Genomic DNA, 72,089 nt, shown 5'->3' on the forward strand with positions numbered 1-72,089 from the left:
TTGGTTTTTCTGAGCCGTAGTTGATTTCACTAACTTATCCACTTCAGAAGACATACTGTACTTGTGTATACTGAAAATGTTGTATAGGAATCTAGGTTATATTCTTGTAATGATATCAGCTTCACTAATCAAGAGTATTCCATCCTGATCACCAATAACTTCTGTTATAGTTCTGTATGAATAATAACACAAGCTAAAACAAATGTGGGCTATTCACTCTCATAGTAAATAACCAGGCAAAATGTAGATACAAAATTTTAAGTACAACATTAATAATAGTTACCAGCACTAATTATTACACAAGCTATAACAAATCTGGTTGGTTCACTCTTATAATGTGTATTGCACTGTTGCTTTCAAAAATTAGTATAATTATATAACCACTGGCTATGGCTATTTAATAAATAGCTAAACGAGAGCATAACTTGTATCAGATAGATAGCGCAAAGTTATCTTCACTTAAGCTTGTTTATGGCAATATATCAGGTACCATGACAATATTCTACTGTATCGACTTAATGCGTCGACTGCTCAAGTTACTTTCGTAATGCTAGTAAATAGAAATATTACAGACATTCTTGTTTCTCATCATTGTTCTTTTGTTCGTGATCGGCTACAATAAATCATATCGCTGTTATTGGGAAATAACGCACTCTGTGATTATATACGTCCTGATTAAACTCAAAAGATTCCTCAGCTGTGTGGATGTTTATCAGACTATAGCCATAAAATAGATTGTGTGACAGGCCTGAAATTTGTTAGGTAAAAATAAGGAACTTGCAGCTGATGATTTTTTTATTAGGGTAGCAGGCTAAAATACGGTTTTCTGCAAAATAGTTGATCTGCGAAAAGTAACTAAAGGTTCTGATTTTTTAGAGAAAAGATCGGCCGATACCAATTCAGATACTTAACACCCGTATCTTCCAATATCATATATAGTCCGATATTAAAATTGGGGCAACTCTAATAGATACTGTGATTATATATTGCACTGTTACATTCAACTGTAGTCATAGATCTCATGATATTATCTTCCTGTTTCGGTCAACTGTACCCATAGTTATCATAATCCTATAGATGAGAATATCCTGTGGTTGTATTTAATTGTCAGTCATTTTCTCACTTGTTAAGGAAAATAATCAGATATATTGATCCAAGCAAAACATGAGGCAAATAATTGAAAAAAATTATTTGAGCATTTTTACGGTCCAATAACAAACGGTTCCAAAAATCACGATATCTCTACAAATAAACATTTGACCTAACATTTGTAAAATTATATATAAAGGAGGGGAGCGAAAGGCAAAGTGCATAAGCAATCATCTTATGAAACCATTAAACTAATGCCGCACATGCATAATAATGCCAGCAAACAAGTTCTAGCTTACCCCAACATTACATATGGGTCCCTGCGCTTACCGAGGTTTATTAGGAATGAAGTTTCCATGGACTTCTTTGACAAAAGCCTGGGCCTCTCGTTTGAGATGCTATATTTTTATTGACCATGCGAAATACTTCAGTCTGAAAAGGCTATGGTAAAAATCTTGGCTAAGACCTTTTGCCAGAAGGTTTGGTTATTCATGTAAAGTCTGTTGGATTGTTCTAGAATCATTAGAAGTGTGAAAAAATAACACAGAAAGACACAAAAAGCAGTTACTAGTCATAAGGATCAGAACAACAGCAAAGTGACAATGAAAAAATCTGACACGGTACATTAATATTACTTCAGACTACAACTGCTGAAGAATAAACATTGTGTAAACGTAAAATGCTATAGAAATGCCTATAAAGACTTATCATCCAAACATTTGGAAACAATTGCTGAAACTTCAAGAAATTGTACAAAAATAGAACAAAAGATTGAGGTGTCCGGTTGGCATTTTGATAGTTTTTTAAAATATAAACTGTGGTATTGAGACAGTTATGGCAATGTAGATACCATAGTACTGACATGATTATACAGAAGTAGGCCAAAAAGGTATTGAGATGCTTATTCAGAAGTACATGCAATTTTATTAAGATAGCTATACGAAAGTAAATACCATGGTATTGAGACCGTTATGGAGTAGTAAGTACCATAGAATTGAAATGGTTATACAGAAGTAGATACCATGATATTGAGACAGTTATGGAGTCGTAAGTAGCACAGTATCGGAAAAGTTATACAGTGGTAAATACTATTGTATTTAGTTAGTTGCATGAAAGTAGATATCATGGCATTAAAATAGTTATGAAGATGTATACCATGATATTGAGACAGATATGCAAGATTAGATACCATGGTATTGAGATAGATATAAAGAAGGAGATACAATGGTAGCTATACTATAATAGTCACTGACGTTAACATTGACAATTTTTTGTACTTTTCACATACTCAGCCATGACTCACAAAGATTGTAAACACAATTTTTAGTAGCTCATCTGTCCTCAAAGCTACGCAGTTCTTATACCTTCCCACCGCTCTTACCATATACTGTATGCATTTTTTCCAATTACACACATTAAATGATTTATTAACTAATATGTTGCATCAATGTATTACGACAGCAAAATATTTTTCACCTGATTCTATGAAACTCGATGCTTTTTTGTTCTCGACATTTATGACAAACTTGTTTTCCTCCAAAGGATATCAACAAAAGATTTTCTCAAAATTAAAGTTTGATGATTGTTGTAGTGATTACAACAAAAGTGTTGATATACTATATGCTAAAATATGCCCAAAAAACACCAGAAAGATATATATGTTTCTCAATATCGCAGCTCAGCAATAACTAAAGATATTGTAAGTGACTTTAGGTACTAATGTTGACATATTGTTTGGTTACTAATTTTTAATGATGATGATTTTTACCACGACGTGTTTGAATAAGATAATTACTATAAGTTCCCATAGCACTGAGCGTAATATTTTCGCCTCATGATGCAACATTACAACGAATTGAGATCATGTAATTGTATAGCACATAATTTCTCATTTTATCTGTATCAAACCAGGCTATATTTAGGCACTACCTGCAACTGACTGATCACATTTGCATTTGAACACCTCTACCCTTTTTTATTTTTTTTCTCCTAATTCATATTACCTGCACCAAAAACACCTCCTTAATCATTTGAAGTTTGAAGGTCAGAAGGCTAAATATCGCATATATGTTGAATGAAAATATTTTTCTATTCAAAGACTATGCCAGATAAATACTACTATTCTGTGCTAAATAGTTGAGTTCATTTGTATATTTTTTGATGTTGTTTGAATGCTAATATTGTATAGTTATGCAGTGCAACAAAGAGTTGAGGTCAAAACACTTTGTAGTAGGTAATAAACAACCAGAATATGTTTGTTTTATCAGAAGCAACAATCAGAACGCAGCTATCTTACCAAAAAATGCAAATATTTTAATGAAATCTGATAGCCACCGACCTAAGTGGCTATTAGATTTTGGCAGCGGAAATCTACCACTGCCAAAATAACATGTGATAGCACTTTCGTTTTTATTGTTTTATTCAGGTTAAGCTTTGTTTGTGTATTAACAATGTTTTCAATATGTAGGACCTACTCATAAAATTATATCTTACTGAATACATAAATATGATTATAACAATAAATGTCATTGCTTGGAACATCGACTATGGTCAACACGGCCACTAATTAACTCTTTCGGAGTTCCGGCAAAATTTATCTTCCCCGGAGTTTGTAAATTGGTAAGTTTAAGGTTGTATATTAAAAAGGCCTGAATTTTTAGAAAAGATTTAGTATTTAAATATGGCAGCATAAAATAAAGATATTTTACTCAGAACAAACCGTTTTATTTATTAACCCAGATAACCAGGAGGCTAATTGGATCTGACCAGGTAACTGTTTCAAGGACTCCAAACCGGACTACATTATATGGGCATGGTCATTGGCTAGACTGCATAATTTGACTCGCTAGTTAACATAGTTGATAATAACAGGTTGAAAAGGACCAGGCGCAGGTAAAATGTTCAAATCAAATTCAATATTTCTGTTTTAAAAGCATTACTTTTTTTTCTACCCTTATATAAGTATGATTCATTTATGTCACTTGTTCATGAATATATCTTTTGTAGGATTTTATTGATTACCGTTATATAACATATAAGTTTGCAGATTGATAGCATATTATTTGATAGCAACAATGTGGCAATCTGATCTTACAGTTGATCGACACACGTAAATCCTCTTCTATTGCACTTAAAAAGCTAGTTTTGGCTGTAAACTTGTAGCAATTATACCAATGAGCCTTCAAGCAACATTGGTAAACAGAAGAACAATTTACAAACAAGTCGTGAAATCTGAAACGAAAAAAGATTGAAAACTTGAAAGAAATTCAAAGCGCACTCTTGTCTGTCATGTCATTGCAGGTTAACTGTAAGCAATAGATATCAACTGGTAAAGATATTTCTCGGTTTCTCAATGCACCCTTATTAAGACATTTTTGACAAGGTGAAGGTAAGTTAGCAGATTTATTGCATCCAAAGGGTCTAATATCGCCTCACCAAAAAAAAGATCGTAAACTACATGTATAGGCGACATTCGCTTCGCCCATAATAAGGCTAAATTTATCTTCCGAGAGTTCTCACAAGCCATTTCAAAAATACACCGTCTATTTAAACACCACCTTCAATAGACCGCCACTATAAAAAAAGGCTTGAAAAATATTGCATCATAGTGTTCAATTGGAGGTTTCACGGAATCTTCAATCAGAAAAATTTTTGGAAGGTGTTCTCTGTTGCAAATAATATTGCCAAATTAGTCTTTAAGATTGTCTGACACACTTTATCTAAGCGGAAGAATTGTTTTATTTTTAGGGAACACACTCACATTGTCCTTTTCATTTATCATTTGCAAATGTCTCCAAGTAAAATGGGCAAATTAAAAGCTAGAATATTTTGTGTTTTTCTGAATAGATCTTGAATTTTTTATAAAACATATTATAAATATTACGACTATGTTATAACTTGAAATATAATTTTTCGCAAATTTTATAGAGTTTTATTACAACAGCCATTGACGCTAAAGAATACAGGCTATATATTTATAGATCCTCAGTCTATGTCAACACATGGTTAAATAGAAACACAATGTGTTACAAGGTAGTAAAGAAATAAACTAGTTGCTTTAGATATTTACTGCATAGCAAAGGAGATTACTCCTCTTCTAGAATGCTTTGTAAATTCTGATATTCACAGCAAGGAAAACTGATACCAATGAATAAAATCTTGCGCAACAAAACTGTAATGACACCACCTTGTGGTAGCCTAATATATTTAAGTTCCAACCATTTCTGCTGCCTTGAAGGATGGACAGCATTATAGAGAAGGAATGAGTCGACCTTTTCCTGTCAGGTCTAGCGGTATTATTAATATTCCGTTACTGAAACTTTGACAAAGTTGATGATTTGTCAAGAATTCGGCACACTGAACCATCTCTATTAATCCTGGAAATGAAAAACTCATACAATGATGTTTCTAACTGACCCATCTCCAAACATTCTATAGCTGTCAAGGTTGCTATGTACACTGTATCATGTACATTAGGTCTGTTGTTACCACCATATCTACCTCTTGAGCAACTCGGATACCTACTACTACCAATTCGCAGAATGAATATTACAGTTAAAGATAATCACTTTCTGTTGCTGTCTTACCTAAGAACCATCATTAATCATTGTTTATGTAACAGCTAATCTATTGTAAAACAGTCATTACTGCATAATGCATTCAGGAGGTTATAGTTTCGTTTTAGGAAATTCACCAATCAGTAACCAGAAAAATACTCAGGCAGATCTTCACATTAGCAGGCGGCAAATTTAACAATTTTAGCCTATCACAGGGCTCGACACAAAATCAGAAGCAGGGAGTTACTCAATGCTGGTTCGTCATTTAAAAATACAGCGGTCGGATTGGTAAAGCCTGATCGGTACAACTGATTTCAGCTTCAGCTTCGTCAGAATCTGTTGAAGCTGTTGTTGATGCATTTACTATTTATTAGCTAAATTTCACACATAAAATTATGTTAACACTTCAATCTAAAATGTGTTTTTCAATGCATTAGCTCAGTTAAATGTATTTTCAATCGATTGATTGCTAACCAACTGTCAAAGTATTTTTTCTGTTTTGTTGTGAAGGAAAGTGGTCCGTAATTACCACTGTTACGTTAGAATTCTATAATGAATAAAGGTCAGAAACAATAGTATTTAGTTTAGTGTGAGGGTGGACTATAAATATATTTTATAGTAATGAAGTGATGAACGAGGACAAACAAAAATGTAATATCGGCAGAGCCCAGTCAGTCAAAGTCAGTCCATCAGAAGTCACATTGTCAGTTGTTGTTGCCTTGTTGGTCATAATGATTTCTGTCTGTGTAACGCTGTCCCTCATTGTAGTCGCAGTGGTCGTTTGAGTTGTCTCGTTCCACAAGTCGAGTCTAGGTCTCGTATTGGTCATAGAGTCGAGTTGAATTGGTTGCGGTATGGATAAAATGTATGCTTTGAAATTATGGTTTTTTGCGTAGTCTCTGTATAGTTCCATTGGGCTGGGCTCTGCCGCTCGTGGTGAAATTGAAGATGTTGATGGAGTGGCTGTTGAAGATAGAGTATTAAAAGTTTTGGTAGATGATATGAATTCTTCGATGTGGCCTATCAAAGAAAATATGGTTGTGTATTGGTGCTGCTGAATTGGTTTCAACTGATTAACTCATTTGCACCTGACTAGTTTACAGGCTATTAGCCTCAAACACCGCTCACTTTTGAGAAATTTGCAATAATTCAAATTACTAATACAAGAGAGAGACTTGAGATAATTTACTCATTCAAGTTTCACAAGAACCAGCCAAGTATTTTTTTTCGAATGATCAGTAATTATTTGGCTGGTTTTCTTATCATTCTTTCGAATGATCAAGTTACATGAAAAAATTGTTTTTTGCTGAAACAAAGTTAGACTTGCACCGTAAAAATTGTTAAATATAAAAAGTTTGACTGAAATTATTTTTTATTACATACAAAACACAGTTATGAGTGTTATTTAAATAATTATATAAAGTTAGTCATGAACATTAATTCATAAAACTCTAATTTTGAACTGTTTGGCGCGAGTAACATCATTCAAACCAATAATCACACCAAATCCTTTAATTAAACTGTCATGAACATGTTTCAAATGATAAAATTTTATTCAATAACTTTGTTTTTGACAGACTTCATAGATAGTTCTAAGAATCAATATAATCCTATTGTAAGTGAGTGATAATTTTAGGCTGACTATGGCTGCCAGCTTAAAAGTGAATTTTTATTCGAGCCTAATGATTCAAATTTACAAAATTAAAAAAATAATAAAAACTTTGAAACATCAAAATTAATGTTTTCATAGAATTTATTCGTAAGTTCTTTTAATACCCAATCATTTCCGAATCTGCATATTTATTCTATATTTAAAAAAATTGATCGCGAACGATAAAACTTAGTCACTTTTATGATTTGCGGTTTAGGTAGATATCGGTATCGGTTTAGTATTTTGGCCATGTTTTTGCTAGAAATATCACTGAGGCAAACTTTAAGTTTTTGTTATTGGCCGAAAAATTCTCTTTTAAACTAATAAAAAACTTTTTCCATAACGTAAAAATAACCGTATATAGAATTAGTAAACTTCCAAGGCGACATAACTCGCGTTGGTAGCTCAACTATGATATATTTCACGAGTTACCACGCGGATGGTTGTGAATGGGTATATATTTATTCTAAAACAATGTGATAACTCTCCGCTACTTTTTATTTTTTTATGATTAGTTATTTTGTTGTAAATGATAAATTAATACTCTAAAAACAGTGTGTTAAAATTGACAGAGATGTTGAAAACAGGTAAACTGCAGTCAGGGGTGAGAACAGAAGCCACAGATTAAAGTTACCACTTTTGAAAAGTAATCAAAGTGTTAAATTCATTAGGTGTTGAGATGTTATTTTTTGTGAGTCGAAAACTCGCACGGAAGCACTGAAATCTCTTTGTCAAAAGGAAACTTGTTAAGATCCAAAATTGTCAGGCTCTGTCATATCTGCTTTATAAAATCACTATTAAAATATTATTCTTTTCTTTATATAATAAATTTTTGTTTTTTAAAACAATATGAAATGAGGCTAGTTTCCTCACTAAATTTAACAAAAAGTTTTTCGAAAACTGATTTAGTTTCGCTATATAACTGTTAATCAAATTCACAGCAATAACTATATACACCAGTTAGTTACAAGCCAAGACTATCATCAATGATGTGAATAACACTCACGTTTTGCTCCATCACAGTTTCTTCTAAATTTAAAATTGCAACAATCGCAAAAGTTATCACTGCTGCACTCGCATCTACGTGTCATTCCAGACATTGTCTTCTGCAACAACAGCATGAAATAATTAATATTATTAATCAAGATTAGCAAAGTTCTATTGAGTCTGTTTTTTGTCAGCACAGTTATAATAGAGTTAGGAGTTTGTGATCAAAAACCATTCAAAAAGTTTTTGTAAGAGAGCAACTCAGTAATACTTACAGTTAACTTAAGGCAGTGAGAATAGGACAGCAAATAGAAGAGTACAGCGAATATAGTGTAGGCTGTAAATTAGACAACAAATAGTCAGTGAATATGACTGTTAAAACAGAGTATTAACTTTAGTACTATTAGGAGCAACGACAACTGCTAGCAAACTGATATGTAATGCCAGAATATTCTGTGACATCACCAGTCTACGTAGATTTCTTTGCATATAGTTTGTGCATTCCTGACACTTTGGAACACACCTAATTTTCACATTCTACAAGGCTGCAATAAAACCAGTTTTTACCAGTTTTTAAAACTTTTGATTAATTTTAACATAAATTTTTTGATAACCAATATACTTCCAGATGTGAAACTGCATGCATCACATCTCGCAAATATCATGTACAATGTATGTTTGGCTGAAATTTAAAAACTCAATTTAGCAGTAAACAAGGTTTTGCTTTAGCGTGGTGAATTATGGGATAAGCAAGTTTCTATTGATTCCGAGCAATGCATATAGTTTACAAAAGAAGAGGAGTGTGGAAGGAGCAGATACTACTCATACTAGTTGAATCAAGTCATTGTGTCACTTCACCAGCTGCGAAGTAGAACCACGGAACGTAAGAGAAGGCAACTGCTGTAAAGACTGCAGCAATGACAATTAGTATAATTTAATCTTATGAGCAGCACTTCCAAATGTTACAATATAAAAACACATACATTTGCTCAATTAACATGGACCATACACAACGCGTGTTATTTATCAATATTCATAGACTTGCCCTCCTTGTCAATGTTCATTTTATTTTACCCAGGAAAGTATTTCTCGACTAGCGCAGACGAAAGTATTGTGAAAGGTTTTAACGACTTTTTTATGATATTATTACTAACACTATTTGTTGCTGTTTGTTATTTATTTCCTATTATCACGAAATATTGCTTATTTTTATTGATGAGCAGACAACTCTTACCGCAGTTATACTAACATCGTATGCATCCACTAAATAATATAATACTCTCATAGATCCGGTAACCCTTGAATAAATTTCATGGTTAATTTCCATATCAATCAATGGTGGTGTCTGTGACAGAACACAATCATTTCACTGATGAGTGGTGAGACTTCAATATATTAAGACATGAATGAACCTACGTATAAACAACATACATCATAGCTTCCACAGAGTGCAGACAAATCTCAAACCACATTATACTAATAATTCTAAATTCAAACTAAACTAAAAAATTTAAAAGCCAACAGAACAGTGTCCCAATATTTGACAGATAACTGTTCTATAATTTAAAAATAAAAAAATATTTCCTGGAAAACTTTAATTAAAGAATTATCAAAAAAGTAAAACACCCAAAACAACAAAGGAGACGAGGAGGGGACTAATCTTTTTTAAACTAGCACTGAAGGTTGACAGAAAATGAAATACCAGCAGGTAGGAAGAACCAAAAAGGAAAGACCTAACTAATAGCAAAATATGGAATTAGAGAAACATCAGTGCAAAAGTTACTAAAAAAACATATGTTGAAGATAACCTGTAAGGTAGTTTCAATAAAAACATATGTTGAAGATAACCTGTAAGGTAGTTTCAATAAAAATTAAATTACAAAGTTTTGGTAGATGTTTTCAAAAAATTAAATATTGTGTTATGATCTGCAACTGTTATCAATTCTTTAGGTAATTTGACTGCTAGGATGTTGAAAGATTGGAATCAACTTAGCTTGGTCGGTTTAAAGCAGTCATGCTTTTTGTCAACAAAAAGCAGCTTTGCATGCTTTTCTAGACTTGCCCTCTTTATCCCATGACCAATTGAGCGGATGCGAAGTTAGCGAGTTTTTATGATAAATGCATGTGCACACAACTTACAAAAATTATTCATCAACAATGAGACGAACCCTTGTTTGAAAGTTTCATCAACAACTTTAACCATCATTTTGTAGATTAGTTAAAGTATAATAATGACACAAAACACAGATAGGCCTATTTAAATATGTTACCAAGTCTTTGTAAATTATTGAAATTCTCCTAAAACTTTCCCATTTGATTGGATTATACACCAATAGACAGATTTATTAGGACGAAAACAGTCACCAAACGCTTTAAAAGCTTGGTTTAATAAAAGTTAAGACCGGAAATTTAAACGGCGGTCGACAGAGAATACAACGATCAAGTCATGCGCATTTCGCGAAAAAAAAAACGTACACATTTCACCAGTCTATGGCATTGTTTACTTGTAATCGAACTTATTCGAAGGTTTCTGTAATAAACATAGACCGTTTGAGGCGTTGACCGATTTATAGGTACAAAATTGTGGTACACAGTTTATCAGCTTATGCTTTTTGTCTAATCACCAAAGGCTTCATTATTTAAAACGTTAGCCAAAATTTTTTACAACTTATGTACAAGCTAGGGCTGAACTAAAACGCCCCTTTATGACGAGAACCTTTTGTTATTTTGCTCCAGTTTGCAGAAAACTTTCAGACGCGTGAACGCTCATACTTGCTTTCTGTTAAAGATTGCTATCAAAACCATTCTACATTCAACACAACTAACTTGTGTTGTCAACCAACTTGTTAAACGGTGTATAGTGGTACACAGTAGCTTGCCATTTTACTTCTAATTTTGCATTTCATAGTAATAATAAAAATATTTCCTTATTGTTAATTGTTGTTAAATTACATTATTAAATTAGCATAATTAAATTAATTATTAAATTACATTATTGTTAATTTACTTATTGTTAAATTACAGTAGGTTAGGCCTACAGCTTCAATTGGTTTTTTTTTTCAACTTTCAAACTTAACTTTCAAATTAACTATCAAACTGTGTATAGTACACAGTAGCTTGACATTTTACTTCTAATTTTGCATTTCAGAGTTATAGTAAACATATTTCCTTATTGTTGTTGTTAAATTACATACATTACAATAGATTAGGCCTACAGTTTTATAACATTTTTATAACAGCTTTTATTTTGCTGCAGTTTGCAGAAAAATTCGCGCCGCGTGAACGCTCATACTTGCTTTATGTTAAAGATCGCTATCAATACCATTCTACATGTACATTTAACACAACTTACTGTCAAACTGAGTACACAGTAGCTTGCCATTTCACATATTCAAGCGTTTTGTGGTGGTAAAGATTTTCGGTAAAATCGGGTTGTAAAGTTTTTAGATAGTAGTAAAACAACTTTTTCAACAACCATCAGTACCCTTTCTTTTTTCCAATATCACTTTGGTTGTGGGCTGTATGACAGTGGAAATTCCAGTCAATGTTTATTTAATTTTACCCAGGAAAGTATTTCTCAACTAGTGCAGACTTGCGCTAATTTTTGCAGTTTTGCATGCTTTTCTATTTTAACCATTTTTTCTTCTTTCATAGACAATTTTTTGTATCCACTTCAGCCTGGACCCTATTCATGCAATGAAAATAGCTTTGCTGACACAATTTGCAAAACTCACAAACAATATGCATGCACCGAAATAATGACAACTGAAGTACTCTTCTACAATCCAGAAGCAAAGAAAGCATTAAACATGTGCACTTACCTATTCCATTGTACTGCTTTGATATTTTCTCAAGATTTACACATAAATAATGACTAATGAATCACCCTTCAAAGAAATTTTAGACTTTAGGGTTGGAGTCAAAGATTACTCCAATTAGTTTGTCACAAGGCAACAAATCAACTGAGTTGAATGAACGCTAATTCTACAGAGGTGCTAATATTATCTAAATAAAGCATTATATTATCATAACTCAATTAATCACAGATGGAAACATACCCAACTAGTCTATAACTATCTACAATATAAGTAGCAAAAACTTCATCAAAACATAGTTTCTCAAACCATTTGAGAAAGATCCATTCCTAAACCTACATGCATTGGCTACCGGCCAACCATTTACAGTTTTAAAGAAATTATCATGAGTACATTTTCTGTTTTACATGATAGGACAACTCGCAAAAATAGCGCTGCATGGAATTCTTAAATTAGGTAACGCCTCGATGAAAAGCCCCAAACTTTCCAAAAATAATGTTCTTCATTTTCACAACAGATACAATCAAATGTATTCATAGCTACCTTAACATTATCCAACAGTTTCATTCAACTGTACTCATAGGTACCATGACATTATCCTACTGTTTCATTCAAATATACTCATGGATATCATGACAGTATCCTGTTTCATTAAACTGCACTTGTAGGGACCATGACAATAGCTTACTCTTTCATTCATCTGTTATCATAGATAACATGAACATATCGAACTATTCCATTCAACTGTAGTCATAAACACCATGACAATATTTTACTGATACATTCAACTGTACTCATCCGTATTATGGTAATATCCTACTGTTCCGATTCAATGTACTCATAGATACCATAACAATACCCTACTGTTTTATTCAACTGTTTTTGCATGTACCATAACAATGTGCTACTGTTACATTCACTGTACTCCTCCGTACCATGACAATACCCTACATTTTATTCAATTGTCTTCATAGTTACTGTTACATTTTGATATGAATAATAACACAAGCTGTAACAAATGTGGTTTATTCACTCTCATAGTATGTAACCAGCTAACATGTAGATACTACAATTTAAGTACAAAAGTATTAATAGTTACTTGTATTAGTTATTACACAGCTATAACAAATCTGGCTTGTTTAGTCTCACGGTATGTAATGAACTGTTGCTTTAAATTTAGTATATATAACCATCATTCATGGCTGTTTAATGTCGGAGATGCAATATCTTTAGTACATCTTTTTGTAGGCTGGGAGGAATTACTACTCTGTTTCCATAGTTTAGACAACCATTACACACCGATAATGAGTTTTATAACTTCAATTATTTGATTTTGCAAGTAGCCGGAGTTGTTTCTTTTTGATGTGGCCATCCTTTTGTTGTATATCTCCTTACTGTAGAGATAACAATGCCTTTAGAAGATTTTTTGACTATTACTTTTGGATCTGTAGGGTTTATTTGAGCTCCAATAGTTTTATTGGTGTGAATCATGTATAGGTCTGCGTCGTCTTCCTTTCTGTGAAACTCAATATCTTGTCTAACAGGTAGTCAAATAAGACCATCTGCATTCCTATGTTTGTTAGCTTTTATACATTCAATTTAATTTTTGAATTGACAGAGTAAGATAGTCTATCTCGCTAATCGGTTAGCAGCAAGTGTAGAAGTTTTTTTGCTGAGTGCAAACATTAAGGTCAATGCTCTGGGGTCAGTAACAATGGTAACTTTTCTATTATAAAAAAGTGGTGACACTTCTTTAACGGAAATCTGATAGCTAGTTTTTTTTAAATCTGATCATATTTCTTTTGGGGTCAGTCAATTTTTAGAAGCAGGCATAATAGACATTTTGCTATCATCCTCATATATGGGAAATAAGGCAAATCCAATTCTTGTTTTGAGCGCACCACATACTAACTATATAGGCAGATTTGAGTTGAAATGTGTAAGAAAGGTGTCAGCAGTCACAACTTGCTTTAGCTGAAAAAAACTGTTTTCATGTTCTGCACTCCCCTTCCACTGCATAATACTTCTAGTTAGCTGATGTAATGGTTCTGTAATCGTTGGCATGTTAGGTAGGAATTTGCTGTAGAACTGTCCTGATCCAAAAAAGTAAATATACACTGTTTATTTTAGTTGGTGCCGGCATCTGTTTAACAGCATCTGCTTTTAGTTCTTTAAAAATTCCTTTTGCTGAAATGTGATGATCAAGATACTATACTAAGGTTTGAGCAAGAAAGCACTTTCCCTAATGACATCGTAAGCCATTTTTATTCAGTCTTGCAAGTAGTTGTCAACAATTCTGTAAATGACTTGTAGCATCAGTACCACTAACTAATACATCATCTAGCTATACAGCTACACCTGATAGATCGGCTGTTAATTGTTCTATCATCTTTGAAAATATCTAAATGCTGAACTGATTCCAAACGGAAGTTTCACCTGCAGTAACGTTTTTTGTTTGTTGTTTAGAGCAAGCTTTTTTCTGACTGTTTGGTCCGAGGGTTGTTTAGTTGTATGCATTAGCTAAATCAATTTTAGTGTATTCGCATCTTCCTCCCAACTTGTTCATCAGGTCCTTGGGTAGAGGTATGCGCTGTCAGTGAGTCTTTGATTGTAGATTGACTGTTTGTGAGTAGTCTTCAAATGCTCTGATTGATCTTTGATGTTGTTAGAAAGTTGTGCTTTTCTGACTGGAACTACATGCGTAGAATATTGATTAAACTGTGCTGGTTTTCAAATTCTTCTTTGAATGCCAGTTTCGTAGGTTAGATTCAACTCATTCTGAATAAAAAATGGAACAGGTCGAGGTTTTTTTAACTGGTTTTGCATCTGCTTTAAATTTTATTTCTAGCTTTGCCAGCTGTTCCCTGGTCTAATATTTTACATGACGTGGTAGTTTGTTGGTTGAGCAGGGTGTGTATTGATATTCCTAATAGTTTGATTGCTCCTCTTCCTATCATATTGCGATTTGGAACCCGGCTAACTAAAAAGCTCAAAGCAATATTGTTTCCTTTTACTGTTTTAGTATTCAGCTGACACTGTCCAATTACTTCAATAGGACGTTTTGAAGGAGACCCATAATTTGTAGGTTTTTGTAGGGGTACACGTTTTCAAAGTTTGCACCAGACTTTCTAAGTAATGAAGTTGCCACACGCTTCCGGATTTAACTCCATTTCTAGAATCTGGTTTTGTATCTCAATATTCTTTTGAAGTTGTTCTAAATGTAATCTTTAAATAGTTTAAAGCTGTCATTTTGGTGTGCAGCCCTGTGCTATAGGCTTTTTATTAGTAGTTGCTTTTCTCTTTTTTGGCAGGCAACTTCTAGATATCCTAACTTCTCGCAAAAGTTACATGTAGCAGATCGGTAAGGACATTCCATAGCAGTACCTGTAGTTTTATTGCATCTGCAACAATTGAAACTTGTCTGTCTTGTTTCTTTGTTGTTTGAAGTTCCTGTTGGTGCCTTAGTTCTATGATCTGGTTGTACCTTGTTGACATTTTGTTGCTCTCTATGAACAGTTTCCTCTGCTATCTTGGTTACATCCTCTGTTTCAATTGCAGTTTCAATAGCTCTTTTAAAAATAGCTCATTTTGATTTACTTTGAACAGTGCTTTGGAAACTGCTTCATTAAATACTCATTTCATAGTTTCATCCAATGAATCATTAATATTAGAAAGGTCACATGTTGTCACTTTCTCTCTAATTCTATTTGCTAGCTTATAAATAGTTTTCTCAGATATTTTTCATGGTACTCCATAATTTATAACGCTCGCATACAAAAAATTGTATAGGATCATAATGTTCTTTTAAGAGATTATCTATTTGATCATGATAACTTCATTCATAAGTTTTGGAGTTTCCAGTCAGCCAGCCATGTTGCTGATCCCTTTCTAGAATGCCGGTGACTGCTTAATTAAGAACACGTTAACTTAAATTTCCTCAGGTGTAAAGTGAGCTGCTACAAAAGTGTAATATCAATGCATATACGCAGTCAATAGTTTGGTGGTCAGATCATGTAGGATATTGTGTACATGTAGTTTTGGGTTTTTGTTTTTGTATGGGAGTTTATTCCCCTTTGCTTAAGGGAAGACAATCTGTTTTTTGTAGCGGCCATGTTTTTGTTCGTAGCGGCCATGTTTTGTTCGTTGCGGCCATGTTTTTTTGTTAGTTGCTCGTTGTTCCTCCATGAGACACGTTGTGTTATTATCATACTCAGAATATATTACTCTAAATAAACAAAGTTAACAGGTTATGGGCTCAGTGCTGCTGACATAAAGATGGGTGATAAGCTAGAGATTACCAAACTCACCAAAGACAACTATCCTACATGGAAATTTAAGGCTAAACACCTCTTAACTGCAAAAGGACTGTTTGGCTATGTAGATGGTTCTGATACAGCACCTGGATCTAGTGCTTCAGCAGATGACAAGAAGCAGTATCAGAGTGGCAGAGCTAAAGCACACAGTCACATTGTGCTCTCTGTAAGTGATGAACTGTTATATCTCATAACAGAGTGTGAGGATGCAAAAGACACATGGGAAAAGTTGCAATCGCACTTCGAAAGAGACAGTCTCGCAAACCGCTTGTTCCTTAAGAAGAAATATTTCAGGACAGTTATGAGTGAGAATGCGTCCATCGAGAGCCATTTAAAGGATATGAAGGAAATCACAAACAAATTAGCTGCGATAAAAGCACCAGTAAGTGAAGAGGACCAAGTTGTGACCTTATTAGGTAGCTTGCCAGAGAGTTTTGACACATTAGTTACAGCGTTAGAGGCTCATGGTGATAGACTCACTCTCGAATTCGTATCGAACGCTCTTCTTAACGAGGAACAAAAGCGGTCGGAGGAACAAAGATTACCAGCAACTGCCGGCATCTCCAGCAGCACCAGTCATAATGTTAAATCTGATGCTGCTCTATCAGTTGAAGCCAAAACTGCCGATAGCTCACAAGTCAGGGGGTGCTATATCTGTAATAACCCTAATCACTATATGAGGTTCTGTCCACAGAACAAAAGTCGCGGCCGAGGTCGTGGTGGAAGGTACAGAGGACGTGGTGGCCACACACAACACCTAGCATCAACTGCCTCAGCAGATGATGAAATAGCCTTCTTGGTACCAGAAAGCAAATCTGCTGTCAATGATGATGCTGTACAACAGCCGTGGGTTATAGACAGTGGTGCTAGCAGTCATATGTGCCAGACTAAGGATGTATTCACAGAGTACACTACGCTCGATAATCCAGAGTATGTGACGGTCGCTGATGGTTCGAAAGTTCAGGGCATCGCCAGAGGTAGTGTAAGACTTTCTGTGCGGGTAAGTCAGACTAAGCAACGCACTGTAACTCTCAAGAATGTTTTACATGTACCTGCTTTTAATGGTAATTTACTCTCAGTCAAAGCAGCCACTCAGAATGACTATGTAGTGCAGTTTGGTCGTAATCGGTGTTGGGTCAAGAATCAGAGAAGCATGGTCATTGCTAAGGGTACACTGGTAAACAAACTGTATTATCTTGATCTAGCTGATATCGATCACACTGCCAATGTAGCATCAGGTATAGATATCTGGCATAAACGGCTTGCTCATGCAGGTATCAGCACTCTAAAACGTGCTCACAACGAATCCCTCGTAGATGGCGCAGATTTATCTAGTGTAAGCTTCGATCTGTGTGGCTCATGTGTTAAGGGTAAAATGGCGAGATTGCCGTTTCAGTCTAGTGGTATCAAGTCAAAGCGAACATTAGAGTTAGTTCACACAGATGTATGCGGTGAAATGCAAACAAATTCTCTAGGTGGTAGAAAATATTTTGTCAGCTTTATTGATGATTTTTCTAGATATGCTCATGTTTACTTTCTATGTAACAAATCAGATGTGTTTAGTGCATTTCAGGATTATAAGGCTAAGGTAGAAACCCAGACCGGTAATAGGATAGCCACGTTACGTAGTGATCAAGGGGGTGAATACCTATCACACCAGTTTAGTGACTTTCTCAGAGTAAACGGTATTCAACACCAGCTGACAGCAAGATATACACCTCAGCAGAATGGGTGTGCCGAACGATATAATCGTACAGTGTGTGAGTCAGCCAGAGCAATGATTATAGAAGCTGATGTTCCTAAATCATTCTGGGCTGAAGCTATTGCTACCTCTGTATATGTGCGTAATCGTTTACCTACTGCTGCTATCCGAGATCATATCACTCCCTATGAGCGTTGGTATGGTAAGAAACCCAACATCAGTAACGCTCGTGTATTCGGTTCTCTAGCATATGCGCATATCCCCGACGAGCTGCGTCAGAAGTTAGATGTCAAAGCTGATGTTATGATGTTTGTTGGTTACAGTGAGCAGTCGAAAGCTTATAGACTGTATGATCCTGTGAGTAAGCAGGTTGTTGTACGACGTGATGTCATATGTGATGAAAGTAAGCTCGGTATCCCACAGGCCGGTAAGTCAGAACCCGATACGCTCATGTTAGACTTGTCCCCTCATGATGGAGTGAGCTTGCCTGGTGAGCTCCGACGCTCAAGTCGCGACACTAAGAGGCCAATACGGTTTGGTATCGATGAATTCTGTAATAATGCTGAGCATCATGCACCCACTGATAGTGTTTTCAGTGAGCCTTCTAGTTTTGCTGATGCGATGTCATGTCCTGAGGCTAACCACTGGGTGCGGGCGGCCAACGAAGAATACAAGTCTCTCATTGATATGAATACCTGGGATCTCATACCGTTACCACCAGGTAGACAGCCTGTTAGCTGTAAATGGGTATTCAAGCTGAAGAGTAACTCTGATGGCTCCGTAGATCGTTACAAAGCTAGGCTCGTAGCTCGTGGTTTCACACAGCAACAGGGGGTTGATTTCGATGAGACATACGCTTCTGTTGTGCACCGAACGTCACTGCGTGCACTGCTCTCATATGGCTTCAGTCGAAACATGATAATTCACCAGATGGACGTCGTCACCGCATTTCTTAACGGTGAACTAGCAGAGCACATCTATATGACACAGCCCGAGGGTTTTGTCACTCCTGGATCTGAAAACTTGGTATGCAAGTTAAAGCGTTCTCTTTACGGATTGAAGCAATCCCCCCGCTGCTGGAATCTAGTGCTCGATCAATATCTCAAATCACTAGGGTTCTCTCAGTCATCTGCTGATCAGTGTGTCTACATACGAAATGACGGTGGTCAACAAACATTGTTGGCTGTTTATGTAGATGACATTGTAATACTTAGTGATAGTGAAAAGTCTATGCATGACATCAAGTCATCGCTCAGTCAGAAATTCAAAATGAAAGACCTCGGTCCGATTCACTATGTATTAGGTATCAGTGTTGCAGTAAACGATGAGTCACTGAAGATGTACCAGCCTAACTACATCTATCAAACTTTGAGGAAGTACAAGATTTATGACTGCAACCCCGTACACACACCAATGACCATGGATGTGAAACTATGTACCGATGATGGCAGTCAGCCTGCGGACAAGTCTCTCTATCAGTCGCTCATTGGTAGTCTGCTCTATCTATTAACTGCCACTCGTCCTGATATCGCTTATGCAGTGAGTGTTCTCAGTAGATTTACAGTCGCGCCAACAGAAACCCACTTAACTGCCGCTAAAAGAGTGCTCCGGTACTTGAAGTTTACTCCAGAGCTCGGTATCAGCTACTCCAGGTCCGGTTCTAAACCAGTCGGCTATTCAGACTCAAGCTGGGCTGATGATGACACTCGTCATTCAACTTCAGGTGTTGTATTTATGTATGCAGGAGGACCAGTCCTATGGTTAAGTAAGCGACAAAGTGTTGTTGCTCTGTCGACCGCCGAGGCAGAGTATGTAGCAGCTTTTGACGCCACAAGAGAAGCTGCTTGGCTCCGACAACTATACTTGGATATAACAGGATGTGAGTGCACACCGCTTACGTTGTACATCGACAACACCTCTGCCATATGCATTGCAAATAACAGTGCGACTACGAAAAGAAGCAAACATATGGATGTCCGTTACCATTATGTGCGAGAAGAAGTCAACAGTCTGCATATAAAAACTGTACACTGTCCCACTGTAGAGATGATAGCGGACATACTCACCAAACCTGTCCCACGACCTCGATACGACGAACTCCGCTCGAAACTAGGTGTAGGTGACGGTTTGGGAAATGCTAGATTAGGATTTAGTGTTTGTGTGTGATGTTTTTACACTTTTTGGTTTTTGGTTTGTCTATTTCTTTTATAAAAAAAAACAAAAAAAAACAAAGGACCCTGTAACTAAGGGGGTGTGTAGGATATTGTGTACATGTAGTTTTGGGTTTTTGTTTTTGTATGGGAGTTTATTCCCCTTTGCTTAAGGGAAGACAATCTGTTTTTTGTAGCGGCCATGTTTTTGTTCGTAGCGGCCATGTTTTGTTCGTTGCGGCCATGTTTTTTTTGTTAGTTGCTCGTTGTTCCTCCATGAGACACGTTGTGTTATTATCATACTCAGATAATATTACTCTAAATAAACAAAGTTAACAGATCATACTATGAAAACTCGGGTAAGGTTGCTGATGGTGCTAGCTTATCTGCTGCCTTAGTTTGACCTTTCACGAGTAGTTCCAAAAGTTTTTTTTTCAGTTAAGCTTTTTGTTGCTCTTCCATCTTTTAGTTTTGAGTCGTAATTGCTTTAACAAACTTATCCACTTCCGACGACATACTGCGCTTGTATATACCAAATATGCTATATAGATCTCTGGATTACGTTCCTGTAAAGATCTAAGCTTCACTGATCAAGAGTATTCCATTCTTGTCACCAATAACCTATGTTATGTTTCTGTATGAATAATAACACATGCTAAAACTAATGCGGTTTGTTCACTCTCATAGTAAGTAATCAGCTAACATGTAGATACAACCATTTAAGTACAACAGTAATAATAGTTACTTGCATTAATAATTACACAAGCTATAACAAATCTGGTTGTTTACTCTCATAGTATGTAATGAACTGTTGCCTTCAAAAACAGTTAAGTTTATATAATCACTAGCTATGGCTATTTAATAAATAGCTGAACGAGAGCATAACTTGTATTAGATAGATAGCCCAAAGTTATCTTCACTAAAGCTTGTTTATGGCAATATATCAGGTACCATGACAATATTCTACTGTACCGACTTTTGCCTCGACTGCTCAAACTACTTTTGTAATGCTAGTAAATAGAAATAGGACAGACACTCTTGTTTCTCATCATTGTTCTTTTTGTTCGTGATTGGTGACAAGAAATTATATCGATGTAATTGGAAAATACCGCACTTTGTTATTACGTCCTGACTAAAGCCAAAAGATTTCTCAGCTGTGTGGATGTTTATCAGACTACAGCCATAAATTAGATTGTGTGACAGGCTTGGAAATCGTTAGGTTAAAATAAGGAACTTGCAGCAGATGATTTTTTTATTAGTTTAGCAGGCTGATATACAGTTTTCTGCTAAATAGTTGATCTGCAAAAAGTATCTAAAGTTTTTGATTTTTTAAGAAAAGTTTGGCCGATACCAATTCAGTTACTTAACACCCATATCGGCGACAATTCCGATATTAAAATCGGGGCAACTCTAATAGACACTGTGATTATATATTGTACTGTTACATTCAACTGTAGTCATAGGTCTCATCTTACTGTTTTGGTCAACTGTACCCATAGTTATCAATATCCTATAGTTGAGAATATCCTGTGGCTGTAATTAATAGTCAGTCAATTTCTCACTTGATAAGGAAAATAATTAGAGTTTTTGATCCAAGCAAAACATGAGACAAATTATTGAAAAAAGTGATGTTAGCAATTTTACGCTCCAATAAAAAATGGCTCCAAAAATCATGGTACCTCTACAGATGAACGTTTGACCTAACATTTGTCAAATTATATATGAAAGAGGGAGAGCACAAGACAAAGTGCAAAAGCAATCATCGTATGAACCCCTAAACTATTGCCATACATGCAAAATAATGCCAGAAAGCAAAATCTAGCTCACCCCAACATTACATATGGGCCTCTGCGCTTACAAAGGTTTATTAGGAATGAAGCTTCCATCGACTTTTTTGACAAAAGCCTGAGGCTATTGTTTGAGACGCTACCTTTTTATTGACCATGCGAAATACTTCAGTCTGAAAAGGCTGTGGCGAAAATCTTGGCTAAGACCTTAGGTCAGATTGTTTGATTATCCATGTACAGTCTGTTGGATTGTTCTAGAATCATTAGAAGTGTGAAAAAATAACACAGAGAGACAGACAAAAAGTAACTACTAGTCATAAGAATCAGAACTACAGCATAGTAACATTTATCTAATCTGACATTGTACATTAATATTACTTCAGACTACAACTGCGGAAGAATAAACATTGTGTAAACGTTAAATGCTATAAGAAATCCCTACAGAGACTTATCATCCAAAAATTTGGAAACAATTGCAGGAACATCAAGGACTCGTACTAAAATAGAGCAAAAAATTAAGGTGTCCGGTTGGCATTTTGAGAGTTTTTAAAATAGGTACTGTGGTATTGAGACAGTTATGGCAAAGTAGATACCATGGTACTGAAATGGTTATACAGAAGTACTGTACATACAATGTTATTAAAATAGATATTCAGAAGTAGAAACCATGGCATTGAGACAGTTATGGAGTGGTAAATACCATAGTATTGAAATGGTTATTCAGAAGTACATTAGATACCATGATATTGAGACAGTTATGGAGAGGTAAATAGCACAGCATTGGGAAAGTTCTACTGTGGTAAGTACTATTGTATTTAGTTATTTGGATGAAAGTACATAGATATCATGGTAATGAAATAGTTATAAGATGTAGATACTATGGTATCGGGACAGATATGCAAGAGTAGATACTATGGTGTTTTGATAGATATAAAGAACAAGATACAATGGTAGCTATACTATAGTCACTGACATTACCATTGAATTTTTTTGCACTTTTAGCATACTCAGCCATGACTCACAAAGATTGCTCATCTAACCACAAGGCTACGCAGTTCTTATACCTTTCCAACGCTCTTACCATATTCTGTATGCCCTTTTTTCAGACTACACACGCTAAATGTATACCACATAACTTTTCATTGTATCTGTATCAAACCAGACTATATTTCGGCACTACCAGCCACTGACTAATCACATTAGCATTTGAACACCTATACCCTTGTCTATTTTTTTCTCTAAATTCATATGAACTGCACAAAAACACCTCCTTAATGATTTGAAGTTTGAAAGTCACAGTGGTAAATATTGTATATGTTGAATGAAAATAACTTTCTATCCAAAGACTATGCCAGAAAAATACTACTATTCCGTGCTAAATAGTACAGCTCATTGGTATATTTTTTGATGTCGTTTGGATGCTAATATTGTATAGTTATGCAGTACAACAAAGAGTTGAGGTCAAAACACATTGTAGTAGGTAATAAAACACCAGAATATGTTTGTTCTATAAAAAGCAACAATCAGAACGCAGCTATCTGAACAAAACATGCAAATATTGTAACGAAATCTGATAGCCACCGACCTAGGTGGCTATCAGGTGCAGCGGAGTTCTACTGCTGCCAAAATTTGCGATAGCACTTTCGTTTTTATTGTTTTTTTCATGTTAAGTTTGGTTTGTGTATTAACTATGGCATACGAACTGTTTTCAATATGTAAGGCCTACTCATAAAATTATATTTTTATGCATACATAAATATGAATATAACGATAAATGTCATTGTTTGCTTGAAATACCGACTATGGTCGACACGGCCACTAATTAGCTCTTTCGGAGTTCTGGCAAAATTTATCTTTTCCGAAGTTTGTATATTTTAAGTTTAAATTTGTATATTAAATACGCCCGAATTTTTTTGTAAATCTTTAGTATTTGAACATGGTACCATAAAATACAGATATTTTACTCGTAGCAAACAGTCTTATTTATTAACCCAGATAACCAAGAGGCTAATTGGAACTGACCCGGTAGCTGTTTCAAGGACACCAAACCGGACTACATTATATTAGCATGGTCATTGGCTAGACTACATAATTTGACTGGTTAGTCAACATAGTCGATAATAACAGGGTTAAAAGAACCAGCGCAGGTAAAATATGTGAATCCAATACAATATTTCTGTTCTGAAAACATTAATCTTTATCTCCACATTTTATATAAGTATGGTTCCTTTGTGTCACTTGTTCATGAATATATCTTTGTAGCATCTGATAGATTATCGTTATATAACATATCAGTTTGCAGATTGATAGCATATTATTTGATATCAACATTGTGGTAACCTGATTTTAAAATTGATCGACACTCATAAATCCTCTTCTATTGCACTTAAATAGCTAGTTTTGGCTGTAAACTGTAGCAAATATATCAATGAGCTTTCAAGAAAAATTGGTAAATAGAAGAAAAATTTAAAAACAAGTCTTCAATTCCGAAACGAAATAAAGATTGAAAACTCAAAGAAAATTCGAAGCATGACCCTTTCGGTAATATCATTGCAGGTTAGCTGTAAGCAATAGATATCAACTGGTAGAGAAGTTTCTCAGTTTTTCAATGTATCCTTAATACGACATTTTTGACAAGTTGAAGGTAAGTTAGCAGTTTTATTGCATGCCAAAAGGTCTAATCTCGCTTCTCCGACAAAATATTGTAAACTATAGGCGACATTCGCCCGGAATAGGGCTAATCTTAACTTCCGAGAGTTCTGAGGAGCCATTTGAAAAACACACCGCCAGCCTTCAAATTGACCGCTACTATAAAAGAGGAAAGGTTGAAAAGTACAGTGTCATCCTTCAAAATGACCGCCACTACAGAGGAAGGGTTGAAAATTATACCGCCAGCCTGCATTCGAATGCCTCCTTCAAGTTGACTGCCACTATAGAGATAGGCTTGAGAAATACAGCGCCATGGTGTTCAATTAAAGGTTTTACAGTATTTTCTATCAAAAAAATATTTTGGAGTTGTTCCCTGTTGCCAATAATAATATTGCCAAACTAGTTAATGTTGCTAGCAAAAAACCTCTATGGAGAAGAAATTTGATACTTTTACCAAACAAACTTTCATTGTCATTATGATTTATCCTTTGCAAGTGTCTTCAAGTAAACTGGCTCAGTAAGAAGCTAGAATATATTTTGTTATACGGAATATATGTTGAAACTTTTATAAAACATATTTATAATAAATATAATAACTATGGTATAATTTGAAATATAAGTTTTTCAAAAAGTTTTATAGAGTTGTATTACAAAACCGTCGACATTAAAGAACACAGGCTATATATTTATAGATATTGTTTTTGCTAACACATTGTTAATTAAATAGAAACACAATGTTTTACTAGGTAGTACAAATAGTTTTATAAGGTAATAAGGAAATACACTAGTTGTTTTACATATTTACTGTATAGCAAAGGAGATTACTCTTCTTTTCGAAAGCTTTGTAAATTCTGATATCCACAGCAATGAAAACTGATACAAATGAATACAATCTTGTACAACAAAACTGTAATGACACCACCTTGTGGTAGCCTAATATATTTAAGTTTCAACCATTTCTGCTGCCTTGAAGGATTGGCGGCATGATAGAGCAGGAATGAGTCAACCTTTTTCTGTCAGGTCTAGCAGTATATTCTAATACTGAAACTTTAACAAATTTGATGATTGGTCAAAAATTCTGCACACTGAACCATCTCTATTATTCTTGGACATGAAAAACTCATGCAATGATGTCTCTAACTGACCCATCTCCAAACAGTCTATAGCTGTCAAGGTTGTTATGTACACTGTATCATGTACATTAGGTCTCTTGTTAGCGCCATATCTACCTCTTGAGCAATTGGATACTTATTACTACCAATTCGCACAATGAATATTACAATTAAAGATAATCACTTTCTGTTGCTGTTCTTACCTAACAACCATCATTAATCATTGTTTATGTAACAGCTAATGTATTGTAAAACATTCATTACTACATAATGTAATTAGGAGGCTATAGTTTAGTTTTAGGAAATTCACCAATCAGTAAGCAGCAAAATACTCAGGCAAATCTTCACATTTGCAGGCGGCAAATTTTACAACTTTAGCCTATCACAGGGCTTGACACAAAATCAGAAGCAGGGAGCTACTCAATGCTGATCCGTCATTTGAAAATACAGCGTTCGGATTGGTAAAGCCTGACTGGTACGACTGATTTTAGCTTCAGCTTCATCAGAACCTGTTGAAGCTGTTGTTGATTCATCTGCTGTTTTATTAGCTAAATTTCACACAAAAAATTGCATTTACGTTTCAACCTAAAATGTGTTTTGCAATGCATTAGCTCAGTTAAATGTATTTTTAATCGATTGATTGCTAACCAATTGTCAAAGTATTTTTTCTGTTTTGTTGTGAAGGAAAGTGGTCCGTAATTACCACTGTTACGTTGGAAGTTTATAATGAATAAAGGTCAGAAACAATAGTATTTAGGCTAGTGTGAGGGTGGACTATGAATATATTTTAAAGTAATGAAGTGATGAACGACGACAAACAAAAATGTAATATCGGCAGAGCCCAGTCAGTCTAAGTCAGTCCGTCAGAAGTCACATTGTCAGTTGTTGTTGCCTTGTTGGTCATAGTGGTTTCTGTCTGTGTAAAACTGTCCCTCATTGTAGTCGCAGTGGTCGTTTGTGTTGTCTCGTTCCACAAGTCGAGTCTAGGTCTCGTATTGGTCATATAGTCGAGTTGAATTGGTTGTGGTATGGATAAAATGTATGCTTTAAAATTATGGTTTTTTGCGTAGTCTCTGTATAGTTCCATTGGGCTGGGCTCTGCCGCTGGTGGTGAAATTGAAGATGTTGATGGAGTGGCTGTTGAAGATAGAGAATTAAATGTTTTGGTAGATGACATGAATTCTTCGATGTGACCTATCAAAGAAAATATAGTTGTGTATTGGTGCAGCTGCACTTGATTTCAACTGATTAACTCACTTGCACCCGACGAATTTACAGACAATTGGCCCCCAAATACCGCTCAATTTTCAGAAATTTTCCATAATTCAAATTACTAATACAAGAGACAGATTTGAGATAATTTACTCATTCAAGTTTCAACAGAACCAGTCAAGTCTTTTTTTTCAAATAAGCAAAAATTTTTTTTGCAGGTTTTCCTATCATTCTTTTGAATGATCAAGTTACATTCATATAAAGTACCTATACCCCATTCATGTAAATATGAGTCTAAAGGAAATTAGTTTCAAAAAAATTCCAATTTTGAAAAAATTGTTATTTGCTGAAACAAAGTTAGACTTGCACCATAAAAATTGATAAATGCACAAAGTTTGAGTAATATTATTAAATTATTACAAACAAACGAGTTATGAGTGTTATTTAAATAATTATATAAAATTAGTCATGAACACGGTTTCATGAAACTCTAATTTTGAACTTTTTGGCACGAGTATCATCATTCAAACCAATAATCACACCAAATACTCTATATAAATTGTCATAAACATGTTTCAAAAAATAAAATTATATTCAATAACTCTGTTCTTGACAGACTTTATAGACAGTTCTAAAAATCAATATAATTCTATGGTAAGTGCATGATAACTTTAGGCTGACTACGGCTTGCAGCCTAAAAGTGTATTTTTATTCGAAGATAATGATTCAAATTTACAAAATTGAAAAAATAATAAAAACTTTGAAACATCAAAATTAATGTTTTCATTGAATTTATCCGTAAGTTCTTTTAATACCCAATCATTTCCGAATCTGCATATTTATTCTATATTTAAAAAAAGTGATCGCGAACGATAAAACTTAGTCACTTTTATGATTTGCGGTTTAGGTAGATATCGGTATCGGTTTAGTATTTTGGCCATGTTTTTGCCAGAAATATCACTGAGGCAAATTTTAAGTTTTTGTTATTGGCCGGAAAAATCTCTTTTGAACTAATAAAAAACTTTTTTCCATAACGTAAAAATAAACGTACAAAGAATTAGTAAACTTTCAAGGCGACATAACTCGCGTTGGTAGCCTAACTATGATATATTTCACGAGTTGCCACGCGGATGGTTGTGAATGAGTAAATATTTATTCTAAAACAATGTGATAACTCTCCGCTACTTTTTATTTATTTATGATTAGTTATTTTGTTGTAAATGATAAATTAATACTCTAAAAACAGTGTATTAAAATTGAAAGAGATGTTGAAAACAGGTAAACTGCAGTCAGGGGTGAGAACAGAAGCCACAGATTAAAGTTACCACTTTTGAAAAGTAATCAAAATGTTAAATTCATTAGGCGTTGAGATGTTATTTTTTGTGAGCCAAAAACTCGCACGGAAGCACTGAAATCTCTTTGTCAAAAGGAAACTGGTTAAGATCCAAAATTGTCAGGCTCTGTCATATCTGCCTTATAAAATCACTATTAAAATATTATTCTTTCCTACATATAATAAATTTTTGTTTTTTAAAACAGTATGAAATGAGGCTAGTTTCCTCACTTAATTTAACAAAAGTTTTTTCCAAAACTGATTTAGTTTCGCTATATAACTGTTAATAAAATTCACAGCAATAACTATATACACCAGTTAGTTACAAGCCAAGACTAGCATCAATGATGTGAATAACACTCACGTTTTGCTCCATCACAGTTTCTTCTAAATTTAAAATTGCAACAATTGCAAAAGTTATCACTGCAGCACTCGCATCCATGTGTCATTCCAGACATTGTCTTCTGCAACAACAGCATAAAATAATTAATATTATTAATCAAGATTAGCAAAGTTCTATTGAGTCTGTTTTTTGTCAGCACAGTTATAATAGAGTTAGGAGTTTGTGATCCAAAACCATTCAAAAAGCTTTTGTAACATAGCAACTCAGTAATACTTACAGTTAACTTAAGGCAGTGAGAAAAGGACAGCAAATAGAAGAGTACAGCGAATACAGTATAGGCTGTAAATTAGACAACAAATAGTCAGTGAATAGGACTGTTAAAACAGAGTATTAACTTTAGTACTATCAGGAGCAATGACAACTGCTAGCAAACTGATATGTAATGCCAGAATATTCTGTGAAATCACCAGTCTACGTAGATTTCTTTGCATATAGTTTGTGCATTCCTGACACTTTGGAACACACCTAACTTTCACATTCTACAAGGCTGCAATAAAACCAGTTTTTACCAGTTTTTAAAACTTTTGATTAATTTTAACATAAATTTTTTGATAACAATTATACTTCCTGATGTGAAACTGCATGCATCACATCTCGCAAATATCATGTAAAATGTATGTTTGGCTGAAATTTAAGAACTCAATTTAGCAGGAAACAAGGTTTTGCTTTAGCGTGGTGAATTATGGGATAAGCAAGTTTCTATTGATTCCGAGCAATGCATATAGTTTACAAAAGAAGAGGAGTGTAGAAGGTGCAGATACTACTCATACTAGTTGACTCAAGTCATTGTGTCACTTTACCAGCTGCGAAGTAGAACCACGGAACGTAAGAGAAGGCACTTGCTGTAAAGACTGCAGCAATGAGAATTAGTATAATTTACTCTTATGAGCAGCACTTCCAAATGTTACAATATAAAAACACATACATGGACCATACACAACGCGTGTTATTTATCAATATTTATAGACTTGCCCTCCTTGTCAATGTTCATTTTATTTTACCCAGGAAAGTATTTCTCGACTAGCGCAGACGAAAGTGTTGTGAAAGGTTTTAACGACTTGTTTATGATATTATTACTAACATTATTTGTTGCTGTTTGTTATTTATCTCCTATTATCACGAAATATTTCTTTTTTATATTGATGAGCAGACAACTCTTACCGCAGGTATACTAACGTCGTATGCATCCACTAAATAATATAATACTCTCATAGATCTGGTAACCCTTGAATAAACTTTATGGTTAATTTCCATGTCAATCAATGGTAGTGTCTGTGACAGAACACAATCATTTCACTGATAAGTGGTGAGACTTTAATATATTAAGACATGAATGAACCTACGTATAAACAACATACATCATAGCTTCCGCAGAGTGCAGACAAATCTCAAACCACATTATACTAATAATTCTAAATTAAAACTAAACTAAAAAATTTAAAAGTCAACAGAAAAGTGTCCCATGTTTGGACAGATAACTGTTCTATAATTAAAAAATAAAAAAATATTTCCTGGAAAACTTTAATTAAAGAATTATCAAAAAAGTAAAACACCACATACAACAAAGGAGACGAGGAGGAGACTAATTTGTTTTAAACTAGCACTGAAGGTTGACAGAAAATGAAACACCAGCAGGTAGGAAGAACCAAAAAGGAAAGACCTAACTAATAGCAAAATATGGAATTAGAGAAACATCAGTGTAAAAGTTACTAAAAAAACATATGTTGAAGATAACCTGTAAGGTAGTTTCAATAAAAACATATGTTGAAGATAACCTGTAAGGTAGTTTCAATAAAAATTAAATTACAAAGTTTTGGTAGATGTTTTCAAAAAATTAAATATTGTGTTATGATCTGCAACTGTTATCAATTCTTTAGGTAATTTGCCTGCTAGGATGTTGAAAGATTGGAATCAACTTTCCTTGGTCGGTTTAAAGCAGTCATGCTTTTTGTCAACGAAAAGCAGCTTTGCATGCTTTTCTAGACTTGCCCTCTTTATCCCACGACCAATTGAGCGGATGCGAAGTTAGCGAGTTTTTATGATAAATGCATGTGCACACAACTTACAAGAATTATTCATCAACAATGATACGAACCCTTGTTTGAAAGTTTCATCAACAACTTTAACCATCATTTTGTAGATTAGTTAAAGTATAATAACGACACAAAACACAGATAGGCCTATTTAAATATGTTACCAAGTCTTTGTAAATTATTGAAATTCTCCTAAAACTTTCCCACCTGATGGGATTATACACCAATAGACAGATTTATTAGGACGAAAACCGTTACCAAACGCTTGAAAAGCTTGGTTTAATAAAAGTTAAGACCGGAAATTTAAACGGCGGTCGACAGAGAATACAACGATCAAGTTGTGCGCATTTCGCGAAAAACTAACGTACACATTTCACCAGTCTATGGCATTGTTTACTTGCAATCGAACTTATTCGAAGGTTTCTGTAATAAACATAGACCGTTTGAGGCGTTGACCGATTTATAGGTACAAAATTGTGGTACACAGTTTATCAGCTTATGCTTTTTGTCTGATCACCAAAGGCTTCGTTATTTAAAACGTTAGCCGAAATTCTTTACAACTTATGTACAAGCTAGGGCTGAACTAAAACGCCCCTTTATGACGAGAACCTTTTTTCATTTTGCTCCAGTTTGCAGAAAACTTTCAGACGCGTGAACGCTCATACTTGCTTTCTGCTAAAGATTGCTATCAAAACCATTCTACATTCAACACAACTAACTTGTGTTGTCAACCAACTTGTTAAACGGTGGATAGTGGTACACAGTAGCTTGCCATTTTACTTCTAATTTTGCATTTCATAGTAATAATAAAAATATTTCCTTATTGTTAATTGTTGTTGAATTACATTATTAAATTAGCATTATTAAATTAATTATTAAATTACATTATTGTTAATTTACTTATTGTTAAACTACAGTAGGTTAGGCCTACAGCTTTAATTGATAATTTTTTTCAACATTCAAACTTAACTTTCAAACTAACTATCAAACTGTGTATAGTACACGGTAGCTTGCCATTTTACTTCTAATTTTGCATTTCAGAGTAATAGTAAACATATTTCCTTATTGTTGTTGTTAAATTACATACATTACAATAGATTAGGCCTACAGCTTTATAACACTTTTATAACAGCTTTTATTTTGCTGCAGTTTGCAGAAAAATTCCCGCCGCGTGAACTCTCATACCTGCTTTATGTTAAAGATCGCTATCAATACCATTCTACATTTAACACAACTTACTGTCAAACTGTGTACACAGTAGCTTGCCATTTCACATATTCAAGCGTTTTGTGGCGGTAAAGATTTTCGGTAAAATCGGGTTGTAAAGTTTTTAGATGGTAGTAAAACAACTTTTTCAACAACCCTCAAAACCCTTTCTTTTTTCCAATATCACTTTGGTCATGGGCTGTATGACAGTGGAAATTCTAGTCAATGTTTATTTAATTTTACCCAGAAAGTATTTCTCAACTAGTGCAGACTTGCGCTAATTTTTGCAGTTTTGCATGCTTTTCTATTTTAACCACTTTTTCTTCTTTCATAGACAATTTTTTTGTATCCACTTCAGCCTGGACCATATTCATGCCATGAAAATAGCTTTGCTGACACAACTTGCAAAACTCACAAACAATATGCATGCACCGAAATAATGACAACTGAAGTACTCTTCTACAATCCAGAAGCAAAGAAAGCATTAAGCATGTGCACTTACCTATTCCATTGTACTGCTTTGATATTTTCTCAAGATTTACACATAAATAATGACTAATGAATCACCCTTCAAAGAAACTTTAGATTTTAGGGTTGGAGTCAAAGATTACTCCATTTAGTTTGTCACAACGCAACAATTCAACTGAGTTAAGTGCACGCTAATTCTACAGAGGTGCTCATATTATATAAATAAAGCATTATATTATCATACCTCAATCGATCACAGATGGAAACATACCCAACTAGTCTATAACTATCTACAATATAAGTAGCAAAAACTTCATCAAAACATAGTTTCTCAAACCATTTGAGAAAAATCCATTCCTAAAACTACACGCATTGGCTACCGGCCAACCATTTACAGTTTTAAAGAAATTATCATGAGTAAATTTTCTGTTTTACATGATAGGACAACTCGCAAAAATAGCGCTACATGGAATGCTTAAATTAGGTAACGCCTCGATGAAAAGCCCCAAACTTTCTAAAAATAATGTTCTTCATTTTCACAACAGATACAATCAAATGTATTCATAGCTACCTTAACATTATCCAACAGTTTCATTCAACTGTAGCCATAGGTACCATGACATTATCCTACTGTTTCATCCAAATATACTCATGGATATCATGACAGTATCCTGTTTTATTAAACTGCACTTGTAGGGACCATGACAATATCTTACTCTTTCATTCATCTGTTATCATAGATAACATGAACATATCGAACTATTCCATTCAAGTGTAGTCATAAACACCATGACAATATTTTACTGATACATTCAACTGTACTCATCCGTATTATGGTAATATCCTACTGTTCCGATCCAATGTACTCATAGATACCATAACAATACCCTACTGTTTCATTCAACTGTTTGTGCAGGTACCATAACAATGTGCTACTGTTACATTCACTGTACTCCTCCGTACCATGACAATAACATACATTTTATTCAATTGTCTTCATAGTTACTGTTACATTTTGATATGAATAATAACACAAGCTGTAACAAATGTGGTTTATTCACTCTCATAGTATGTAACCAGCTAACATGTAGATACTACAATTTAAGTACAAAAGTATTAATAGTTACTTGTATTAGTTATTACACAGCTATAACAAATCTGGCTTGTTCAGTCTCACGGTATGTAATGAACTGTTGCTTTAAATTTAGTATATATAACCATCATTCATGGCTGTTTAATGTCGGAGATGCAATATCTTTAGTACATCTTTTTGTAGTCTGGTAGGAATTACTACTCTGTTTCCATAGTTTAGACAACCATTACACACCGATAATGAGTTTTATAACTTCAATTATTTGATTTTGCAAGTAGCTGGAGTTGTTTTTTTTTGATGTGGCCATCCTTTTGTTGTATATCTCCTTACTGTAGAGATAACAATGCTTTTAGAAGATTTTTTGACTGTTACTTTTGGATCTGTAGGGTTTATTTGAGCTCCAATAGTTTTATTGGTGTAAATCATGTTTAGGTCTGCGTCCTCTTCCTCTCTGTGAAACTCAATATCTTGTCCAACAGGTAGTCAAATAAGACCATCTGCATTCCTATGTTTGTTAGCTTTTATATATTCAATTTAATTTTTGAATTGACAGAGTAAGATAGTCTATCTCGCTAATCGGTTAGCAGCAAGTTTAGAAGTTTTTTTGCTGAGTGCAAACATTGAGGTCAATGCTCTGGGGTCAGTAACAATGGTAACTTTTCTATTATAAAAAATTGGTGACACTTCTTTAACGGAAATCTGATAGCTAGTTTTTTTTAAATCTTATCATATTTCTTTTGGGGTCAGTCAACTTTTAGAAGCAGGCATAATAGGCCTTTTGCTATCATCCTCATATATGGGAAATAAGGCAAATCCAATTCTTGTTTTGAGCGCAACACATACTAACCATATAGGCAGATTTGAGTTGAAATGTGTAAGAAAGGTGTCAGCAGTCACAACTTGCTTTAGCTGAAAAAAACTGTTTTCATTTTCTGCACTCCCCTTCCACTGCATAATACTTCTAGTTAGCTGATGTAATCGTTCTGTAATCGTTGGCATGTTAGGTAGGAATTTGCTGTAGAACTGTCCTGATCCAAAAAAGTAAATATACACTGTTTATTTTAGTGGGTGCCGGCATCTGTTTAACAGCATCTGCTTTTAGTTCTTTAAAAATTCCTTTTGCTGAAATGTGATGATCAAGATACCATACTAAGGTTTGAGCAAGAGAGCACTTTCCTTCACGACATCGTGAGCCATTTTTATTCAGTCTTGCAAGTAGTTGTCAACAATTCTGTAAATGACTTGTAGCATCAGTACCACTAACTAGTACATCATCTAGCTATACAGCTACGCCTGATAGATCGGCTGTTAATTGTTCTATCATCTTTGAAAATATCTAAATGCTGAACTGATTCCAAACGGAAGTTTCACCTGCAGTAACGCTTTTTGTTTGTTGTTTAGAGCAAGCTTTTTTCTGACTGTTTGGTCCGAGGGTTGTTTAGTTGTATGCATTAGCTAAATCAATTTTATTGTATTCGCATCTTCCTCCCAACTTGTTTATCAGGTCCTTGGGTAGAGGTATGCGCTGTCAGTGAGTCTTTGATTGTAGATTGACTGTTTGTGAGTAGTCTTCAAATGCTCTGATTGATCTTTGATGTTGTTAGAAAGTTGTGCTTTTCTGACTGGAACTACATGCGTAGAATATTGATTAAACTGTGCTGGTTTTCAAATTCTTCTTTGAATGCCAGTTTCGTAGATTAGATTCAACTCATTCTGAATAAAAAATGGAACAGGTCGAGGTTTTTTTAACTGGTTTTGCAGCTGCTTTAAATTTTATTTCTAGCTTTGCCAGCTGTTCCCTGGTCTAATATTTTACATGAAGTGGTAGTTTGTTGGTTGAGCAGGGTGTGTATTGATATTCCTAATAGTTTGATTGCTCCTCTTCCTATCATATTGCGATTTGGAACCCGGCTAACTAAAAAGCTCAAAGCAATATTGTTTCCTTTTACTGTTTTAGTATTCAGATGACACTGTCCAATTACTTCAATAGGATGTTTTGAAGGAGACCCATAATTTGTAGGTTTTTGTAGGGGTACACGTTTTCAAAGTTTGCACCAGACTTTCTAAGTAATGAAGTTGCCACACGCTTCCGGATTTAACTCCATTTCTAGAATCTGGTTTTGTATCTCAATATTCTTTTGAAGTTGTTCTAAATGTAATCTTTAAATAGTTTAAAGCTGTCATTTTGGTGTGCAGCCCTGTGCTATAGGCTTTTTATTAGTAGTTGTTTTTCTCTTTTTTGGCAGGCAACTCCTAGATATCCTAACTTCTGGCAAAAGTTACATGTAGCAGATCGGCAAGGACATTCCATAGCAGTACCTGTAGTTTTATTGCATCTGCAACAATTGAAACTTGTCTGTCTTGTTTCTTTGTTGTTTGAAGTTCCTGTTGGTGTCTTAGTTCTATGATCTGGTTGTACCTTGTTGACATTTTGTTGCTCTCTATGGACAGTTTCCTCTGCTATCTTGGTTACATCCTCTGTTTCAGTTGCAGTTTCAATAGCTCTTTTAAAAATAGCTCATTTTAATTTACTTTGAACAGTGTTTTGGAAACTGCTTCATTAAATACTCATTTCATAGTTTCATCCAATGAATCATTAATATTAGAAAGGTCACATGTTGTCACTTTCTCTCTAATTCTATTTGCTAGCTTATAAATAGTTTTCTCAGATATTTTTCATGGTACTCCATAATTTATAACGCTCGCATACAAAAAATTGTATAGGATCATAATGTTCTTTTAAGAGAGTATCTATTTGATCATGATAACTTCATTCATAAGTTTTGAAGTTTCCAGTCAGCCAGCCATGTTGCTGATCCCTTTCTAGAATGCCGGTGACTGCTTAATTAAGAACACGTTAACTTTAATTTCCTCAGGTGTAAAGTGAGCTGCTACAAAAGTGTAATATCGATGCATATACGCAGTCAATAGTTTGGTGGTCAGATCATACTATGAAAACTTGGGTAAGGTTGCTGATGGTGCTAGCTTATCTGCTGCCTTAGTTTGACCTTTCACGAGTAGTTCCAAAAGTTTTTTTTTCAGGTAAGCTTTTTGTTGCTCTTCCATCTTTTAGTTTTGAGTCGTAATTGCTTTAACAAACTTATCCACTTCCGACGACATACTGCGCTTGTATATACCAAATATGCTATATAGATCTCTGGATTACGTTCCTGTATGGATCTAAGCTTCACTAATCAAGAGTATTCCATTCTTGTCACCAATAACCTATGTTATGTTTCTGTATGAATAATAACACATGCTAAAACTAATGCGGTTTGTTCACTCTCATAGTAAGTAATCAGCTAACATGTAGATACAACCATTTAAGTACAACAGTAATAATAGTTACTTGCATTAATAATTACACAAGCTATAACAAATGTGGTTGTTTACTCTCATAGTATGTAATGAACTGTTGCCTTCAAAAACAGTTAAGTTTATATAATCACTAGCTATGGCTATTTAATAAATAGCTGAACGAGAGCATAACTTGTATTAGATAGATAGCCCAAAGTTATTTTCACTAAAGCTTGTTTATAGCAATATATCAAGTACCATGACAATATTCTACTGTATCGACTTTTGCCTCGACTGCTCAAACTACTTTTGTAATGCTAGTAAATAGAAATAGGACAGACACTCTTGTTTCTCATCATTGTTTTTTTTGTTCGTGATTGGCGACAAGAAATCATATCGATGTAATTGGAAAATACCACACTTTGTTATTACGTCCTGACTAAAGCCAAAAGATTTCTCAGCTGTGTGGATGTTTATCAGACTACAGCCATAAAATAGATTGTGTGACAGGCTTGGAAATCGTTAGGTTAAAATAAGGAACTTGCAGCAGATGATTTTTTTATTAGTTTAGCAGGCTGATATACCGTTTTCTGCTAAATAGTTGATCTGCGAAAAGTATCTAAAGTTTTTGATTTTTTAAGAAAAGTTTGGCCGATACCAATTCAGATACTTAACACCCATATCGGCGACAATTCCGATATTAAAATCGGGGCAACTCTAATAGACACTGTGATTATATATTGTACTGTTACATTCAACTGTAGTCATAGGTCTCATCTTACTGTTTTGGTCAACTGTACCCATAGTTATCATTATCCTATAGTTGAGAATATCCTGTGGCTGTAATTAATAGTCAGTCAATTTCTCACTTGATAAGGAAAATAATTAGAGTTTTTGATCCAAGCAAAACATGAGACAAATTATTGAAAAAAGTGATGTTAGCAATTTTACGCTCCAATAAAAAACGGCTCCAAAAATCATGGTACCTCTACAGATGAACGTTTGACTTAACATTTGTCAAATTATATATGAAAGAGGGAGAGCACCAGGCAAAGTGCAAAAGCAATCATCGTATGAACCCCTAAACTATTGCCATACATGCAAAATAATGCCAGAAAGCAAAATCTAGCTCACCCCAACATTACATATGGGCCTCTGCGCTTTCAGAGGTTTATTAGGAATGAAGCTTCCATGGACTTTTTTGACAAAAGCCTGAGGCTATTGTTTGAGACGCTACATTTTTATTGACCATGCAAAATACTTCAGTCTGAAAAGGCTGTGGCGAAAATCTTGGTTAAGACCTTAGGTCAGATTGTTTGATTATCCATGTACAGTCTGTTGGATTGTTCTAGAATCATTAGAAGTGTGAAAAAATAACCCAGAGAAACAGACAAAAAGTAGCTACTAGTCATAAGAATCAGAACTACAGCATAGTAACATTTATCTAATCTGACATTGTACATTAATATTACTTCAGACTACAACTGCGGAAGAATAAACATTGTGTAAACGTTAAATGCTATAAGAAATCCCTACAGAGACTTATCATCCAAAAATTTGGAAACAATTGCAGGAACATCAAGGACTCGTACTAAAATAGAGCAAAAAATTAAGGTGTCCGGTTGGCATTTTGAGAGTTTTTAAAATAGGTACTGTGGTATTGAGACAGTTATAGCAAAGTAGATACCATGGTACTGAAATGGTTATACAGAAGTACATACAATGTTATTAAAATAGATATTCAGAAGTAGAAACCATGGCATTGAGACAGTTATGGAGTGGTAAATACCATAGTATTGAAATGGTTATTCAGAAGTACATTAGATACCATGATATTGAGTCAGTTATGGAGTGGTAAATAGCACAGTATTGGGAAAGTTCTACTGCGGTAAGTACTATTGTATTTAGTTATTTGGATGAAAGTAGATATCATGGTATTAAAATAGTTATAAGAAGTAGATACTATGGTATCGGAACAGATATGCAAGAATAGATACCATAGTGTTTTGATAGATATAAAGAACAAGATACAATGGTAGCTATACTATAGTCACTGACATTACCATTGAATTTTTTTGCACTTTTCGCATACTCAGCCATGACTCACAAAGATTGCTCATCTAACCACAAGGCTACGCAGTTCTTATACCTTTCCAACGCTCTTACCATATTCGGTATGCCCTTTTTTCAGACTACATACGCTAAATGTATACCACATAACTTTTCATTGTATCTGTATCAAACCAGACTATATTTTGGCACTACCAGCCACTGACTAATCACATTAGCATTTGAACACCTATACCCTTGTCTATTTTTTTCTCTTAATTCATATGAACTGCACAAAAACACCTCCTTAATGATTTGAATTTTGAAAGTCACAATGGTAAATATTGTATATGTTAAATGAAAATAACTTTCTATCCAAAGACTATGCCAGAAAAATACTACTATTCTGTGCTAAATAGTACAGCTCATTGGTATATTTTTTGATGTCGTTTGGATGCTAATATTGTATAGTTATGCAGTGCAACAAAGAGTTGAGGTCAAAACACATTGTAGTAGCTAATAAAACACCAGAATATGTTTTTTCTATAAAAAGCAACAATCAGAACGCAACTATCTGAACAAAACATGCAAATATTGTAATGAAATCTGATAGCCACCGACCTAGGTGGCTATCAGGTTTTTGCAGCGGAGTTCTACCGCTGCCAAAATTTGCGATAGCACTTTCGTTTTTATTGTTTTTTTCATGTTAAGTTTGGTTTGTGTATTAACCATGGCATACGAACGGTTTTCAATATGTAAGGCCTACTCATAAAATTATATTTTTATGTATACATAAATATGAATATAACGATAAATGTCATTGTTTGCTTGAAATACCGACTATGGTCGACACGGCCACTAATTAGCTCTTTCGAATTTCTGGCAAAATTTATCTTTTCCGAAGTTTGTATATTTTAAGTTTGTATATTAAATACGCCCGAATTTTTTGTAAATCTTTAGTATTTGAACATGGTACCATAAAATACAGATATTTTACTCGTAGCAAACGGTCTTATTTATTAACCCAGATAACCAAGAGGCTAATTGGAACTGACCCGGTAGCTGTTTCAAGGACATCAAACCGGACTACATTATATTAGCATGGTCATTGGCTAGACTACATAATTTGACTGGTTAGTCAACATAGTCGATAATAACAGGTTGAAAAGGACCAGCGCAGGTAAAATATGTGAATCCAATACAATATTTCTGTTCTAAAAACATTAATCTTTATCTCTACATTTTATATAAGTATGGTTCCTTTGTGTCACTTGTTCATGAATATATCTTTGTAGCATCTGATAGATTATCGTTATATAACATATCAGTTTGCAGATTGATAGCATATTATTTGATATCAACATTGTGGTAACCTGATTTTAAAATTGATCGACACTCATAAATCCTCTTCTATTGCACTTACAAAATATAGTAAACTATAGGCGACATTCGCCCGTAATAGGGCTAATCTTAACTTTCGAGAGTTCTGAGGAGCCATTTGAAAAACACACCGCCAGCCTTCAAAGTGACCGCTACTATAAAAGAGGAAGGGTTGAAAAGTACAGTGTCATCCTTCAAAATGAACATTGTTTATGTAACAGCTAATGTATTGTAAAACATTCATTACTACATAATGTAATTAGGAGGCTATAGTTTAGTTTTAGGAAATTCACCAATCAGTAAGCAGAAAAATACTCAGGCAAATCTTCACATTTGCAGGCGGCAAATTTTACAACTTTAGCCTATCACAGGGCTTGACACAAAATCAGAAGCAGGGAGCTACTCAATGCTGATTCATCATTTTAAAATACAGCGTTCAGATTGGTAAAGCCTGACTGGTACGATTGATTTTAGCTTCAGCTTCATCAGAACCTGTTGAAGCTGTTGTTGATGCATCTGCTGTTTTATTAGCTAAATTTCACACAAAAAATTGCATTTACGTTTCAACCTAAAATGTGTTTTGCAATGCATTAGCTCAGTTAAATGTATTTTCAATCGATTGATTGCTAACCAATTGTCAAAGTATTTTTTCTGTTTTGTTGTGAAGGAAAGTGGTCCGTAATTACCACTGTTACGTTAGAAGTTTGTAATGAATAAAGGTCAGAAACAATAGTATGTAGGCTAGTGTGAGGGTGGACTATGAATATATTTTAAAGTAATGAAGTGATGAACGACGACAAACAAAAATGTAATATCGGCAGAGCCCAGTCAGTCAAAGTCAGTCCGTCAGAAGTCACATTGTCAGTTGTTGTTGCCTTGTTGGTCATAATGGTTTCTGTCTGTGTAAAACTGTCCCTCACTGTAGTCGCAGTGGTCGTTTGTGTTGTCTCGTTCCACAAGTCGAGTCTAGGTCTCGTATTGGTCATAGAGTCGAGTTGAATTGGTTGTGGTATGGATAAAATGTATGCTTTGAAATTATGGTTTTTTGCGTAGTCTCTGTATAGTTCCATTGGGCTGGGCTCTGCCGCTGGTGGTGGAATTGAAGATGTTGATGGAGTGGCTGTTGAAGATAGAGAATTAAATGTTTTGGTAGATGATATCAATTCTTCGAGGTGACCTATCAAAGAAAATATAGTTGTGTATTGGTGCAGCTGCACTTGATTTCAACTGATTAACTCATTTGCACCCGACTAATTTACAGACCATTAGCCCCCAAATACCGCTCAATTTTCAGAAACTTTCCATAATTCAAATTACTAATACAAGAGACAGATTTGAGATAATTTACTTATTCAAGTTTCAACAGAACCAGTCAAGTCCTTTTTTTTGAATAATCAAAAAGTTTTTTGCAGGTTTTCCTATCATTCTTTGAATGATCAAGTTACATTCATATAAAGTACCTCTAACCCATTCATGTAAAGTACCCCATTCATATAAAGTACCCATACCCCATTCATATAAAGTACCTCTACCCAATTCATATAAAGTACCCATACCCCATTCATATAAAGTACCTCTACCCCATTCATATAAAGTACCTCTACCCCATTCATGTATAGTACCCCATTCATATATAAAGTACCTCTACCCCATTTATATAAAGTACCTCTACCCCATTCATATAAAGTACCCCATTCATGTAAAGTACCCCATTCATGTAAATACGAGTCTAAAGGAAAGTAGTTTCAAAAAAATTCCAATTTTGAAAAAATTGTTATTTGCTGAAATAAAGTTAGACTTGCACCATAAAAATTGATAAATGCACAAAGTTTGACTAATATTATTAAATTATTACAAACAAACGAGTTATGAGTGTTATTTAAATAATAATTTAAAATTAGTCATGAACACGGTTTCATGAAACTCTAATTTTGAACTTTTTGGCAAGAGTATCATCATTCAAACCAATAATCACACCAAATACTCTATATAAATTGTCATAAACATGTTTCAAATAATAAAATTTTATTCAGTAACTCTGTCTTTGACAGACTTCATAGACAGTTCTAAGAATCAATATAATCCCATTGTAAGTGAATGATAACTTTAGGCTGACTATGGCTGACAGCCTAAAAGTGAATTTTTATTCGAGCAAAACTATTCAAATTTACAAAATTAAAAAAACAATAAAAACTTTGAAACATCAACATAATGTTTTTATTTAATTCATGTAGTTTTTTAATATCTAACCCTTTCTGAATCTGCATATTTACTTATCGGTTTGAAAAATTGAGATGTTATTAGGTGTTGAGATGTTATTTTTTGGGAGTCGAAAACTCGCACGGAAGCACTGAAATCTTTTTGTCAAAAGGAAACTTGTTAAGATCCAAAATTGTCAGGCTCTGTCATATCTGCCTTATAAAATCACTAATAAAATATTATTCTTTCCTTTATATAATAAATTTTTGTTTTTTAAAACAATATGAAATGAGGCTAGTTTCCTTACTTAATTTAACAAAAGTTTTTTCCAAAACTGATTTAGTTTCGCTATATAACTGTTAATCAAATTCACAGTAATAACTATATACACCAGTTAGTTACAAGCCAAGACTAGCATCAATGATGTGAATAACACTCACGTTTTGCTCCATCACAGTTTCTTCTAAATTTAAAATTGCAACAATCGCAAAAGTTATCACTGCAACACTCGCATCCGTGTGTCATTCCAGACATTGTCTTCTGCAACAACGGCATAAAATAATTAATATTATTAATCAAGATTAGTAAAGTTCTATTGAGTCTGTTTTTTTGTCAGCACAGTTATAATAGAGTTAGGAGTTTGGGATCCAAAACTATTCAAAAAGCTTTTGTAAGGGAGCAACTCAGTAATACTTACAGTTAACTTAAGACAGCGAGAATAGGACAGCAAATAGAATCGTACAGCTAATACAGTATAGGCTGTAAATTAGACGACAAATAGTCAGTGAATAGGACTGTTAAAACAGAGTATTAACTTTAGTACTATCAGGAGCAACGACAACTGCTAGCAAACTGATATGTAATGCCAGAATATTCTGTGACATCACCAGTCTACGTAGATTTCTTTGCATATAGTTTGTGCATTCCTGACACTTTGGAACACACCTAATTTTCACATTCTACAAGGTTGCAATAAAACCAGTTTTTAAAACTTTTGATTATTTTTAACATAAATGTTTTGATAACATTTATACTTCCTGATGTGAAACTGCATGCATCACATCTCGCAAATATCATGTACAATGTATGTTTGGCTGAAATTGACAAACTCATTTTAGCAGGAAACAAGGTTTTGCTTTAGCGTGGTGAATTATGGGATAAGCAAATTTTTATTGATTCCGAGCAATGCATATAGTTTACAAAAGAAGAGGAGTATGGAAGGTGCAGATACTACTCATACTAGTTGACTCAAGTCATTGTGTCACTTTACCAGCTGTGAAGAAGAACCACGGAACGTAAGAGAAGGCAACTGCTGTAAAGGCTGCAGCAATGAGAATTAGTATAATTTACTCTTATGAGCAGCAGTTCCAAATGTTACAATATAAAAACACATACATTTGCTCAATTAACATGAACCATACACAACGCGTGTTATTTATCAATATTCATAGACTTGCCCTCCTTGTCAATGTTCATTTTATTTTACCCAGGAAAGTATTTCTCGACTAGCGCAGACGAAAGTGTTGTGAAAGGTTTTAACGACTTGTTATGATATTATTAGTAACATTATTTGTTGCTGTTTGTTATTTATCTCCTATTATCACGATATATTGCTTTTTATATATTGATGAGCAGACAACTCTTACAGCAGTTATACTAACGTCATATGCATCCACTAAATAATATATTACCCTCATAGATCTGGTAACCCTTGAATAAACTTTATCGTTAATTTCCATATCAATCAATGGTAGTGTCTGTGACAGAACACAATCATTTCACTGATAAGTGGTGAGACTTTAATATATTAAGACATGAATGAACCTATGTATAAACAACATACATCATAGCTTCCGCAGAGTGCAGAAAAATTTCAAACCGCATTATACTATTAGTTCTAAATTAAAACTAAACTAAAAAATTTAAAAGCCAACAGAAAAGTGTCCCAATTTTTGACAGATAACTGTTCCATAATTCAAAAATAAAAATATATTTCCTGGAAAACTTTAATTAAAGAATTATCAAAAAAGTGAAACACCCAATACAACAAAGGAGACGAGGAGGAGACTAATCTGTTTTAAACTGGCACTGAAGGTTGACAGAAAATGAAATACCAGCAGGTAGGAAGAACCAAAAAGGAAAGACCTAACTAATAGCAAAATATGGAATTAGAGAAACATCAGTGCAAAAGTTACTAAAAAAACATAGGTTGAAGATAACCTGTAAGGTAGTTTCAATAAAAATTAAATTACAAAGTTTTGGTAGATGTTTTCAAAAAATTAAATATTGTGTTATGATCTGCAACTGTTATCAATTCTTTAGGTAATTTGACTGCTAGGATGTTGAAAGATTGGAATCAACTTAGCTTGGTCGGTTTAAAGCAGTCATGCTTTTTGTCAACGAAAAGCAGCTTTGCTTGCTTTTCTAGACTTGCCCTCTTTATCCCACGACCAATTGAGCGGATGCGAAGTTAGCGAGTTTTTATGATAAATGCATGTGCACACAACTTACAAAAATTATTCATCAACAATGAGACAAACCCTTGTTTGAAAGTTTCATCAACAACTTTAACTATCGTTTTGTAGATTAGTTAAAGTATAATAACGACACAAAACACATATAGGCCTATTTAAATATGTTACCAAGTCTTTGTAAATTATTGAAATTCTCTAAAAACTTTCCCATCTGATCGGATTATACACCAATAGACAGATTTATTAGAACGAAAACTGTCACCAAAAGCTTGAATAGCTCGGTTTAATAAAATTTAAGACCGGAAATTGAAACGGCGGTCGACAGAGAATACAACGATCAAGTTGTGCGCATTTCACGAAAAAATAACGTACACATTTCACCAGTCTATGGCATTGTTTACTTGTAATCGAACTTATTCGAAGGTTTCTGTAATAAACATAGACCGTTTGAGGCGTTGACCGATTTATAGGTACAAAATTGTGGTACACAGTTTATCAGTTTATGCTTTTTGTCTAATCACCAAAGGCTTCGATATTTAAAACGTTAGCCGAAATTCTTTACAACTTATGTACAAGCTAGGGCTGAACTAAAACGCCCCTTTATGACGAGAACCTTTTTTTATTTTGCTCCAGTTTGCAGAAAATTTTCAGACGCGTGAACGCTCATATTTGCTTTCTGTTAAAGATTGCTATCAAAACCATTCTACATTCAACACAACTAACTTGTGTTGTCAACCAACTTGTTAAACGGTGTATAGTAGTACACAGTAGCTTGCCATTTTACTTCTAATTTTGCATTTCTTAGTAATAATAAAAATATTTCCTTATTGTTAATTGTTGTTAAATTACATTATTAAATTAGCATTATTACACTAATTATTAAATTACATTATTTTTAATTTACTTATTGTTAAATTACAGTAGGTTAGGCCTACTGATATTTTTTTCAACATTCAAACTTAACTTTCAAATTAGCTATCAAACTGTGTATAGTACACAGTAGCTTGCCATTTTACTTCTAATTTTGCATTTCAGAGTTATAGTTAACATATTTCCTTATTGTTGTTGTTAAATTACATACATTACAGTAGATTAGGCCTACAGCTTTATAACACTTTTATAACAGCTTTTATTTTGCTGCAGTTTGCAGAAAAATTCCCGCCGCGTGAACGCTCATACTTGCTTTATGTTAAAGATCGCTATCAATACCATTATACATTTAACACAACTTACTGTTAAACTGTGTACACAGTAGCTTGCCATTTCACATATTCAAACGTTTTGTGGCAGTAAAGATTTTTGGTAAAATCAGGTTGTAAAGTTTTTAGATAGTAGTAAAACAACTTTTTTAACAACCATCAGTACCCTTTCTTTTTTCCGATATCACTTTGGTCATGGGCTGTATGACGGTGGAAATTCTAGTCAATGTTTTTTTAATTTTACCCAGGAAAGTATTTCTCAACTAGTGCATACTTGCGCTAATTTTTGCAGTTTTGCATGCTTTTTTATTTTAACCACTTTTTCTTCTTTCATAGACAATTTTTTGTATCCTCTTGAGCCTGGATCATATTCATGCCATGAAAATAGCTTTGCTGACACAACTTGCAAAACTCACAAACATTATGCATGCACCGAAATAATGACAACTGAAGTACTCTTCTACAATCCAGAAGCAAAGAAAGCATTAAGCATGTGCACTTACCTATTCCATTGTACTGCTTAAATATTTTCTCAAGATTTACAAATAAATAATGACTAATGAATCACCCTTCAAAGAAACTTTAGATTTTAGGGTTCAAGTCAAAGATTACTCCAATTAGTTTGTCACAACGCCACAATTCAACTGAGTTAAGTGCACGCTAATTCTACTTCGGTGCTAATATTATATAAATAAAGCATTATATTATCATACCTCAATCGATCACAGATGAAAACATACCCAACTAGTCTATAACTATCTACAATATAAGTAGCAAAAACTTCATCAAAACATAGTTTCTCAAACCATTTGAGAAAAATCCATTCCTAAACCTACATGCATTGGCTACCGACCAACCATTTACAGTTTTAAAGAAATTATCATGAGTACATTTTCTGTTTTACATGATAGGACAACTCGCAAAAATAGCGCTGCATGGAATGCTTAAATTAGGTAACGCCTCGATGAAAAGCCCCAAACTTTCCAAAAATAATGTTCTTCATTTTCACAACAGATACAATCAAATGTATTCATAGCTACCTTAACATTATCCAACAGTTTCATTCAACTGTACTCATAGGTACCATGACATTATCCTACTGTTTCATCCAAATATACTCATGGATATCATGACAGTATCCTGTTTCATTAAACTGCACTTGTAGGAACCATGACAATATTTTACTCTTTCATTCATCTGTTATCATGGATAACATGAACATATCGAACTATTCCATTCAAGTGTAGTCATAAACACCATGACAATATTTTACTGATACATTCAACTGTACTCATCCGTATTATGGTAATATCCTACTGTTCCGATCCAATGTACTCATAGATACCATAACAATACCCTACTGTTTCATTCAAATGTTCGTGCAGGTACCATAACAATGTGCTACTGTTACATGTACATTCACTGTACTCCTCCGTACCATGACAATACCCTACATTTTATTCAATTGTCTTCATAGTTACTGTTACATTTTGGTATGAATAATAAAACAAGCTGTAACAAATGTGGTTTATTCACTCTCATAGTATGTAACCAGCTAACATGTAGATACTACAATTTAAGTACAAAAGTATTAATAGTTACTTGTATTAGTTATTACACAGCTATAACAAATCTGGCTTGTTCAGTCTCACGGTATGTAATGAACTGTTGCTTTAAATTTAGTATATATAACCATCATTCATGGCTGTTTAATGTCGGAGATGCAATATCTTTAGTACATCTTTTTGTAGGCTGGTAGGAGTTACTACTCTGTTTCCATAGTATAAACAACCATTACACACCAACAATGAGTTTTATAACTTTTTCAATTATTTGATTTTGCAAGAAGCCGGAGTTGTTTCTTTTTGATGTGGCCATCCTTTTGTTGTATATCTCATTACCGTAGAGATAACAATGCCTTTAGAAGATTTTTTGACAATTCCTTTTGGATCTGTAGGGTTTATTTGAGCTCCAATAGTTTTATTGGTGTAAATCATGTTTAGGTCTGCGTCATCTTCCTCTCTGTGAAACTCAATATCTTGTCCAACAGGTAGTCAAATAAGACCATCTGCATTCCTATGTTTGTTAGCTTTTATACATTCAATTTAATTTTTGAATTGACAGAGTAAGATAGTCTATCTCGCTAATCGGTTAGCAGCAAGTGTAGAAGTTTTTTTGCTGAGTGCAAACATTGAGGTCAATGCTCTGGGGTCAGTAACAATGGTAACTTTTCTATTATAAAAAATTGGTGACACTTCTTTAACGGAAATCTGATAGCTAGTTTTTTTTAAATCTGATCATATTTCTTTTGGGGTCAGTCAATTTTCAGAAGCAGGCATAATATACCTTTTGCTATCATCCTCATATATGGGAGATAAGGCAAATCCAATTCTTGTTTTGAGCGCAACACATACTAACCATATAGGCAGATTTGAGTTGAAATGTGTAAGAAAGGTGTCAGCAGTCACAACTTGCTTTAGCTGAAAAAAACTGTTTTCATGTTCTGCACTCCCCTTCCACTGCATAATACTTTTAGTTAGCTGATGTAATGGTTCTGTAATCGTTGGCATGTTAGGTAGGAATTTGCTGTAGAACTGTCCTGATCCAAAAAATTCCCTGGTCTAATATTTTACATGACGTGGTAGTTTGTTGGTTGAGCAGGGTGTGTATTGATATTCCTAATAGTTTGATTGCTCCTCTTTCTATCAGATTGCGATTTGGAACCCGGCTAACTACAAAGCTCAAAGCAATATTGTTTCCTTTTACTGTTTTAGTATTCAGCTGACACTGTCCAATTACTTCAATAGGACGTTTTGAAGGAGACCCATAATTTGTAGTTCTTTGTAGAGGTACACGTTTTCAAAGTTTGCACCAGACTTTTTAAGTAATGAAGTTGCCACACGCTTCCGGATTTAACTCCATTTCTAGAATCTAGTCTTGTATCTCAATATTCTTTTGAAGTTGTTCTAAATGTAATCTTTAAATAGTTTAAAGCTGTCATTTTGGTGTATAGCCCTGTGCTATAAGCTTTTTATTAGTAGTTGCTTTTCTTTTTTTGGCAGGCAACTCCTAGATATCCTAACTTCTGGCAAAAATTGCATGTAGCAAATCGGTAAGGACATTGCATAGCAGTACCCATAGTTTTATTGCATCTGCAACAATTGAAACTGGTCTGTCTTGTTTCTTTGTTGTTTGAAGCTCCTGTTGGTGTCTTAGTTCTATGATCTGGTTGTACCTTGTTGACATTTTGCTGCTCTCTATGTACAGTTTCCTCTGCTATTTTGGTTACATCTTCTGTTTCAATTGCAGTTTCAATAGCTCTTTTAAAAAATAGCTCATTTTAATTTACTTTGAACAGTGCTTTGGAAACTGCTTCATTAAATACTCATTTCATAGTTTCATCCAATGAATCATTAATATTAGAAAGGTCACATGTTGTCACTTTCTCTCTAATTTTATTTGCTAGCTTATAAATAGTTTTCTCAGATATTTTTCATGGTACTTCATAGTTTATAACGCTCGCATACAAAAAATTGTATAGGATCATAATGTTCTTTTAAGAGATTATCTATTTGATCATGGTAACTTCATTCATAAGTTTTGGAGTTTTCAGTCAGCCAGCCATGTTGCTGATCCCTTTCTAGAATGCCGGTGACTGCTTAATTAAGAACACGTTAACTTTAATTTTTTCAGGTGTAAAGTGAGCTGCTACAAAAGTGTCATATCGATGCATATAATCAGTCAATAGTTTGGTGGTCGGATCATACTATGAAAACTTGGGTATGGTTGCTGATGGTGCTAGCTTATCTGCTGCCTCAGTTTAACCTTTCACGAGTAGTTCCAAGAGTTTTTTTTCAGGTAAGCTTTTTGTTGCTCTTCCATCTTTTGGTTTTGAGTCGTAATAGCTTTAACAAACTTATCCACTTCCGACAACATACTGTGCTTGTATATACCAAATATGCTATATAGATCTCTGGATTACATTCCTGTAAGGATATAAGCTTCACTAATCAAGAGTATTCCATTCTTGTCACCAATAACCTATGCTATGTTTCTGTATGAATAATAACACATGCTAAAACTAATGCGGTTTATTCACTCTCATAGTAAGTAATCAGCTAACATGTAGATACAACCATTTAAGTTCAACAGTAATAATAGTTACTTGCATTAATAATTACACAAGCTATAACAAATCTGGTTGTTTACTCTCATAGTATGTAATGAACTGTTGCCTTCAAAAACAGTTAAGTTTATATAATCACTAGCTATGGCTATTTAATAAATAGCTGAACGAGAGCATAACTTGTATTAGATAGATAGCCCAAAGTTATCTTCACTAAAGCTTGTTTATGGCAATATATCAGGTACCATGACAATATTCTACTTTTGCCTCGACTGCTCAAACTACTTTTGTAATGCTAGTAAATAGAAATAGGACAGACACTCTTGTTTCTCATCATTGTTCTTTTTGTTCGTGATTGGCGACAAGAAATCATATCGATGTAATTGGAAAATACCACACTTTGTTATTACGTCCTGACTAAAGCCAAAAGATTTCTCAGCTGTGTGGATGTTTATCAGACTACAGTCACAAAATTTAAAATATATTGTGTGACAGGCTTGGAAATCGTTAGGTTAAAATAAGGAACTTGCAGCAGATGATTTTTTTATTAGTTTAGCAGGCTGATATACAGTTTTCTGCTAAATAGTTGATCTGCGAAAAGTAACTAAAGTTTTTGATTTTTTAAGAAAAAAAGCCGATACCAATTCAGATACTTAACACCCATATCGGCGACGATTCCGATATTAAAATCGGGGCAACTCTAATAGATACTGTGATTATATATTGTACTGATACATTCAACTGTAGTCATAGGTCTCATCTTACTGTTTTGGCCAACTGTACCCATAGCTATCAATATCCTATAAGTGAGAATATCTTGTGGCTGTAATTAATAGTCAGTCAATTTCTCACTTGATAAGGAAAATAATGAGAGTTTTTGATCCGAGCAAAGCATGAGACAAATTATTGAAAAAAGTGATGTGAGCAAATTTACGCTCCAATAAAAAACGGCTCCAAAAATCATGGTACCTCTACAGGTTGACCTAACATTTGTCAAATTATATATGAAAGAGGGAGAGCACAAGACAAAGTGCAAAAGCAATCATCGTATGAACCCCTAAACCATTGCCATACATGCAAAATAATGCCAGAAAGCAAAATCTAGCTCACCCCAAAGTTACATATGGGCCTCTGCGCTTACAGAGGTTTATTAGGAATGAAGCTTCCATGGACCTTTTTGACAAAAGCCTGAGGCTATTGTTTGTGACGCTACATTTTTATTGACCATGCGAAATAATTCAGTCTGAAAAGGCTGTGGCGAAAATATTGGCTAAGACCTTAGGTCAGAAGGTTTGATTATTCATGTACAGTATGTTGGATTGTTCTAGAATTATTAGAAGCGTAAAAAAATAACACAGAGAGACACAAAAAGTAGTTACTAGTCATAAGGATCAGAACAACAGCAAAGTGACATTGATCTAATCTGACACTGTACATTAATATTACTTCAGACTACAACTGCTGAAGAATAAACAATGTGTAAACATTAAATGCTATAAGAAATGCCTATAAAGATTTATCATCCAAAAATTTGGAAACAATTGCAGGAACATCAAGGACTCGTACTAAAATAGAGCAAAAAATTTAAGGTGTCCGGTTGGCATTTTGAGAGTTTTTAAAATAGGTACTGTGGTATTGAGACAGTTATGGCAAAGTAGATACCATGGTACTGAAATGGTTATACAGAAGTACATAAAATGTTATTAAAATAGATATTCAGAAGTAGAAACCATGGCATTGAGACAGTTATGGAGTGGTAAATACCATAGTATTGAAATGGTTATTCAGAAGTACATTATATACCATGATATTGAGACAGTTATGGAGTGGTAAATAGCACAGTATTGGGAAAGTTCTACTGCGGTACATGTAAATACTATTGTATTTAGTTATTTGGATGAAAGTAGATATCATGGTATTAAAATAGTTATAAGAAGTAGATACTATGGTATCGGAACAGATATGCAAGAATAGATACCATGGTGTTTTGATAGATATAAAGAACAAGATACAATGGTAGCTATACTATAGTCACTGACATTACCATTGAATTTTTTTGCACTTTTCGCATACTCAGCCATGACTCACAAAGATTGCTCATCTAACCACAAGGCTACGCAGTTCTTATACCTTTCCACCACTCTTACCATATTCTGTATGCCCTTTTTTTCAAACTACACACGCTAAAGGTATACCACAGAACTTTTCAATGTATCTGTATCAAACCAGACTATATTTAGGCATTACCTGCCACTGACTAATCACATTAGCATTTGAACACCTCTGCCCTTGTCTATTTTTATCCTAATTCATATGAACTGCACAATAAACACTCCTTAATGATTTGAAGTTTGAAGGTCAGAATGGTAAATATCGTAGATGTTGAATGAAAATAATTTTCTATCCAAAGACTAAGCCAGATAAATACTACTATTCTGTGACAAACAGTACACCTCATTTGTATAATTTTTGATGTTGTTTGGATGCTAATTTTGTATAGTTATGCAGTGCATCAAAGAGTTGAGGTCAAAACACATTGTAGTAGGTAATAAAACACCAGAACATGTTTGTTCTATAAAAAGCAACAATCAGATTGCAGCTATCTGAACAAAGCATGCAAATATTGTAATGAAAGCTGATAGCCACCAATCGAGGTGGCTATCAGATTTTGGCATCGGAATTCTACCGCTGCCAAAATTTGCGACAGCATATTCGTTTTTATTGTTTCATTCGTGTTAAGTTTGGTTTGTGTATTAATGATGGCATACAAGTTGTTTTCAATATGTAGGGCCTACTCATTAAATTATATTTTACTGTATATATAAATATGAATATAATGATAAATGTCATTGTTTGCTTGAAACACCGACTATGGTCGACACGGCCACTAATTAGCTCTTTCGGAGTTACGGCAAAATTTATCTTCTCCGAAGTTTGTATATTTTAAGTTTAAGTTTGTATATTAAATACGCCCGAATTCTTTGTAAATTTTTGGTATTGGAACATGGTACCATAAAATACAGATATTTTACTCGTAGCAAACAGTCTTATTTATTAACCCAGATAACCAAGAGGCTAATTGGAACTGACCCGGTAGCCGTTTCAAGGACATCAAACCGGACTACATTATATTAGCATGGTCATTGGCTAGATATTAACATAATTTGACTCTTTAGTCAACATAGTCGATAATAATAGGTTGAAAAGGACCAGCGCAGGTAAAATGTGTGAATCCAATACAATATTTCTGTTCTAAAAACATTAATTTTTTGTTTCTACATGTTATGTACGTATGGTTCCTTTATGTCACTTGTTCATGAATAAATCTTTGTAGCATTTGATAGATTATTGTTATATAACATATAAATTTGTATATTGATATCATATTATTTGATAGCAACATTGTGGTAACCTGATCATAAAATTGATCGACACTCGTAAATCCTCTTATATGGCATTGTAATAGTTAGTTTTGGCTGTAAACTGTAGCAAATATATCAATGAGCTTTCAAGCGAAATTGGTAAACAGAAGAATAATTTAAAAACAAGTCTTCAATTCCGAAACGAAATAAAGATTGAAAACTCAAAGAAAATTCGAAGCATGACCCTTTCGGTAATATCATTGCAGGTTAGCTGTAAGCAATAGATATCAACTGGTAGAGAAATTTCTCAGTTTCTCAATGTATCCTTAATAAGACATTTTTTGACAAGTTGATGGTAAGTTAGCGGGTTTATTGCATTCAAAAGCTGTAATATCACTTCACCAAAAAAAATTGTAAACTATAGGCGACATTCGTCCATGATAGGGCTAATCTTAACTTCCGAGAGTTCTGAGGAGCCAATTGAAAAACACACCGCCAGCCTTCAAATTGACCGCTACTATAATAGAGGAAGGGTTGAAAAGTACAGTGTCATCCTTCAAAATGACCGCCACTACAGAAAAAGGGTTGAAAATTATACCGCCAGCCTCCATTCGAATGCCTCCTTCAAATTGACTGCCACTATAGAGACAGGCTTGAAAAATACAGCGCCATGGTATTCAATTAGAGGTTTTACAGTATTTTCTATCAAAAAAATATTTTGGAGTTGTTCCCTGTTGCCAATAATAGTATTGCCAAACTAGTTAATGATGCCAGCAAAAACTTCTATGGAGAAGAAATTTGATACTTTCACAAAACAAACTTTCATTGTCATTATGATTTATCCTTTGCAAGTGTCTTCAAGTAAACTGACTCAGTAAGAAGCTAGAATATATTTTGTTATACGGAGTATATGTTGAAATTTTTATAAAACATATTTATAATAAATATAATAACTATGGTATAATTTGATATATAAGTTTTTCAAAAGTTTTATAGAGTTGTATTACAAAACCGTCGACATTAAAGAACGCAGGCTATATATTTATAGATATTGTTTTTGCTAACACATTTTTAATTAAATAGAAACACAATGTTTTACCAGGTAGTATAAATAGTTTTATAAGGTAATAAGGAAATACACTAGTTGTTTTACATATTTACTGTATAGCAAAGGAGATTACTCCTCTTTTCGAAAGCTTTGTAAATTCTGATATCCACAGCAATGAAAACTGATACCAAGGAATACAATCTTGTACAACAAAACTGTAATGACACAATCTTGTGGTAAACTAATATATACAAATATACTGCTAGACCTGACAGAAAAAGGTTGACTCATTCCTGCTCTATCATGCCGCCAATCCTTCAAGGCAGCAGAATTGGTTGAAACTTAAATATATATATTTAAGTTTCAACCAATTCTGCTGCCTTGAAGGATTGGCGGCATGATAGAGCAGGAATGAGTCAACCTTTTTCTGTCAGGTCTAGCAGTATATTCCATTACTGAAACTTTAACAAATTTGGTGATTTGTCAAGAATTCTGCACATTGAACCATCTCTTATAATCTTGGACATGACAAATTCATGCTAAGATTTTTCTAACTGACCCATCTCTAGACAGTCTATAGCTGTCAAGGTCGTTATGTACACTGTATTATGTACATTACGTCTCTTGTTACCACCATATCTACCTCTTGAGCAACTCGGATACCTACTACCAATTCGCACAATGAATATTACAATTGAAGATAATCACTTTCTGTTGCGGTCTTACCTAAGAACCATCATTAATCATTGTTTATGTAACAGCAAATCTATTGTAAAACAGTCATTACTACATAATGTAATCAGGAGGCTATAGTTTAGTTTTAGGAAATTCACAAATCAGTAAGCAGAAAAGTCCCCAGGCAGATCTTCACATTACCAGGCGAAAAAATTTACAATTTGAGCCTATCATGAGGGTTAACACAAAATCAGAAGTGTGGAGCTACTCAATGCTGATTGGTCATTTAGAAATACAGCGTTCGGATTGGTAAAGCCTGATCGGTATAACAGATTTTAGCTTCAGCTTCGTCAGAACCTGTGGAAGCTGTTGTTGATGCATTCACTTTTTATTAGCTAAAGTTCACACAAAAAATTGTGTTCAGGCTTCAACCTAAATTGTGATTTTTCAATGCATTAGCTCAGTTAAATGTATTTTCAATCGATTGATTGCTAACCAATTGTCAAAGTGTTTTTTTCCGTTTGGTTGTGAAGGTAAGTGGTCCGTAATTAGCACTGTCACGTTAGAAGTCTATAATGAATAAAGGTCAGAAACAATAGTATTTAGGTTAGTGTGAGGGTGGACTATAAATATATTTCATAGTAACGAAGTGATGAATGACGACAAACAAAAATGTAATATCGGCAGAGCCCAGTCGGTCAAAGTCAGTCCGTCAGTAGTCACATTGTCAGTCGTTGTTGCCTTGTTGGTCATAATGGTTTCTGTCTGTGTAAAGCTGTCCCTCACTGTAGTCGCAGTGGTCGTTTGTGTTGTCTCGTTCCACAAGTCGAGTCTAGGTCTCGTATTGGTCATAGAGTCGAGTTGAATTGGTTGTGGTATGGATAAAATGTATGCATTGAAGTTATGGTTTTTTGCGTAGTCTCTGTATAGTTCCATTGGGCTGGGCTCTGCCGCTGGTGGTGAAATTGAAGATGTTGATGGAGTGGCTGTTGAAGATAGAGTATTAACAGTTTTGGTAGATGATATCAACTCTTCGATGTGGCCTACCAAAGAAAACATGGTTGTGTATTGGTGCAGCTGCACTTGGTTTCAACTGATTAACTCATTTGCACTGACTAATTTTCAGGCGATTAGCCCCCAAATACCGCTCATTTTTGAGAAAGTTGCCATAATTCAAATGATGACTACAAGAGACAGACTTGAGATAATTTACTCATTGAAGTTTCACAAGAACCAGTCACGTCTTTTCTTTCGAACGATCAGGTTACATGCATATAAACAACTTATACCTCATTCATGTAAATATGTGTCTCAAAGAAGGTAGTTTAAAAATAGTTCCAGTTTTGAAAAAATTGTTATTTGCTGAAACAAAGTTAGACTTGCACCATAAAAATTGTTAAATAAACAACTTTTGACTAAAATTATTTATTTATTACATACAAAACACAGTTATGAGTGTTTTTAAATAACTATATAAAGTTAGTCATGAACATGAATTCATGAAACTCTACTTTTGAATTTTTTGGCGCGGGTATCATGTTTCAAACCAATAATCACACCAAATCCTTTAAATAAACTGTCATAAACATGTTTTAAATAATGAAATTATATTCAATAATTCTGTTCTTGACAGACTTCATAGACAGTTCTAAGAATCAATATAATTATATTGTAAGTAAATGATAATTTTAGGCTGACTATGGCTGACAGCCTAAAAGTGCATTTTTATTCGAGCATAATGATTCAAATTTACAGAATTAAAAAAGTAATAAAAACTTTGAAACATCAAAATTAATGTTTTCATTTAGTTTTATCTAGTATTTTTAATGTCTTGCCTTTTTTGAGTCTGCATATTTACTTCTGGATTTAAAAAAGTTGATCACAAATGGTAAAAATTAGTCACTTTTATGATTTGCGGTTTAGGTAGATATCGGTATCGGTTTAACATTTTGGCCATGACTTTTGCCAGAAATATCATTGAGGCAAATTTTAAGTTTTTGTTATTGGCCAGAAAATTCTCTTTTGAACTAAAGAAAATTTTTCTTCCATAGCGTAAAAATAACCATACATAGAATATGTAAACTTTCAAGGCGAAATAACTCGTGTTGGTAGCCCAGCTATGATATATTTCACGAGTTACTTCGCGGATGGTTGCGAATGAGTAAATATTTAGTCTAAGACAATGTGATAACTCTCCGCTGCTTTTTATTTATTTATGATTAGTTATTTTGTTGTAAATGATGAATTAAAACTCTAAAAGCAGTGTATTAAAATTGACAGAGATGTTGAAAACAGGTAAACTGCAGTCAGGGCTGTGAAAAGAAGCCACAGATTAAAATTACAACTTTTGAAAAGTAATCAAAATGTTAAATTCATTAGGTGTTAAGATGTTAATTTTCATGAAAAGAAAACTCGCACAGAAGCACTGACATCTCTTTATCAAAAGGAAACTTGTTAAGATCCAAAATTGCCAGGCTATGTCATATCTGCCATATAAAATCACTATTAAAATATTATTCTATCCTATATATGATAAATTTTTGTTTTTTAAAACAGTATGAAATGAGGCTAGTTTCCTCACGTAAATTAACAAAAAAACTTTTTCCAAAACACATTAAGTTTTGCTATATAACTGTTAATCAAATTCACAGCAATAACTATATATGTAATCCAGTTAGTTACAAGCCAAAATTAGCATCAATGATGTGAATAACACTCACGTTTTGTTCCATCACAGCTTCTTCTAAATTTAAAATTGCAACAATCGCAAAAGTTATCACTGCAACACTCGCATCCCTGTGTCATTCCAGACATTGTCTTCTGCAACAACAGCATAACATAATTAATATTATTAATCAAGATTAGGAAAGTTACATTAAGTTTTTTTTTGTCAGCGCAGTTATAAAAGAGTTAGGAGTTTGTGATCAAAAACCATTCAAAAAGCTTTTGTAACATAGTAACTCAGTAAAACTTACAGTTAACTTAAGGCAGCGAGAATAGGCCAGCAAATAGAATAGTACTGCAAATACAGTATAGGCTGTGAATTTAGACAACAAATAGTCCGTGAATAGGACAGTTAAAACAGAGTATTAACTTTAGTACTATCAGGTGCAACGACAACTGCTACCAAACTGATATGTAATGCCAGAATAATCTGTGACATCACCAGTTTACGTAGATTTTTTTGCATATAGTTTGTCCATTCTTGACATTTTGGAACACACCTAATTTTCACATTCCACAAGGCTGCAATAAAACCAGTTTTTACCAGTTTTTAAAACCTTCCATTAATTTTAACATAACATTTTTTGATAACAATTATACTTCCTGATGTGAAATTGCATGCATCACATCTAGCAAATAGCATGTACAATGTATGTTTGACTGAAGTTTATAAAATAATTCTAGCAGAAAACAAGGTTTTGCTTTAGCATGGTAAATTACGGGATAGGAAAGTTTCTATTGGTTTTGACCAATGCATAGTTTACAAAAGAAGAGGAGTGTGGACGGTGTAGATACTACTCATACTAGTTGACTCGAGTCATTGTGTCACTTCAACAGCTGTGAAGTAGAACCATGGAACGTAAGAGAAGGCAACTGCTGTAAAGACTGCAGCAATGAGAATTAGTATAAATTACTCTTATGAGCTACGCTTTCAAATGTTACAATATAAAAACACATACATTTGCTCAATTAACATGGACCATACACAACGCGCGTTATTTATTGATATTCATAGACTTGCCCTCCTTGTCAATGTTTATTTTATTTTATCCAGAAAAGTAATTCTCGACTAGCGCAGACGAGAGTGTTTGTAAAGGTTTTAACGACTTGTTTATGATATTATTACTAACATTATTTGCTGCTGTTTGTTATTCATATCTTATTATCACGAAATATTACTTTTTTATATTGATGAGCAGACAACTCTTACCGCCGTTATACTAACATCGTATGCATAGACTAAATAATATAAGACTCTCATTGACCTGGGAACCCTTGAATAAATTTTATGGTTAATTTCCATAACAATCAATGGCAATGTCGGTGACAGAACACATTCCTTTCACTGATAAGTGGTGAGACTTTAATATATTAAGACATGAGCCTACGCATAAGCGGCATACGTCATAGCTTCTTCAGAGTGCAGACAAAACTCAAACCACATTATAACAAAATTTCTAAAATAAAATTAAACTGAAAACTTTAAAAGCCAACAGAAAAGTGTCCCAATTTTTGACGGGAAACTGTTCTATAGTTCAAAACACAAAAAATCAGTTCTTGGAAAACTTTCAAAAATATCAAAAAAGTAAAACAAGCAATACAACAAAGGAGATGACGAGAAGATTAATCTGTTTTAAACTGGCGCTAAAAGGTGACATAGCAAAGGAAATTTCACCTGGTAGCCAGAACAAAAAAAGGAAAGAGCTAATTAATAGAAAATATGGAATTAGAGAAACAACAGTGCAAAAGTTACTAAAAAAACATATGTTGAAGATAACCTGTAAGGTAGTTTCAATAAAAACATATGTTGAAGATAACCTGTAAGGTAGTTTCAATAAAAACATTAAAACATACAAAAAGTAAATATTGTGTTATGATTTGAAACTGTTATCAGTTCTTTATGTAAGTTGACTGCTGGTATGTTGTAAGATTGGAATTGACTTAACTTGGTTGGTGTAAAACAGTCATGCTTTTTGTCAACGAAAAGCAGCTTTGCATGATTTTTTAGACTTGCCCTCCTTATCAATGTGTAGTTAATTTTATCTAAGAAAGTACATGTATTTCTCGACTAGTGCAAACTTGCACTAGTATGCGCAGCTTTGCATGCAAGCATTAAAAATGAGCTTTGTATGCTTTTCTATTTTAACCCCTTTTTCTTCTTTCACAGACAATTTTTTTATCCACTTCAACCTTGACCATGTTCATGCTATAAAAATAGCTTTGCTTACACAATAACTTTTAAAACTCACAAACAATATGCATGCACAGAAATCACGACAACTGAAGTACTCTTCTAGAACCCAGAAACAAAGAAAGCATTAACCATGTGCAATTACCTATTCCATTGTACTGCTTCGATATTTTCTCAAGATTTACACATAAATAATGACTGATGAATCAATTTTCAAAAAAGCTTTAGACTTTAGGGTTGGAGTCAAGATTACTCCAATTAGTTTTGCACAAGGCAACAATTCAACTAAGATAAGTGCAGGATAATTCTACAGAGGTGCTAATATTATATAAGTAAAGCATTATATTATCATAACTCAATTAATCACTTATGGAAACATACCCAACTAGTCTATAACTATCTACAAAATATGTAGCAATAACTTCATCAAAACCTAATTTCCCAAACCATTTGAGAAAAATCAATTTCTAAACCTACATGCATTGGCTACCGGCCAACCATTTACAGTTTTAAAGAAGTTATCACGAGTACATTTTCTGTTTTACATGATAGGACAACTCGCAAAAAAGAGCGGTACGTGGAATGCTTAAATTAGGTAACACCTCAATGAAAAGCCAAAAAACTACCCAAGAATAATGTTCTTCATTTTCACAACAGATACAATCAAGTGTATTCATAGCTACTTTAGCATTATCCAACAGTTTCATTCAACTGTAGTCATAGGCACCATGACATTATCCCACTGTTTCATTCAATTATACTCATGGATATCATGACAGTATCCTGTTTCATTCAACTGCACTTGTAGGGACCATGACAATATCTTACTCTTTCATTTAACCGTTGTCATAGATATCATGAACATATCGAACTATTCCATTCAACTGTAGTCATAGACACCATGACAATATCTTACTGATACATTCAACTGTACTCCTCTGTATTATGACAATATCTAGCTGTTCTGATCCACTGTACTCATAGATACCATAACGATACCCTACTGTTTCATTCAACTGTTTTTGCAAGTACCAAAACAATGTGCTACTGTTACATTCAACTGTACTCCTCCGTACTATGACAATACCCTACATTTTAATCAATTGTCTTCATAGTTACTGTTACATTTTGGTATGAATAATAACACAAGCTGTAACAAATGTGGTTTATTCACTCTCATAGTATGTAACCAGCTAACATGTAGATACTACATTTTAAGTACAACAGTAATAATAGTTACTTGTATTAATTATTACACAAGCTATAACAAATCTGGCTGCTTCAGTCTCATGGTATGTAATAAACTGTTGCTTTAAAAGCCTAGTATATATAACCATATGCCATGGCTGTTTAATGTCTGAAGATTCAATATCTTTAGTACATCTTTTTGTAGGCTGATAGAAATTACTACTCTGTTTCCATAGAGTAGACAACCATTGCACACTGATAATGAGTTTTATAACTTCTTCAATTATTTGATTTTGCAAGTTTCTGGAGTTGTTTCCTTTTGATGTGACCATCCTATTGTTGTATATTTCATTATTGTAGAGATAACAATGCCTTTAGAAGATTCTGTAACTATTACTTTTGGATCTGTAGGATTTAATTGAGCTCTAATAGTTTTATTGATGTAAATCATGTTTAGGTCTGCGTCGTCTTCCTCTGTGAAACTCAATATCTTGTCCAACAGGTAGTCAAATAAGACCATATGCATTCATATGTTTGTTAGCTTTTATAAATTCAATTTAATTTTTGAATTGACAGAGTAAGATAGCCTATCTCGCTAAACGGTTAGCAGCAGGTGTAGAAGTTCTTTTGCTAAGTGCAAACATTGATGTCAATGCTTTTGGGTCAGTAACAATGGTGAATTTTCTATTATAGAAAAATTGGTGAAACTTCTCTAACGGAAATCTGATAGCTAGTTTTTTTTTAAATCTGATCTGATTTCTTTTTGGTGTCAGTCAACTTTTAGAAGCAGGCATAATAGGCCTTTTGCTATCATCCTCATATATGGGAAATCAGACAACTCCAATTCCTGTTTTGAGGGCATCACATAATAATTATATAGGCAGATTTGAGTTTAAATGTGTAAGAAATGTGTCAGCAGTCAGCACTTGCTTTAGCTGAAAAAAACTGTTTTCATGTTCTGCACTCAACTTCCACTGCATAATCTTTCTAGTTAGCTGATGTGATGGTTCTGTAATCGTTGGCATGTTAGGTAGGAAATTGCTGTAGAAATGTACTGATCCAAAAGGTAAACATAAACTTTTTATTTTAGTAGGTGTCGGCTTCTGTTTAACAACATCTGCTTTTAGTTCTTTAAAAATTTGTTTGGCTGGAATGTGTTGATCAAGATACCCTACTAAGGTTTGAGCAAGAAAGCACTTTCCTTTAGACATCGTAAGCCTTTTTTATTCAGTCTTGTAAGTAATTGTCAACAATTCTGTAAATGACTTATAGCATTGGTACAACTAACCAGTATATCATCTAATTATACAGTTACGCCTGGTAGATCAGCTGTTAATTTTTCTATGATATTTGAAATTATCTAAGTGCTGAACTGATTCCACTTGGTAGTTTTACCTGCAGTAACGCTTTTGTGTTGTTACTCAAATCAAGCTGTTTTTCTGACTGTTTGGTCCTAGTGTTATTTAGTTGTATGCATTAGCTAAATCAATTTTAGTGTATTCGTATCCTCTTCCACAGGCCTGTATTTACCGGTAGCAAGTTGGGGCGGCTAATGTTAGGGAACTGGTTATGAACACCTGGGGGTGTTGAGGGGAGGGGGGGTGCAAGCCCCCAACAGATTTTTCTTATGTAGGGCCTCAGCCGGGCTTCCCGTGTGAAGTTAAAAAAAAATTATTAGAAAGAATCAACATTTTTTCTATTTTTTTGAGATTGGTTTTGTTTTAGGTGATGTGACTGACGATACGTTTTTTAATTAAAATAGGCAAAACTTGACCGCAGTCAAAACGCTCAGAAAAAAAAAAATTTTTCTTTTGAGCGTTTTAACAAAGATCAGTTTTGCCGATTTTATTTTAAGTTGTTTGGTAAAACTTGATATTTTGCAAACCTTTATAAAGGTCCTTAACAAGAGTATTTTGCCACTGATGTTGATAATAATGACGCCTAAGAACTGCTAAAAGTTGATGTTTGTCTCTGGGGCCTCGAACAAAGTGATATTTTACAGCGATCAAAACGGTCTCCTTAGCCGTTGGGCAAATAACTTTTTGAATAAATGAGGTTGAGGTCGAGTTGTCTGAAGCAATTTGTCATTCCGTGGGAATGGACCAAACAAATCCGTTTTAGTAAACCTTGTGTTTGAGATAAAATGTTACATATTATCCGAGGGCGAGTTATCAGAGTTTTACTGTACTTAGCTGCGAAAAGTTCCTAAAAAGTTGGGACGGCTCAGCCGGTCAGCCGGTCAGCTGCCCCAAGGAATACGGGCCTGCTCCTCCCAACTTGTTCATCAGGCTCTTTGGTAGAGGTATAGGCTGTCAGTGAGTCTTTGATTGTAGATTGATTGTTTGTGAGTAATCTTCAAATGCATTGATTGATATTTAATGACTTGTAAAAAGTTGTGCTTTTTTGATCGAAACTACAGGCGTAGCATAATAATTAAGCTGTACTGGTTTCCAAACTCTTCTTTGAATGCCGGTTTCATAGTCTAGATTCAAATCACTCTGAATAACATGTGGAACAGATTGAAGTTTGTGAAACACTAGTTTTGCATCTGTTTTAAATCTTATTTCTAGCACATAATATTTTAGTCAGCCTGAATTGTTGCTAAATACACGTAGATCAGGAAATCCATTGCAGAGTTGCTCGCAAACTTGTTAGAGGCTTTTTTTAGCTGTTCCCTGGTCTACTACTTTACAAGTCGTAGAAGTTTGTTGGTTGAGCTGGCTGTGTATTGATATTCATAATAGTTTGATTGTTCCTCTTTCTATCAGATTGCGATTTGGAACACGGCTAACTAACAAGCTCAATACAATATTGTTTTCTTTCACTGTTTTAGTATTTAGCTGACATTGTCTAATTACTTCAATAGGATGTTTTGAAGCAGACTCGTAGTTTGTATTTTTTGTAGAGGATACCCCTTTTCAAAGTTTGCACAAGACTTCCTAAGTAATGAAGTTGTCACACTCTCCTTGATTTACCTCAATTTCTACAAACTGTTGTTATATCTGGATATTTTTTGAAGTTGTTCCTTTTGTATTCTTCAGATAGTTTAAAGCTGTTGTTATGGTGAAGATTTCTGTGTTATAGACATTTTAGTAGTAGTTGCTTTTCTTATTTTGGCAGGCAACTCCTAGACGTCCTAACTCTTAGCAAAAGTTGCATGTAGTAGATCTGTAAAGACATTCCTTAGCAGTACTTGTAGTTTCATTGCATCGGTAGCAATTTAAAGTTGTCTGTCTTGTTTTTTGCAGTTTGAAGTTCCTGTTGGTATCTTAATTCTTTGATCCGGTTGTGACTTGTTGACATTTTGTTGCTCTCTATCTAAATTAAAGTTTCTTCTGCTATTTTGGCTGCATCCTTTGTTCGAGTCACAGTTTCAATAGCTCTTTTAAAAATACCTCAATTTATTTTACTTTGAACAGTGCTTTGAGAACTGCTCCATTATATACTCAGCAGACAAACTGTTTTCCATCCTATTAATTATTAATATTAGAAAGGCAACATGTCTAATTTTATTTGCTAATTTATAAAAAAAATTTCCGGATTTTTTCTTCGGAGTACGCTAGAATTTATAACGTTTGCATACTAAACATTGTATAGGATCAAATTGTTTTTTTAGGAAATTATCTATTTCTTTCATGAGAACTTCATTCATAAGTTTTGGAGGCTCCAGTTGCCCAGCCATGTTGCTGATCTGTTTGTAGAGAGCCAATGAAAAGTTCTGTGGTTGGATCATACTATGAAAACTTGGGTAAGGCTGCTGATGGTGCTAGCTTAGCCGCTGCCTCAGTTTGACCTTTCAAGTGTAGTTACATGAGTTTTTTGTTTTCTTCCAGGTAAGCTTTTTGTTAGTCTTCCATCTTTTGGTATCGAGCTGTAATTGCTTTAACAAACTTATCCACTTCAAAAGACATACTGTACTTGTGTATACTGAAGATGTTGTATAGGTTTCTAGGTTATTTTCTTGTAATGATGTCAGCTTCACTAATCAAGAGTATTTCATCCTTGTCATCAATAACTTGTGTTATATTTCTGTATGAATAATAACACAAGCTAAAACAAATATGGTTTATTCACTCTCATAGTAAATAACCAGGCAAAATGTAAATACAACATTTAAGTACAACATTAATAATAGTTACCTGCATTATTTATTATGCAAGCTATAACAAATCTGGTTAGTTCACTCTTATAATGTGTATTGCACTGTTGCCTTCAAAACCTAGTATGAGTATATAACTAATAGCTATGGCTATCTAATAAATAGCTAATCAAGAGCATAACTTGTATTAAATAGATAGCGCAAAGCTATCTTCACTTAAACATGTTTATCGCAATATATCAGGTACCATGACAATATTTTACGGTATCGACTGAATGCCTCGACTGCTCAAATTACTTTCGTAATGCTAGTAAATAGAAATATTACAGACATTCTTGTTTCTCATCATAGTTCTCTTGTTTGTGATTGGCTATAAAAAATCATATCGCTACAATTGGGAAATAACGCACTCTGTGGTTACGTTCTGACAAAACTCAAAAGATTCCTCAGCTGTGTAGATGTTTATTAGGGTATAGACATGAAATAGATTGTGTGACAGGCTTGGAATTCATTAGGTAAATAGAAGGAACTTGCAGCTAATGATTTTTTATTAGGGTAGCAGGCTAAAATACGGTTTTCTACTAAATAGTTGATCTGCGAAAAGTATCTAAAGTTTCCAATTTTTAAAGAAAAAATTGGCCGATACCAATTCAGATACTTAACACCCGTATTTGCACCGATTCATATATAGTCTGATATTAAAATTGGGGCAACTCTAATAGATACTGTGATTATATATTGTACTGTTACATTCAACTGTATAGTCATAGATCTCATGACATTATCCTACTGTTTCGGTCAACTGTACCCATAGTTATCAATATTCTATAGGTGAGAATATTCTATTGTTGTATTCAATAGTCAGTCAATTTCTTACTTGACAAGGAAAATAATCAGAGTTATTGATCCAAGCAAAACATGAGGCAAATAATTGAAAAAAATGATGTGAGCAATTTTACAGTCTAATAACAAACGGCTCCAAAAATCATTGTGTCTCTACAGATAAACATTTGACCTAACATTGGTAAAATTAGATATGCAGGAGGGAGAGCGAAACGCAAAGTGCATACGCCATCATCTTATGAAACCACTAATCTAATGCCATACATGCATAATAATGCCAGCAAACAAAATCTAGCTTACCCCAAAGTTACATACAGGCCTCTGCGCTTACATAGGTTTATTAGGAATGAAGTTTCCACGGACTTCTTTGACAAAATCCTGGGCTTTTCATTTGAGATGCTATATTTTTATAGACTATGCAAAATACTTCAGTCTGAAAAGGCTATGGTAAAAGTCTTGGCTAAGACCTTTTGTCAGAAAGCTTGGTTTTCTATGTAAAGTCTGTTGGATTGTTCTAGAATCATTAGAAGTGTCAAAAAATAACACAGGGAGACACAAAAAGTAGCTACTAGTCATAAGAATCAGAACAACAGCAAAGTGACATTGAACAAATCTGACATTGTACATTAATATTACTTCAGACTACAACTGCTGAAGAATAAACATTGTGTAAACATAAAATCCTACAATAAATGCCTACAAAAACTTACCATCCAAACATTTGGAAACAATTGCAGGAACTTCAAGGAATTGTACTAAAATAGAGCAAAGGATTAAGGTGTCTGGTTGGCATTTTGATAGTTTTTAAAATAGACACTCTGGTATTGAGACAGTTATGGCAAATTAGATGCCATAGTACTGACATGGTTATACAGAAGTAGACCCAAAAGTGTTGAGATGGTTATTCAGAAGTATATACAATTTTATTAAGATAGCTATACAGAAGCAGATACCATGGTATTGAGACAGTTATGGTGTGGTAAATACCATAGTATTGAAATGGTTATACAGAAGTAGATACCATGATATTGAGACAGTTATGGAGTGGTAAATAGCATAGTATCGGAAAAGTTATACAGTGGTAAATACTATTGTATTTAGTTAATTGCATGAAAGTAGATATCATGGCATTAAAATATTTATGAAAATGTATACCATGGTATTGAGGCAGATATGCAGTAGTAGATACAATGGTATTGAGATAGATATAAAGAAGGAGATACAAAGGCAGCTATACTATAGTCACTGGTGTTAGCATTGACATTTTTTTGTACTTTTCACATACTCAGCCATGACTCACAAAGATTGTAAACACAATTTTTAGGAGCTCATCTGTCCACAAAGCTACGCAGTTCTTATACCTTTCTTCTGCTCTTACCATATACTGTATGCCTTTTTTCCAATTACACACGCTAAATGATTTATTAATTAATATGTTGCATCAATTGATTATGAGAGCAAAATATTTTTCACCTGATTCTATGAAACTCGATGCTTTTTTTGTTCTCGACATTTTATGACAAACTTGTCTTCCTCCAAACGATATCAATAAAAGATTCTCTCAAAATTAAAGTTTGATGATTGTTGTAGCGATTACAACAAAAGTGTTGATATACTATCTGCTAAAATATGCCCAACAACACCAGAAAGATATATATGTTGCTCAATATCGCAGCTCAGCAATAACTAAAGATATTGTAAGTGACTTTAGGTACTAATTTTGACATATTGTTTGGTTACTAATTTTTAATGAGGATGATTTTTACCACCAGGTGTTTGAATAAGATAATTACTATAAGTTCCCATAGCACTGAGTGTAATATTTTTGCTTCATGATGCCACATTGAAACGAATTGAGATCATGTATTTGTATACCACATAATTTCTCATTTTATCTTAATCAAAACAGGCTATATTTAGGCACTACCTGCAACTGACTGATCACTTTTGTATTTGAACATCTCTACCCTCGTCTATTTTTTTTCTCTTAATTCATTTTAACTGCACAAAAAACACCTTAATCATTTGAAGTTTGAAGGTCAGAATGGTAAATATCGCATATATGTATATTGAATGAAAATATTTTTCTATTCAAAGACTATGCCAGATAAATACTACTATTCTGTGCTAAATAGTACAGCTCATTGGTAAATTTTTTGATGTCGTTTGGATGCTAATATTGTATAGTTATGCAGTGCAACAAAGAGTTGAGGTCAAAACACATTGTAGTAGGTAATAAACAACCAGAATATGTTTGTTTTATCAGAAGCAACAATCAGAACGCAGCTATCTTACCAAAAAATGCAAATATTTCAATAAAATCTGATAGCCACCGACCTAAGTGGCTATTACATTTTGGCAGCGGAAATCTACCACTGCCAAAATAACATGCGATAGCACTTTCGTTTTTATTGTTTTATTCATGTTAAGTTTTGTTTGTGTATTAACAATGTTTTCAATATGTAGGACCTACTCATAAAATTATATCTTACTGCATACATAAATATGAATATAATGATAAATGTCATTGCTTGGAACACCGACGATGGTCAACACGGCCACTAATTAACTCTTTCAGAGTCCTCCCAAAATTTATCTTCCCCGGAGTTTGTAAATTTGTAAGTTTAAGTTTGTATATTAAAAAGGCCTGAATTTTTAGAAAAGATTTAGTATTTAAACATGGCGGCGTAAAATAAAGATATTTTACTCAGAACAAACCGTTTTATTTATTAACCCGGATAACCAGGAGGCTAATTGGATCTGACCAGGTATCTGTTTCAAGGACTCCAAACCGGACTACATTATATGGGCATGGTCATTGGCTAGACTGCATAATTTGACTCGCTAGTTAACATAGTCGATAATAACAGGTTGAAAAGGACCAGGCGCAGGTAAAATGTTTAAATCAAATTCAATATTTCTGTTTTAAAAACATTAATTTTTTTTCTACACTTATATAAGTATGATTCATTTATGTCACTTGTTCATGAATATATCTTTGTAGCATTTTATTGATTACCGTTATATAACATATAAATTTGCAGATTGATAGCATATTATTTGATAGCAACAATGCGGCAATCTGATCTTACAGTTGATCGACACACGTAAATCCTCTTCTATTGCACTTAAATAGCTAGTTTTGGCTGTAAACTGTAGCAAATATACCAATGAGCCTTCAAGCAACATTGGTAAACAGAAGAACAATTTACAAACAAGTCGTGAAATCTGAAACGAAAAAAGATTGAAAACTTGAAAGAAATTCAAAGCGCACTCCTGTCTGTCATGTCATTGCAGGTTAACTGTAAGCAATAGATATCAACCGGTAGAGATATTTCTCGGTTTCTCAATGCATCCTTATTAAGACATTTTTGACAAGGTGAAGGTAAGTTAGCAGATTTATTGCATCCAAAGGGTCTAATATCGCCTCACCAAAAAAAAGATCGTAAACTATAGGCGACATTCGCTTCGCCCATAATAGGGCTAAATTTATCTTCCGATAGTTCTCACAAGCCATTTCAAAAATACACCGTCTATTTAAACGCCACCTTCAATAGACCGCCACTATAAAAAAAGGCTTGAAAAATATTGCATCATGGTGTTCAATTAGAGGTTTTACGGTATCTTCTATCAGAAAAATTTTTGGAAGGTGTTCTCTGTTGCAAATAATATTGCCAAATTAGTCTTTAAGATTGTCTGACACACTTTATCTAAGCGGAAGAATTGTTTTATTTTTAGGGAACATATTCACATTGTCCTTTTCATTTATCATTTGCAAATGTCTCCAAGTAAAATGGGCAAATTAAAAGCTAGAATATTTTGTGTTTTTCGGAATAGATCTTGAACTTTTTATAAAACATATTATAAATATTACGGCTATGTCATAACTTGAAATATAATTTTTCGAAAATTTTATAGAGTTTTATTACAATAGCCGTTGACGCTAAAGAGTACAGGCTATATATTTATAGATCCTCAGTCTACGTCAACACATGGTTAAATAGAAACACAATGTGTTACAAGGTAGTAAAGAAATAAACTAGTTGCTTTCGATATTTACTGCATAGCAAAGGAGATTACTCCTCTTCTAGAATGCTTTGTAAATTCTGATATTCACAGCAAGGAAAGCTGATACCAATGAATAAAATCTTGCGCAACAAAACTGCAATGACACCACCTTGTGGTAGCCTAATATATTTAAGTTCCAACCATTTCGGCTGCCTTGAAGGATTGACAGCATTATAGAGAAGGAATGAGTCAACCTTTTCCTGTCAGGTCTAGCAGTATTATTAATATTCTGTTACTGAAACTTTGACTAAGTTGATGATTTGTCAAGAATTCTGCACACTGAACCATCTCTATTAATCCTGGACATGAAAAACTCATGCAATGATGTTTCTAACTGACCCATCTCCAAACAGTCTATAGCTTTCAAGGTCGTTATGTACACTATATTATGTACATTACGTCTCTTGTTACCACCATATCTACCTCTTGAGCAACTCGGATACCTACTACTACCAATTCGCACAATGAATATTACAGTTAAAGATAATCACTTTCTGTTGCTGCCTTACCTAAGAACCATCATTAATCATTGTTTATGTAACAGCTAATGTATTGTAAAACAGTCATTACTGCATAATGCAATCAGGAGGCTATAGTTTCGTTTTAGGAAATTCACCAATTAGTAAGCAGAAAAATACTCAGGCAGATCTTCACATTAGCAGGCGGCAAATTTTACAACTTGAGCCTATCACAGGGCTTGACACAAAATCAGAAGCAGGGAGCTACTCAATGCTGATTGGTCATTTAAAAATACAGCGTTCGGATTGGTAAAGCCTGATCGGTACAACTGATTTCAGCTTCAGCTTCGTCAGAATCTGTTGAAGCTGTTGTTGATGCATTCACTTTTTATTAGCTAAATTTCACACATAAAATTGTGTTAACACTTCAACCTAAAATGTGTTTTTCAATGCATTAGCTCAGTTAAATGTATTTTCAATCGATTGATTGCTAACCAACTGTCAAAGTCTTTTTTCTGTTTTGTTGTGACGGAAAGTGGTCCGTAATTACCAGTGTTACGTTAGAAGTCTATAATGAATAGAGGTCAGAAACAATAGTATTTAGTTTAGTGTGAGGGTGGACTATAAATATATTTTATAGTAATGAAGTGATGAACGAGGACAAACAAAAATGTAATATCGGCAGAGCCCAGTCAGTCAAAGTCAGTCCGTCAGAAGTCACATTGTCAGTTGTTGTTGCCTTGTTGGTCATAATGGTTTCTGTCTGTGTAAAGCTGTCCCTCATTGTAGTCGCAGTGGTCGTTTGAGTTGTCTCGTTCCACAAGTCGAGTCTAGGTCTCGTATTGGTCATAGAGTCGAGTTGAATTGGTTGTGGTATAGATAAAATGTATGCTTTGAAATTATGGTTTTTTGCGTAGTCTCTGTATAGTTCCATTGGGCTGGGCTCTGCCGCTGGTAGTGAAATTGAAGATGTTGATGGAGTGGCTGTTGAAGATAGAGTATTAAAAGTTTTGGTAGATGATATCAATTCTTCGATGTGGCCTATCAAAAAAATATGGTTGTGTATTGGTGCTGCTGAATTGGTTTCAACTGATTAACTCATTTGCACCCGACTAATTTACAGGCTATTAGCCCCAAACACCGCTCACTT

General features: G+C 34.0%; 1 protein-coding gene across 1 annotated transcript; it reads right to left on the reverse strand.

Moving 5' to 3' along the window:
- Positions 1–26,661: 26,661 nt before the first annotated feature.
- LOC137407819 (uncharacterized) lies at positions 26,662–56,427 on the reverse strand. Its single transcript, XM_068094198.1, has 3 exons — positions 56,037–56,427; positions 41,088–41,462; positions 26,662–27,005 (listed from the first exon to the last, which is right to left on the reverse strand). The coding sequence occupies exons 1-3, from the start codon at positions 56,425–56,427 to the stop codon at positions 26,662–26,664; spliced, it is 1,110 nt and encodes a 369-aa protein (XP_067950299.1).
- Positions 56,428–72,089: the final 15,662 nt, after the last annotated feature.

This window comes from Watersipora subatra, chromosome 11 (assembly GCF_963576615.1).
Source record: "Watersipora subatra chromosome 11, tzWatSuba1.1, whole genome shotgun sequence".
Classification (NCBI taxonomy): domain Eukaryota; kingdom Metazoa; phylum Bryozoa; class Gymnolaemata; order Cheilostomatida; family Watersiporidae; genus Watersipora; species Watersipora subatra.

What these genes read in the sequence shown, in the direction of transcription:
- LOC137407819 (XM_068094198.1), bottom strand. Translation starts at nt 56,427, where the DNA reads ATGTTTTCTTTGGTAGGCCACATCGAAGAGTTGATATCATCTACCAAA. An exon ending in TCTGCCGATATTACATTTTT is followed by an intron (nt 41,463 to 56,036) that starts GTTTGTCGTCAT and finishes TTTCTTTGATAG; the next exon opens with GTCACCTCGAAGAATTGATA. An exon ending in TCTGCCGATATTACATTTTT is followed by an intron (nt 27,006 to 41,087) that starts GTTTGTCGTCGT and finishes TTTCTTTGATAG; the next exon opens with GTCACATCGAAGAATTCATG.